Source organism: Paramisgurnus dabryanus, chromosome 17, assembly GCF_030506205.2.
Source record: "Paramisgurnus dabryanus chromosome 17, PD_genome_1.1, whole genome shotgun sequence".
Classification (NCBI taxonomy): domain Eukaryota; kingdom Metazoa; phylum Chordata; class Actinopteri; order Cypriniformes; family Cobitidae; genus Paramisgurnus; species Paramisgurnus dabryanus.
Genome location: NC_133353.1, coordinates 16,129,894 through 16,201,982, shown reverse-complemented (window position 1 = coordinate 16,201,982; position 72,089 = coordinate 16,129,894). Strand labels below are relative to the sequence as shown.

General features: G+C 39.2%; 1 protein-coding gene and 1 long non-coding RNA gene across 3 annotated transcripts; one reads left to right on the top strand and one right to left on the bottom strand.

Annotated features, from left to right (window-relative positions):
* Window positions 1–26,798: 26,798 nt before the first annotated feature.
* Window positions 26,799–29,375, bottom strand: LOC135737347 (uncharacterized). Of its 2 annotated transcripts, XR_010528435.2 has the most exons (5): window positions 28,932–29,375; window positions 28,647–28,731; window positions 27,970–28,245; window positions 27,485–27,542; window positions 26,799–27,363 (listed from the first exon to the last, which is right to left on the bottom strand). It is a non-coding gene; the product is annotated as an uncharacterized lncRNA (long non-coding RNA). The 2 variants fall into 2 exon arrangements; XR_010528434.2 differs by lacking the exons at window positions 26,799–27,363; window positions 27,485–27,542 and having other exon boundaries at window positions 27,847–28,245.
* Window positions 29,376–31,584: 2,209 nt separating this feature from the next.
* kcnk17 (potassium channel, subfamily K, member 17) lies at window positions 31,585–54,129 on the top strand. Its single transcript, XM_065245203.2, has 5 exons — window positions 31,585–31,885; window positions 32,759–32,873; window positions 32,980–33,146; window positions 33,336–33,504; window positions 53,723–54,129. Exons 1-5 carry the CDS (start codon window positions 31,652–31,654, stop codon window positions 53,947–53,949), a joined length of 912 nt encoding a protein of 303 aa, XP_065101275.2. The 5' UTR covers window positions 31,585–31,651; the 3' UTR covers window positions 53,950–54,129.
* Window positions 54,130–72,089: the final 17,960 nt, after the last annotated feature.

The window sequence follows — 72,089 nt, the reverse complement described above, 5'->3', positions numbered from 1 at the left end:
TGATAATATTTAACAAAACAAAAACAATGACTTTAAATTATATTTCAACACTAGGCATTATAAAATGTTAAAATGTAGTTTATTGCTGCATAAATCTAGAAGTTATGTGTTTGCCCTCGAGCTTTGAATAGGCACAGTGAAGACTTATGGCAAAATACAATAACAATCACTGTCAGAATTATAAACATAGACAAATGATCTGGTAAAAGTCTGGTAAATTATGGTACACAATCAAATAACCAAAAACAATAGAGCTAGAGCCCACTATAATGCTACCTATAGAGTAATAACATGGCAAAACACGCAACCTCTTTTCATTTCTATTCTTTAATTCACTTTTAATTCAGATTCACAGCACAAACCTGGCATGCACTGGGTTGAATTAATGAATGAATATAGGTTCCCATACAAAGGTTGGTAAAAACTTTTAACATTGATGTTTAAAAGTCTACACTAATTTTACGTTGTAGTTTTGGTTGCCGTTTGTAATAAAACTGTAGATAGCATAGCAATAGCCTAGCAATCTATTATGTATCTGGACTGTAACCATAGCAACGTTAGCTTACCTTGTCATTGCTGGTGTGATATGGATTTTACTGGCAAGCTTTTTAAAAGTCTCTTTACTTCTGGGGTTCAAGCAGCATGGGAGACCGATAGAAAGAAACTTTCTGTTGCTTTTACTTAGTGCTCTCATTCGCAGAATTATGCGTGTGCGGCGCTACCGGACCTGATTGCGACCACTTTAGTCAATGTTATACAGCCACGGACTTCCCAGAAGCGGCTCTTATAAGAAACGCGTCTATATTTGACTTCACCGATTCCAAATCGCAGTTCCAATACAAAATTAAAGTAAAAATGAACATGCTGCATGCAGCACCCTGAAACAGACATACAAACGTTATTTTACCCGCAGCTTTTTCCTGTGTGGATGCTGGTCGTGCGCATTGGTCAAAATAAAAAATAACACGGTCTATTTTTGAAATGCATTGTTGTGACGCGCACGTTACTAATGCATCGCTTCTTCTGTACGGAAAACGAGCAATTTTAATTTCTTAATCCAAGACTGCAGCCTCCGGAGGTCGCATTTTACGCTGCCTACGTCATCAACACTGTCTTATTTCAAAATATCAACAATTATAAAGTTTATTCTTATTATAAGTTAATCGTAAATTGTTGTAATATGCGTATGGCTTGCGAATGTAATGCTCAGTTAACTTAAATAAACCAGGCTTGATGACGTATGCAGCCTGCATATGCGACCTCCACAGGTTGCAACCCCTCTGTGTATTGTAGCAACGAGCGAGCACAAGACTGTGCTGTTATGAAACCAATCGGAAAATAGATCTCGTGTATTGTTTATATTTCGTGTGTGTATGTCTTTATTTGATAGAATTATTATTTGATTGCAAATAATTCTAGCCGGCTCAGCCAAACTTTATCAGCTGGCGGCTCTATTTGGCTTAGGAAATTATTGGCTGATGGCGGCTGAACTTCTAAATGGCGCAAATGGCGGCGCCTGGCGGCGGCTTCGGGGTCTAAGTATGACAGTTAACAGCAGAAGAGCGCTCAAGCTTCAATATTTGATTGACAAGACAGCTGACTCAGTGGTTGCCTAGCAATATAAAAAGCTGCATTGCATTGCTCTTTTTTAAAAAAAACAGTGCGCCGCGCCTTGCGTTTCCAAACGTTGAAAACACGTTTGATGTGATTAGCCCCTAAGTTGGCTTTAACAATTTACCTCCTGGGTGGTTGCCTGTATTAGGCCTATTTGTAGTCTTAAGGGGATCGCACACCGGCCGCGCCGCTCAGCGCTGCGCCTTTCTAAATCCACTGAACACATTGTTTTCTATGAGTATACGCAAACCGGCGCCGCCAAGTGGCGCCTGTCCACGCCGCCCAGCTGTGACTCAGGAAGTTGCTCAAATCCCTGTCGCGCCACACAGCGCCACTCACATAGTTTAACATTAATTAACATCATATTTGTCCCAAATCATTAACGATTAACATTGGCTGCTAACATATATTTTTGCATTTTGAAGTACACGCTATCTGACGAAGCTCGCGCTATTTAATGTGCACTTCCGGTTTACAATACCTCCGAGTTGTCCTAGACGCGACTCGACGCGGCACGACGCTGAGCTGCGTGGCCGGTGTGCGATCCTCTTTAGGCCTATGTTATTGTGATCTGCTCTTGTGTACTCCCTCTTATTTAATTGTGTAATACATTAATTTTCATTTTTTCCTCTGCTTTGCATACATAAAGTTCAATAAAAATATGTTTGAAGAAAAAATGCTATTCTGTTTGGTTTTATGAGCTAATTTTTATTATTTGGTTAACATGTTTATGTGTGTCAGAAGAGGGGGAAATAGGAGATTAACGATCAAAATAGGAGATTATACTTTAATATAGCCATACCATTAGCATATCCAACATGTATTTCCATGGGCGCGGGAAATGGGGGTGCTGCAGGTGCTGCAGCACCCCCTGGTGGCAAAGATTTAAAACTGCAATGACCATAAAATTATAGCTTATAAATATCTCTGATTGTTGTTTGTTACTGTTCCAAGACATTTTGCATGTCATGTTTGGGCTGTGTGATGAAGAGAGAATTATTCATTTAGTAATTTTAAAATTATTTAATTTATTTCAGTTTGTATTAGCCAATCAGACGTGATTGCGATTCAACTGATAAGCTGCGTAAACGTATAAGCATAACACACAAGCACGCACACTCACAGCCACATAGAACGAATTTCTAGGCTATCTGTAGCCTATCTATCAGCTTCGCAATGTCTCAGAAGATAATTTTTGATTTTTTTCAATCACACAGCCAAAAAGTCCCGAGGACTACCGTTATTTCTCCAAATGACTCCTTATCATGCATATCAGAAAAAGGTAATCTTTTCAAAAACTATTTAAAAATATAGCCAAATTGTTTCGCGGTGTTTAACGCACATGTAAATGTAACAGAACATTTAAAGTAAAAAAGATTGAATTAAATTATTAAAACGACATGAAAGGAACTAAATTGTAAAGCCTCGATGTACAATAAGGAACATGCGCATTTAAGAGTGTTGGGTATTACAAAATGAATATAAATTATTCCCATGCATCGATTTTAATGTTAAACATCTATAAATCCAAATTAATACATATGGAATATATTCCAACAATTTAGGATATGATGTTTTTATTTTAAAGTCGAAAAATATCTTATTTTTACACCACTGTGAAGGAGGCACGGCAAACCGAAACAAACATACATTTACGTTTAAAAAATAGAATTAAATGAAACCCGTGAATTGAAAGGCCCACTAATTGCCTTACCTCGAGTGATGTCAATAAAGTTTCCATGTTAAAATTTATAAATATTAAAAACTTAAGCAAAGGAAAACAAAGGCAGAGTACTGGCACGAGTGAGAATGTATAACTGGTTCCTTTGCTCCGACTTTCCTCCAAACTTGCTTAAAGTTAATTCTCCTGTTTTTCTCTTTTGCTTTACATCTTCAAACTCCATGTTGCACTTAAGCTACACCATACAGAACAGCAGACCCATGCATGATGGGTGCCAGAGGAGACTCCGCACATGACTCGCGTTGCATTTTGTAACTTTTACAAATCATTTTGTAATTTGTGTAACGTTTTGGACACATTTGTTACTTTGGCCTAAATATAGTCTATATATATAATATTTCTGATTATATGGCATAGTTTTCTCCCCACCCAATGAGGCTAATAAAGTAATGATAAAAAAAACTTGCTTAATCAACGGTCCGGCCCGGCCAGAGGATAGTAGCAGAAAATAACGACCCTGGCAGAGAATCTAAACTCTACTATGTAGATAGGCTATATAATTTGTATGCACCGTCAGCTCAGCTGTACATTATGGATGGGAGGTGCGAGTGAGTTTTTAAAAGAAAACATAGGTAGAGTGGTCTGCAGAATAAAAAGTCTCCAGCTTTCCTTAACTAGGCATCTGATGTCTAAGACCTTATTCATCTGTAATGTTTTTGGTGTTAATGTTGGCTAGAAGTTCTCTCTATCTCTCATCTCTTCATTGAATGTGTGAATGTAAGGTATTTACCGTTGCAAGAAATTCACCTGCTCTGCTGTGGAACTTCAGCTCGCTGCACTCAGAGGGCGGAGTTAAGAGGTTTGACTGACAGTTTGAGCGTATCAAAAAAGATTTTGTCACAAGTTTTTTTAATACCTTTTATTTGATAAATATATTTGTAAAACAGACATACAGACATAAAATGTCACAAATAGCATTGATTTATAAAATAAAATAAATAAATAAAATAAAACGCCTGCAAAAAAAGGGCACTTCGGAGTGTTATGACAAAAAGGGCATGTGTTCTGCACAGGTTGAGCCCTATCTGTGCACGTGCCTGGCTGTGGACAGTGCAGCTGTACTTTGGGTGACCTAAGTTTGCAAATCAGAGTAAGTAATATAAAGTAAATAACGTTAAATAAAGTTGATTAAACAAAAAGACTGCAAAAAAGTAAATACAGTGCAAGTTTTACTTTTTATCGTAACAATACATTTAATTGTTATTTAGAATATAATAATTATAAATAATAATTGTTTTTAAGGTGCCCTCTATTAGGACTTAATCTAAACTATCCTATTGCAGTTTCACAACTTTAAATTGCCCACAATTAATTATTTCGCCGCCATTGACGAGATATCTGAATATGACGGATACCATATGGGTTCAACAAAAATATCATGTGAACGTTTAGGAATTGCCACTATTTTTTATAAACAGTTCCCCATTTTAAGGGGATCAAATGTATTTGGATAAATGAATATAATCATAAATAATTTTTTAACATTTTGTTGAGAATACATTGCATACAATCACTGTCTGATGTGCAGACATCACCGAAGACTGGGTTTCCTCCTTTTTGATGGTTTGACAAGCCTTGATTGCAGCTGTCGTCAGCTGTTATCCATTCCTGTATGTTTCTACCTTTAGTAAAAAGTAAAATGCATGTTCATTCAGGTAGGGATCGGGAGTCTTATTTATGAACATGGCCACTTTCCATGCAAAGGTTGTGATCTATAAAAAACTAACCTGACAGGAGAATTTGCACACCTGTAAATAAACTTTAAAACCGTTTATACGCATGGAGTAAAGGGGAATACAGATGGTAACACAGATGGTGAGTTGGTGAACTGAAGTCAGGTTATAGAAAGTAAATGTGAGAATAACGATTCCTGCATGAAATACAGGATAGCACCAAAACTCTACAATTAGATACCTGCAGAACACAGTGTAAACAACTAGTTATATACATAGTTGTCAGGATCCTGCCATAAGTATTGTTTTATGTCTGTATCTAGTTCATTGTGGCAGGGTTCTGACAACCTCATGTTCTTTGTGAAGGCTCATGACCTTGCATGTCGGGTCATGTGCCTTCGGTGTCTCGTCTCTCGTCCCCCCCCCTCGTTTTCCCTGTTAATTATTCATCATTAGTTTATTCCCCTAACCTGTTTACAATTGTTTTCTTGTTTAGTTTCTCTTATTTAATACCCTTGTGTTCATAGTCCTGTGCAGGTTAGTTTTGTGCTGTTTTGTCCATTCTGTAACTACCGAGTCTAGTCTAGTTTATATGTCAAAGTTTATTGTCAAGTTTAGTGTCCAGTCTTTTATTGTGAAGTGCATGTTTCATGTGTTTGCCTCCTTTAGAATTTTGTTTTCTTGTTTATTTTCATAAAGTCTTTTGTTAACCCCTTCGTCGTCTGCTCTTGGGTTCATCTGTTATCCTTGACAATAGTATTGGGCATATTTTATCAAATGTCAAAAACTGGAAATACATCTATTAGGCTTTCTCACAATCATTAGCCTATCAGTCCTGACTGTAGCGACGTTCATATCAAAACCGGCATGAAGAAACATGTGTTCGCCTATTAGCCTACATTTTCATCTTCAAATTTTATCTTGGGAGGAGGATATAAAAAAATCATGCTGTGATTTGGCAAGGTGTTAACAATCAGTCTGATTGCTGTAAACATATAAATGCTGCAGTGACCCTGTTCATAATGAGCATGATGGCACTGCTGTAGATGCATACCAACTTACAAAAGAGGCTCATTAATAAAAGATCAGCATTTATTGCTTTGCATTGACTATTTATAGTTAAAAATAGGCGTGATATGTGATTAATAAAGAAAACATTGGCTGCATCCAAAACCGCATACTTTCATACTATATAGTAGGCAAAAAGCAGTAGGCGAACAAATAGTATGTCCGAAACCTCAGTATACATAAAAGGTTAGGCGAGAATTACCGGGAGGATGGACTATTTCTCGCGAGATTCAGAGGGACGTGTACTTAAAGCGTCATGAAACACTAACCAACTTTTTTTTAGATGTTAAATGAGTTAGTTGTGTTACACATCATAGAAGACAATGTTAGCATCTGCACTGTAAAACCTAAAGTCAACTCAACTCAAACCATTTAAGTAAACCGGTTGCATTAGTTTTAAAACACATACATGTGAGTACTGTGAACTTAAACAAATTGAGTCATATGCAGTTATGCATTTATATTTAAGTTCACACTACTTAAATATAAGTGCATAATTGCACATGACTCAAGTTCACAGTACTTAAATTTATGTGTTTTAAAACTTAAATGGTCTAATGCAACCGGTTTACTTAAATGGTTTGAGTTAAGTTAACTGTTAGGTTTTACAGTGTGTTAATTTTAACATTAGGAGAAAACGACTTAATTTCTAGCTTGTTTGTCATATTTTTTCTTCCTGGTTTAAACTCCATATCGTGTCAACGTCATGGGCTGTGACGTGGCAAATCACTATAGTACATCGATGAGCGCTGGTGTCTGCTTATTATTTTTAAAATAGCGTGTTCTTATCCAATGCGAAGACGTTTCGCTTTTATGTGTGGGCGCGAGTGCATGTGCTTCATGCAGCCAGGTCAGCCGGTCTGGGGCTCAGTACAAAATTACACTTGGATACGGTTCTGTATAACGTTAGTAAAGTAACATGTGAGTGTGCCATGACGCACACTCTGTTGAATTATTTTCCCCGCGGTGCTGTCTGGGTTAAACTCATCATCAGGTATGAATTTGCACAGGAAAGCTACAGGAAGGCAGGGTGACTTTGACCTTGTTCTGGGGTACCATGTCCTGGGGACTTTTCCTTATCTTCAACACGCTATTATTTAAACTATAACAGTTTCACTTGACCTTTGTTGAAATGGCCGCGTACACACTGCAAACAAGACTCACTCCCGAAAATGTGAAGACTGACACAGAGATAACCATAGCAACGTTCTGCCATCTCACGTGATAATCAATTACAGCTTGAGCAAAATAATTTAACAGCATTATGATAAACCACCTTCTTGGCATTGTGTATTGTACGCATTTGTTAGGCTGCTGCTCCACAGAGCGGTCTTGCAGTGTTGCCAGGTGCTCGTCTTTTTTGTACTTACGTACATACCATTTTGGTGCTTAACCGTTTATGGCTTTTGTCTCATGAAGTGATTAAGTTTTTGGTGTTATTAAAGTGTGAAGATTCCGGTCCCAATATATTGAACTTTGATGTAAAGCATTTGGATTTATTTCGGTTTATTGTTGGATTTTTCTTGTTTGTTGTTTATTTCGTGCAAGATCTGGCAACAGGCAGCAAACGCTTGTGCCTCTGTGATTTTCTGCAATGCCCTTCTAGGCATTTAATTTTTTGGTAACACTTCATTTTACGACCCGCAAAGTACCGCGTAATTAAACCGAATTTACAGCGTACCTATTTGTAACAACAGAGTACCTCTACAGTACGTACTTGTAGTTATAAGGGAATAATATTTTAAGTTTGGGGTAATAAGGGGGTAAGAATATATTGAAAATTATTCTCTAAGTATTTCATAACTACAGGGTACCTATTGTAATATTACGTGGTATGTATGACTTACGTCTATGTGTAATATGTTTTTTTTTTTTTCATATTTGCTACTTACCTGATGAAGTGTTTTGTATAGCCTACAATTGATGTCAACAACCCACGTCGGCAAATAAAATATAACACACAATAAAAATAATAGCAACTTGTACCTCTTTGATCTGTATATGTATACATGAGTTACGAGGTAACTCTTATATTTGTGGGCTGTAAATTAAAGTGGGGCTTATTCCCCGATTGTTATGTGTATGTACCAGGTAACTCTCATATTTGCGTGCTGTAAACTAAAGTGGTGCTTTGTTCACCTCGTTATAAATGTTATAGGGTAATAAATACCATAAACATACAGAATTTTGTTATTTTTATTTTAAAACAACTTATTTCAAAACATCTTTAAAACACTATAATTAAGCCAACACTTAATGTTTATTATCATATAACTTTTATTTAAAATAAAAAGTCAAGACAAATTTTTCATTGTTTTTGCGGCTTGGCTTCCTCTGTTGGTGTTCTTGTCCACTCGGATGATGAGTTGATGTTGTCTCACAAATGCTGTTCTGCATTACATATAAAAACATAAATGAAAGCCTTCAGTAAATGTTTCTTCACTGTGCCTTGACAGAAACAGAGTTTTTTGAGCCAGTTACGTTAATAACTTTAGGCTAACTTATGTGCTAGCTAACCTGCTACCGTTAGCTGGCAACTTTCTTGAAAAAACATTGTTTGAAATGCGTGAGTCATGTATTAACAAAACCAGTCACGTTATCCAACATGCAGATCCTGCTGACATCACTCCCAGCCGTACTCCACAGTGTAGAATGTTTTTAAAACCTCTTAAAGAAATTTCACCTCAGGATTGCGCAGTAGCCTACGCATGTAGTCGTCTTTTGCTTTAGCGGGAGCTGATATCTGCTGTTGTTTCATTCTGGTTTGCCATTGCATAAATTATATTTGGCTAAAATACTTGTGTTTACAGTAAATAAATTGCAAAGCACCACTTCAAATATGTCCGCAACTGTAGGAGTTTCCTGGTAAATAGGGAATAAGTTGCTATTTTTATTGTACTTACCTTAAAAAAAGATAACCACATTAAATCAGCTGGACTTTTGTTATTAAAAGCAAGTAATATAGGCTACTAAAATAAAAGTGATGTGCTGTTATATTTATTTGGCGATGTGGCTCGTAGACATTGACTGTATACAACATTCAGTAGTCAATATGAAAAATTCACAATAAAAAAAAAAAAAAAAAACATAATTTCCCCATAGACTTGACTAAGTCATACATACCACGTAATATTACAATAGGTACCCTGTTGTTGTAAAATACTTAGAGTATAAATAATTTATAATTCTTCATATTCTTACCCCCTTATTACCCCAAACTTTAAATATTATTCCCTTATACCACCAAGTACGTACTGTAGAGGTACCCTGTTGTTACAAATAGGTACGCTGTAAATTTGGTTTAATTACGCGGTACTTTGCGGGTCGTAAAATAAAGTGTTACCAATTTTTTTAGAAGAAAGACCTGGCTGTCATGTCCATGATGCACTTTTAAAAACTTTATTAATTTGTTGTTTAGTTTGGTTATGTACACACTATGCAGAGTTTCTGTAATTGCGGTGTATACCTGCATTTTGCGGGAGTTAATTTGGTTGTAGAATGCAGTTGTCAGGCCGTAAATTACTGAACGGTGTGTGTGTACAGAACAGGATTAAGTATTAAAAGGTGATGTGACAAACAAATTTATATGCAGTGTGTACGGGTACTAATATTCTTAAATTAAATCTTAATATTTATGCCCCGCCCACTCCTCGCCGTTCTTCTCACAGCGTCCACGGCCATTTAAGTTGCATTTTTCAAAATGATAGTAAGGTAGAGTGGAGCTGAAACAGCGGGGTTTCATGACGCTTACGTTTCATGATGATTAAGTAGCATCCAAAGCCCCCTACTTACCTACTATATAGTAGGAGAAACAGTATGTGAACACAGTAGTATGTCCGAAACCTCAGTATTCAGAAAATGAGTAGGCGAGAACTCCCCGGATGCCCTACTGAGTCTGCTATTCCAGCTTTCCCATGATGCTATGGGTGATAGTGTAAGGTGATGCGAAACCCTGACAAAAGGTATTTCTAAAACCAGCAGCAAATGGCTGAATCCACAGGAAACCACTTTTAAATTTCTGTTGAATTATCATCTGAAACCTCTCAAAGAGTTCACATCTACCCCCCAAGAACACTATGGTGTGGGACACCCTACCACACTTTCTCATCCCCCTCTCCTCATGTTCTCAAAGCAAACTGTATATGGAATGCTACATTCTGCATACACAAAGTATCTGAAACTGGTCTTGTTTGGTGTTATATGAAGTGTTTTTAATGCAAGTGGTACATTTGGGTTTATTAATATGACAACAGGATTATATGTTAATCTGTGACAATAAATAAGTAAACTTAACCTGATGTTGGGAGACACCTCCTACCTTAGACATGTTGACCAATCACCCACTGTATGTATATTAGGTAACACCCCTGGGCTTACAAGAACCAATCAGTATATCATATCACAATGCTTTGTTCTCTGGATATTTAAGGAAAATGTCAAAAGATTCAGGCGGGACTTTCAATATCAAGAAATGCACCCCCATGATAATTTATCTTTGATATAGCATCATGTCTTTCATTTTACTTTGAGGAATCTGTAAACAGATCTTCATTCTTACCAGGTATGCAATGGTTTTTCTTTTTATTCTTTCATATTTTAATTGGATTGTAAATTGGCTTCTGAAGTTTTACCTACCTGGTTAATAAATTGTTACGTTTTGCATTCATTCTAATTTGCTCTGTATTATTGACTCTTCTAAGTTACTATAAGGAATGATTAATCATCTGTTTAGGCAGGGAAGATTAGCATCACATGCTAATATTGGTGAACCTCTATTATAACAGGGAAGCCTCTGTTACTACAGGGAAGAATGAGTTATCCTCTGTTTAGGCAGGGAAGATTAGCACTGCAGGCTAATATTTGTTATCCTCTGTTATAGTAAGGAAGAATTGGTTATCCTCTGTTCAGGCAGGGAAGATTAGCATCACATGCTAATATGTGTTATCCTCTGCTATAGTAGGGAAGACTTGGTTATCCTCTGTTCAGGCAGGGAAGATTAGTACATGCTAATATTTGTTACCTCTGTTATAACAGGGAAGAATTTGTGTACGTGACTGTAGGGGCTACACATTAGTAATCCAATGAATGAGTTAAATGTAAACATGAGTAAATAGAATGATCAAACGTTTATCCAAATCCCATAATTACATCAATTTGTTTCAGAATTACGTACAACACTGTTTATATCTTTTTGGAGTCAGATATGAAGTTGTGTAACATTAAAACGTCATTGGTAAGCGCCGGAAAAAGACCGAACGCGCGACGATCCTTCTGCCATGATGTTTGGTTACTGTCGTTGGGCCAAATGGATGGATGTATATTTTATTTTTCCCCTTACAATAGTTTGTTAGAAAAATACATTTAAATAAAGTTTTGTTTGTGTATTCACTTCTATATGTTTTTATTTATTGTGATGGTTTTATTTATTCATTTTTTATTCATGTTTCCTGTTGTTTTAAATAAATAAAATAGCATCATTGCTTCACTAAAAATATATATATTCACATGGCCTGCATTTGTGTCACAGGTCGGAGCGGACCCGAGATAACTAAAGGGTCACGCCCCTTCCTAGCTTTCCACCTCGAGGAGGTTCCCAAGACCACCCCAATGACCAGACAGGCGAGTATACTACAATTAAAATGCAACTTTATTAAATATTTAAAAAGATAAGGGGAAAGGAAAGTTAAAACAAGCTTCTTCTTCTTGTCTCCAGGACTAATTCAACTGTGGAGCGGAGGCTAGGACTCCTTTCCAAGGACAAGGCAGTAAAAGGGGGGGAGGTCTCCCACGATCCACAGAGGTGAATCCTGCCAGAAGGCGGGGACAACTTGTTTCCCCTCGGTATCGTGCTGAAACAGAGGTAAGTTAGCGACACAACGGTAAAGATTTTCCAGGACTGGGGCTTGTCGTCGTTCCTCTTCAGAGTAATGCTGAAAGCAAAGGTAAGTTACACACCACAAGGTAAGTTATTCACAGAACTGGGACTTTCCGTTCCTCTTCGAGCGATGCTGTAAGCACAAGTCGGTTACACACCACAAGGGTAAGTTACTCACACGACTGGGGCTTTTCGTTCCCTTCAGGGCGATTACTGGAGCAGAGGTAATGTATACACCACAGAGGTAAGTGATTCACACTACGGAGACTTTTTGTTCTTCCTCAGAGTAATGCTGTAAGCAAAGGTAGGTTACACACCACAAAGGTAAGTTACTCACAAGGCTTAGCTCACCCAACGCTCCTCCGGGCAGTGAACTTTCACAGTGACGGTTTTGTACAGTATACCTTCACCCGATCGGCCTCTAGGCGACGAGGGTACTTCTCCGTCTACCTGGGCTACTTGGGCGTCGTGGGCACTTTTGGGTCAGGCTGCGCGGAGCCGAACGCTTCCCTGGCTCCCCCTCCTTTTCGGTTACAGGGGTCCTGAGCTGGGGCGATCCCTCGACGAGGCTCCGCACACAGATGGTTCTCCTATGCAGATTTGTTCACCACAATGACCCTCGGTCCATACGGTGCAGATCAATCGCTACTCACTCTGATACACGGCTGATCTTCACCACTGCCTGCTCTCTGGATCGGCGCGGGCTCTCGCTAGCACACAGGAGGTCCTAATTGAGTTGCCTTCTCTCTTGTGGTTCAGGCCCCAACGTGCTGTTACCTCTTCACGATTTGTACTGGGCCAGGGGCGGCTTCAGTCACTACAAGCACAGCATTACACAGCAAGCTTTAGTGTACACACACACAATGAAAGTCACAACTCACCCACAGCACTCTGCACACACTTTACGTGAATTAAGGACTTGGCCAGCTCGACTCAGACCCCTCGTGAGGCTGGTTGGGCGTTGTTCTTGTCACAGAGAGAAATAATGGCATGTAGATATAGTCGACGGACCCCTATATGCTCCTAGTTACCTTCTCAGCTCACCCACAGTTCTCTCATCAGTGGGGCCAGACTCTGGTGGTTAGGCTCACAGCATAGGTTAAGCGAATCTACCCGCTAGCAATTTCTCAAGGTATTAAATTCAGTTACTCACATATAACGAGGATGCTTTGCCAGCTGGTCTCCTCACTCGTGCTCCACGGTTGATCCACAGTTCGCCCACGTTTCCTTCTGCAGTGGGGCCGGAACTCTTCAACACACTCACAACACACGCCCGGTAACTCTTCTTCGGAATATTTCATATCAACACATTAACTGCTACTCACGCTTCGTTGTCAACACACTGCCGGCCTTCTCTTCCTATCACAGCTCTTCCGTCATCCTCGATTTTCAGAGGCGCCAGCTCTGGTGAATAATCCTCAGAACATTTGCATATGTCAACGCATCCATACACCAATGTATATACAACCTTATCTTCAGCCCAGTCAAAAGTAAATCGCCAAATATCCTCTTCACCCAGTCACCTCCAACCTCTTTCCTTCTATTGAGAACGCGAACAGGCTTCCGTTGTCTTCCCCAAGGGATCAGTGTGGACCAAACACACACAGGTCTGCACAGCAGCAACAAAGCACACAAAAGCACACCGTTTCAGTTTTCAAAGGTCCTTTTGTACTCTGCTTTCCCTCTTCATTGGCCTATCAGCAATCGCTGCATTAATCGCTCACACCTGCGCGTAATATGGCCTGATTTGCTCTCGGGGAAACCCCGGAAATTCCGGTGTTCGGAGTCAGTCGTCCGGGCGGAACCCATCTTCCATACTTTTGGTTCCGCCCTCGCAAATCGTCACCTGGTGACATCTGTATAGTTTGTATTCAAGCATAGCTGTCATCTGACAATACATTTTAAAATAATATACTTGACAATACCCTAAAAATTATGCGTAATGAAGTATTGCTCAGCATTTTTCATTATTATTGTGCATAACATTTGGGGTGGGCAAGCAAAGTTAGTCTGGGGTATGATATCTTAGAAAGATCTAATTATTAATATAATTATTAATTATCTTTGAGCAGCTGCCCGACATTTCTTTTGTTCAGACATTTCAACCATTGCAAACACTGACAAAGACTGTACAACGCAGAATTGTCAAGTTACTGATGCAATCAGGTGTTAGTGCACATGTCCCTCCAAACGAACAAGTTTTCATGCCTGTAATTAGGTTTATTCGGGTTCATGCACTGCTGCAAGAACCAACAGGTAGATCACAACAAAGTACCACAAGAGCGATTCCAGAAATTATACGGAGAAGTCTGATTTCGAGTCACCCTCGCAGCATTATGATAACATCCTCCTGTTGGTTCTTGTGGTTCTGCATGAAGAAGCTCCCTTTCACATTATTTATTGGAGTGACGTTTCGGGTCTCTACGACCCTTCCTCAGACTAACCGGAAGTAAACACAGTTGCCTTTTATAATCAATGTGTCATGTAATTACACCACACACATATAACACAATTAATTAAATATGCACAATATTCATCATAATTGTCATAATTTGAATGTGGTCCTCCTCTTCTTTCATTCGTGTTTCAATATCACAGACACTGGAAATTAACATAATCTTGATTTCAGTCTTGGCAGTCTATCTATCTATCTATCGGACATAAATGTCAGTTTGCTTAGGCAACATAAGAGTATTTGTAATTTGATAAAACATTACAGTACTATCATATTCAGAGAGGTTTAAATGATTAAATGACAATATAATTTATAGTATAAATTTAGGTAATTTGAACAAATCGTCTCTTTACATAAAATCCTAATCTTTTAAAGGTTATTCAGATTATATCATCGAACAAGTTAACGCACCCTTGATTCCTCTGAAGTGTCCTCCTGGGTTTGAGTTCACAGCATGATGTTAACAAACTCGTCACGCTTCCCCGTTTCAGTCTATGTAACCCCGGGAGTGAACAAACAATGCAGTCCTGATTAAAAACTTTGGAGCACCCTCTTGTGTTGTCTGTTATCTAATGAGAAAGTCAGTGAATTATTTTGATAATAAAATTGATATTATCAATTTCTTGATTAATAGGATCTTTCCGTTAATAGGATGTACAGCCTAACACACAACATCGCATTCGCAACTCTCATGTGATTCATTCTGGGTTTCTTCCCACCAGAGGCTCGGATGTGTGAAATCCGCGATTTGTACCTACCCTTTCCGTAAAAAATGTAAATTTGTTTTAAAACTTGTACATTTGTTCACCCATTATAAATTTGTAAAAACACTTGTAATTTTGTTCACTCATTGCAAATTTGTTTAAACACTTGTAAATTTGTTTAAAAAACTAACACAGTCTCACTCCATGGCGTCAATATTTGACGACACTTGACCATGCGTCAATATGTTGACGCGGAGGGTATACCTTTCGCGTCATTTTTTGACGAACTGGGGACTTCAATACTATTACGTCCGTTGCATTCTCTTTCCTATTTTCTTACCATTTTCGCGTTGGTTTAGGGTTAGATTACGCAAAATTAAACAGTGTACGCGAAATTAAACAGTTGTCACCTGGCGTTGGGGTTAGAGTTAGGTACGCGAAATTAAACAGTTGTCACCTGGCGTTGGGGTTAGAGTTAGGTTTGGGTAGGGATGTCATTATGTAAATCTAACCCTAAACCGACGCGAAAATGGTAAGAAAATAGGAAAGAGAATGCAACGGACTTAATAGTATTGAAGTCCCCAGTTCGTCAAAACATGGTCAAGTGTCGTCAAATATTGAGACATGGGTGAGACTGGGTTGAAAAAACATGTACATTTATTCACTCATTGTAAATTTGTCAAAAAAACTTCTAAATTTGTTAAATAAGTAATTTACCATTGTCATTTTTTTGCACTTCCAGGCCAAAGTAGAAACAGGCCATTGTTAAAGGTGACCAAGAATGGATTGAAATAATATGTTACATTGTTCTTTGATATCTAAATATAAGGTATGTGGCTTTTTTAAGTGAAAAAATGATCCAGAGATGGTTTTAGATGTCCATTTACAACCGTAGGATTTGCGTTCAGAATGAAATGGTCTGTTATTACCTTATTTGGAAGGGTCATGAATAATAATAATGAGCTGCCCTCTGATTGGCTGTTTTCCAAGGGGATCACGTCACAATCAGGAGTTAATCGCAAGATGTTTAAATGACAAACACGTTCTTATGGATGTATTTCATTATTCTATGCCGCGATGAAGATATTATGACAGTGCCTGTAAGGATTTTATACGCTGCTGTTGTGTTATTTGAGTTGTTTCTGAATGAAGGCAAACTGCTGTCAGCGAGTCGTGTTCACAGAGTTCAGGGAAAATTCCCAATATCAAGTTTGAATTAGCGCTTCAGGTGAGTGACAAAAACACACGCGCACTTAAGTTAAGTTAGTATTTAGTTGAATTTTATGAAAACACAGGCAGTAATGAATATTTACATCCGTGTAAATAGGTTGTCATGCAATCTATTCCATTAAGTTTGATGGTTAACAATAGCTGAAGTAAACTTTATTACAGACGCATCTTGCGTTCGATCTCGACAACACAGTAAATTATCGTTAATGTTGTTTGCTCACTAAGAAACTTTACATTTAAACCGAAGTCAACAGTAATAAAATCACTACTTACGGTTTGTTGTAGAGGTTGTAATGGCCATATTGCCTCCTTTTTCAGTATTGAATGCTGAGCGAAGCCTTCTTGATATACCAGGTTCAAAAAACTCTCCACGGTGAAATGGCCGGAGGAAACAAACAGCTTTAGATTGAATTGCTCCGGTATCCGGTTGTATTTATATCCATTTTCTGCCATTTACGTCCTTGCTTGTTTTTTCTCAATACCTGCAAAACTTCCGATGATTCTGCTGCTTACGTCTGGCTGGCCTAGAATATGGGCATGTATATAGAAATGTTGGGGGCGTCCATCTCGACGGTTACGTCACTGTCTGTGTTATGTTGAAATTGGCCTGTTTTTCGGTGGACTTTTGAAATCACGAGATTTACATAAGAATGAGGAAACATTACTGTTTGAGGCTCACGATATGTCATTACCATATACAGAGCTCTAATACTTCAGCTATGACGAGATTAATGCAGTTTTACATTCTTGGTCACCTTTAAGTTTCAAACAACAATCCATAAGAGAGATAGCAGGAACATTGGATAATGCACTGGAGAACTCAGCAACAACAAAAATGACCTGGCATCTTTGGAAGACAACAGTGGTGGATGATGGCAGGATTCGCTCTGAAATAAATCACTTCACAACATCCAGTCATGTGAAGAACACTCAAGGAGGTAGTTATTGTTAAAGTCTACAATAAAGAGAAGACTCTATGAGAGCAAATACAGAGGGTTCACAAAAATGTGAAAACCATTCATAAACCCCAAGAATAGAACATCTAAAAAACCAAACCAGTTCTGAACCATTTCCCAACCTGTACCAAAATGGCAAGGAAGAAAAAAGTATGGTAAAGGCTTGGAACAGCTAACAGTCCAAAGCATACATCATCATCTTTAGAACATGCTGGTGGTAATATGATGGCATGAACATGCATGGCTTTCAGTGATTCTGCATTACTGGTGTTTATTGATGATGTGGTCGAAGACCAAATCATTTTAAAGTGTATAGGGATATACTGTCTGCCCAGATTCAATGAAATGCAGCAAAGTTGACTATGATGTTTCACAGTACAAATGGACAATGACCCAAAACACCCTACAAATCCAAATTAGGAGGTTTTGAGGGTAAAAAGTATAATATTCTGAGGTCTTATTTATAGAATTGTGCATAGGGCCCTTACTAAAAGTGTATGTGCCCCAATAGCCAAAAATGACATATCCCACAAAATATTTAGACTTGTAAAACTGTGCGTATGCACATCTGTAATCTATGGCTGCGTCCCGAACCACATATTCACTGAGTAAGTACTTAATTTCAATGAGTACCTATTTAACAAGCAGTACGTACATTTGCGTTAGTATGGACATCAACCGCCATGTTGAGATTTATTTATTTATCCATAAACTTGTTCTGCACCATAAAGCATGCCTGATACATCTATACATAATAACAATTAGACAAATAACAGAACAAACACAAAACAAATATACAAAAAAGTTCCCCTCGCCCCAACAACCCCTCACTCATGTACAAAACATCAGGACAAGAGAACCCCACTACATAACTAGGACAAAGTGCAATTGTGCATACCATGATAGTCCCACAAGGGAGAAAGTACATAGTGCTAGTGTAAAGTGCTGTCCTCCAGATACTCCTCCTTATTCATCAATACAATGCTAGTTGGTATAAAAGACTTACTAGCTCGATTTGTTTGAAAATAAGATTGCCTAAATCTCCTTCTTGATGGCAACATCTCATATGCCTGATGTAGGGGATGTGACTCATCTTTATGTATTGCTTGACCTTTCTTCAACACCCTTCTTGCACAGGTACTAGCCATGCTTTCTAATTCTGTTCCTGCAACCTTACTGGCCAAATTAACTATCTTCCTCAGTCTGTTTTTGTTAATTACAGACAAGGAGAAATACCAGGCTACACAACAAAAAAGTAGCGTGCTCTCCACAAATGAATGGTAGAAAAGCAGCATAATTTCTCTATCCACTCTAAATTGTCTCAACCTCCTCATGAAATGCAGCCTTTGCATCCCCTTTTTATAGATGGTGTCAATATTACTGTTCCATTTCAGCTTATTGTCTACTATTGTGCCTAAGTACTTATGCTCAGTTACTATCGCAATTTCCTCTCCATTTAGTCTCAAACACTGGTGGGACTGGCTCCCAGTTCTGTAGTCTATTATTATTTCCTTTGTTTTGTTTATATTTAGAAGAAGACAGCTGGACCTACACCAATCTACGAATCGGTCCACCCAGGCCCTATAGTTGGTCTCATCATTATTCTGTATTAGCCCCACTATTGCTGTGTCATCTGCAAATTTTATAGTAAGATGCTCAGATGTATCACTTCTACATTCATTAGTGTAAAGAGTAAATAATACTGGTGAGATGACACTGCCTTGTGGCGATCCTGTATTGGTGTTAATTGGAGAGGACACAGCTTCATTCACCTTAACACACTGTGTTCTCACCGTCAGAAAGGACTCAACCCACCTAATTATGTTAGGATTCACCCCTAACTGCCCCAACCTCTCCATCATAATGTGGGGTCTGATTGTATTAAAGGCGGATGAAAAGTCTATAAAGAGAACCCGTGCATATCGTTTAGGGTTATCCAGATGACAATAGATATTATGGAGCATATACAGGAGGGCATCATCTGTGCTCCGCTTAGTTCTATAGGCAAACTGTAAGGGGTCAATATTACATTGCACATCATGCAGAATATGTCTCAGAATTATTTTTTCTAGGCTCTTCATCACAATTGATGTGAGGGCAATTGGACGATAATCATTCAAATCAGCTGGTCTTGCTACCTTAGGAATTGGCACTATGAGCGATGACTTCCAAGCTTTCGGAATATAGTGTGTATATAAAGACTTCTGAAAAAGTTGGCAGAAAATTGTACTAAGTTGTTCACTACACTTCTGCAGAACCCTTCCACTTATTTGATCAGGGCCCGATGCTTTTTTGAAATCAATTTTATTAAAAACTCTACGCACCTCATCTGCTGTAATAATTGGCGGAGTACCACACTGTAGCTGGTGTCTAATAGCATCACGCTCCAGAAGAAAGTCTGATGTTTCAAACCGTGCATAAAAACCATTTAGTTTGTTTGCAAATGCTTGATCATGTCCCTTTGTATCTATGTGCCTTTTCTTCTCTTCCTTCCCTATCATCGTATACATCCCTTGCCATGCATGTTTAAGGTTATTCCCCCTCATTTCCGCCTCTATATGCCGTTTAAATTTCTGTTTACAGTCATTTGTTATTTGTATAATCTCCTTCTGAATTTCTTTCATTTTAAGCCTGTCTCCCTGTTCAAAAGCTTTCCTTTTCCTGTGCAGTGCAACTTTTAATTCTTTATTTACCCAAGGTTTATCATTTGGAAAAACCCTAAAAGTTTTTTCAGGAATTATACAGTCCACACAGAACCGAATATAGTCAGTAACCACTGAAGTCAGCTCTTCCAAATTTTTACTCGTATTCACAAAAATGTCCCACACAGTGCATTCGAAACAGCCTCTTAGGCATTCAACAGACTCATCGGTCCACTGTTTGATTGTCTTTATCTCGGGTTTGCTGGTCTTAAGCTTTTGTTTGTACTGCGGGACAAGCTGAATTGCATTATGATCCAAATCTCCAAGGGGTGGTTTAGCATAGCCCTTATAAGCGTCTTTAATATTCCCAAAACATAGATCAAGTGTCTTTTCCCTTCTTGTCGGGCATTTGACGTATCGATAGTAATTGGGCAAAACGCCTTTGATTGAACATCCATTAAAATCTCCGAGAACAAACTTTGGCGCGTCAGGTGCCATGTTTTCTAATTTGGTCATTGTGTCATATATTATATTTGCCGCGACCTTAGTATTAGCGCGGGGATGAATGTACACCACAGTGACAAACACCTGCCCAAATTCTCTAGGTAGATAATAAGGTCTGACCGACAGTGACAATAGCTCAATATCCTCCGAGCAGTGGGAGTCTCTTACAATGTAATTTCCACACCATCCTTCATTGATATACACACACACTCCCCCACCCATTCTTTTGCCGGTTACCTGTGCATCACGGTCCAGTCTAATCGGGTCGCTAAACCCGGTAATCCTGAGTGTTGAGTTATCAATCGTATCTTTAAGCCATGTTTCCGTAAAGCACAACATACAACTTTCCCAATACTCTGAGAGGTACCTCACAGCGTTCCGTAGCTCCGTAAGTTGCTTCACTAAGGAGCGGGTGTTAGCCAGAATGACCGTAGGTAGAGGTGGCTTTCTCCCCCGTGCGCGAACCCTATGCCGTACACCTCCGCGCCGGCCTCTTTTCCTCGCTGCGGTGGATGTCCGTAGACACTCCTCAGGCAGATCGACTGGGAAGTTTCCGCTGTGAAGATCCCTAAGTTGCCAGAGTTGATCCCGGGTATAACGTATAATCCCATGTGTTGTTGCGGCGGCCGACGCATATCCCTGGCTTCGTAAAAGGGATGTTGACAGCAACAGATGAATCACCAGGACAATAAACAAAAGCTGCGTAACAAAACGCATCGTTGACGTTATGTTGACGTTATCATGGGACCTATGACGTAGTAGCCTTGTTTAAGTTCATGCAGAACCACAAGAACCGACAGGAGGATGATCGCGATGCCGCGAGGGTGACTCGAAATCAGACTTCTCCGTATGATTTCTGGAATCGCTCTCACGGTACGTTGTTGTCATACACCTGTTGGTTCTTGCAGCAGTGCATGAACTTGAATAAACCTAATTACAGGCATGAAAACGTATGCGTGCACTAACACCTGATTGCATCAGTAACTTGACAAATTTTGCTTTGTACGGTCTTTGTCAGTGTTTGCAATGGTTGAAATGTCTGAACAAAAGAAAGGTCGGGCAGCTGCTCAAAGATAATTAATAATTATCTTTTATTAAAATAAGTAATAATTAAGATCTTTCTAAGATATCATACCCCAGACTAACTTTGCTAGCCCACCCTTAATGTAATGCACAATAATTAAGAAAAATGCTGAGCAATACTTCATTACGCATTATTTTTAGGGTATTGTCAGTGTATTATTTTAAAATGTATTTTCAGATGACAGTTATCCTTGAATACAAACTAGACAAATGCAGGCCATGTGAATATATACATTTTTAGTGAAGCGATGATTTTATTTTATTTAGTTAAAATAACAGGTAACATGAATAAAAAAATGAATAAATAAAACCATCAAAATAAATAAAAATGTATAGAAGTGAATACACATAACAACACTTTATTTAAATGTTTTTTTCGAACAAACTATCACATATTTACTGCCATCTCGACATCTGTGGCAATTCTGTAGCTTTATTTTGAAGAATTAGCTGAGCACCTGGGAAATCCTGGGTCTGTGCATCGTTTATCGAAATCACCCGATTAGCTGGTCTCCGGTCGATATGACGATTGCTTTGCTGGCATAGATAAGTCTCCATCGATGCTTGCTTCAGAATCTGGGTAGACTCAGTAGGGCATCCGGGCATTTCTCGCCTACTCATTTTCTGAATACTGAGGTTTCGGACATACTACTGTGTTCACATACTGTTTCTCCTACTATATAGTAGGTAAGTAGGCGGCTTTGGATGCTACTTAATCATCATGAAACCCCGCTGTTTCAGCTCAAGTCTACCTTACTATCATTTTGAAAAATGCAACTTAAATGGGCGTGGATGCTGTGAGAAGAATGGCGAGGAGTGGCGATATCACTATATTAATATTTTTAACTTATTAAGATTTAATTTAAGAATAGCAGTACCTGTACACACTGCATATAAATTTGGTTGTCACGTCACCTTTTAATACTTAATCCTGTTCTATACACACACAGTTCAGTAATTTACGGCCCTGACAACCGCATTCTACAACCAAATTAACTCCCACAAAATGCAGGAATACACCGCATTTACATAAACTCTGCATAGTGTGTACATAACCGAACTGAACAAATAGTTAATAAAGTATTTAATAGTGCATCGTGGACATGACAGCCAGGTCTTTCTACTGAAAAAAATAAATGCCTAGAAGGGGAAAAAGTCTTATGTTTGCGCGGTGCAGAAAATGACAGAGGGACAAGCGTTTGCTGCCTGTTGCCAGATTTTGCACGAAATAAACAACGAACAAGAAAATCCAATAATAAACTGAAATAAATCCAAATGCTTTACATCAAAGTTCAAAATATTGGGACCAGATCTTCACACTTTAATAACACCAAAAACGTAATCACTTCATGAGACAAAAGCCATAAACGGTCAAGCACCAAAACGGTATGTACGTAAGTACAAAAAAGACGAGCACCTGGCAACACTGCAAGACCGCTCTGTGGAGCAGCAGCCTAACAAATGCGTACAATACACAATGCCAAGACGGTGGTTTATCATAATGCTGTTCAATTATTTTGCTCAAGCTGTGATTGATAAGCACGCGACAGAATGTTGCTATGTCTCTGTGTCAATCTTCACATTTTCGGGAGTGAGTCTTGTTTGCAGTGTGTACGCAGCCATTTCAACAAAGGTCATCTCTCAAAATCTCTCAAACACAGCCTTATTGTATAGATGAGAAGTAAACAAAAAAATTATATATTATTTGTATTATTGAAAATGTATATTTTTCTTACATTTATGCTTTCAAGGGCCAGAAATGTAAACAGAAAATGAGGAGCGTTTGAGGGTTAAGATACCTGGTAAGCCTGTAACGCTCTGCAACCACTATAGGTCACAGAGTGTACAAAAATAATAACGGGGAATATACTCGCCTCTAAAACAGTAAAATAAGATAACAGAATATAATGACACAGACACCAGTAACATTTAACTTGCCCAAGTGTATTATACAAAAGAAAAACATATAACACATGACACAAGACACTCATCTCATTACATGTTCATTTAAACTATAGTTTAATAAAATAATGTATGTTACCAGCAATACATCAATTACAACCTTACTATAGTGATTGTATTTACTAGCTGCTGACCTCATATTATTTTTGCTTCAAAAGTGCATAACTCACCTGTAAAAATCATCAAACAATTCTATAAATGTTTCTTAGAAAAAGCTTTTTATTTTATTAACTTTTTTATTGCACTTTAATTGTAAAGATGTTCCTACAATTAAAAACAACTAGTCTGAGATTTATATTCCCTAGTCGTTTTTGAACTACTGTATACTAGAATCCTCCACCTCTCCCAGTTGTAAAAAAAAGTTACTTTTACTATGAGTTAAGTTAAAATGACTTACTTTTTACTTTTACTTGAGTAGATTTTTAGACCAGTAACTTTACTTTTACTTAAGTAAAATATTATTAAAGTAACTTTACTTTTACTTGAGTACAATATTTTACTACTCTTTCCACCTCTGCACATGACGCAACAAACTCATATTTTGAAAACACGAGCAACACATGACACTCCGAACACATATTTTGAATTTGCACCCCAGAAGAACAGTCTCCAGCCGCCACTGGCCAGGGCAGTATTTAATATAACTCTGACTGTGTTTGGCTAAAGAAAGAAAGACAAATATCTTGGATGACATGGGGTTAAGTAAATAAGTTAAAAGTTTACCTAAAATTTACAATTTTATCATTTACTCACCTTCATGTTGTTCTAAACTTGCCAGAGTTTCTGTAATCTGATGAATACAAAGCAAGATATTTTTATAAATTATGGCAATCATACAGTTGATGGTACACATTGACTTCCATAATAGGAAAAAGAAATCCTATGGAAGTAAATGAGCAGCTGTGTACTTAACATCATTTATCAAAATATCTTGTAACAATAAAGAAACTCATGCCGGTTAAGAACATATAAACAGGGCCTGTGTGATCACTAAAGCTTAATGAAAGACAAATCTTACCTTGAAATAAAATTTGACACAGACTACTAAAAATCTAATGAATGAAAAAGATAAAAAATAATATATAACGCACAAATGTTAAGAACAACAATGCAGTATAGTGCTCAGTATAACAGGGCTCCAGACTAACTTTTTTCACTAGGAGCACAGTGGCCCCCAACTGAAAATTTTAGGGGCGCAACCAAAAAAATTAGGGGCACACACCGTAAATCAACATGCTAACCAAATAATCACATTTCTACAAATTTCCACTGTATTACTAATAAATACTTTGATGATAGATGCAGAAAGTACAATGTCACTGTTTCAAATTCAATGTCACATCACAAAAAAGGGTCAAATTTACAGCTCGCACATGTGCAACTGGATGTAAAATTCAGTGGCACACTTTCAAATTTGGTGGCAAAATGCCAGCATTTGGTGGCAGTCTGGAGCCCTGTATAACGTGTTTCAAATAATTAAATTAAATTAAATTTACATTATGTGTATACTATATATCAGTACAGTGGCATGCAAAAGTTTGGGCACCCCTGGTAAAAAAAATATTTCTGTTAATGTGAACACTTAAGCGAGTGGAAGATGAAATGATCTCCAAAATGCATTTTGTTAAACATGAAACACTCTTTTGCAATATTTTAACCAATTTTAGTGTATTGTTTTATTTTCTGGGATTTTAGAATGAAAAGGAAAAGCAGCACCCTGCAAAATAATGGGAACCCCAGGAAATCTGAGCTCTACGATAACTTTGACCAAGGTATCAGACCGCAATTAGCCTGTTAGGTTCATGGCTTGTTCACAGTCATCATTAAGAAAGGCCATGCTCTTAGGAGTTACAATAAGCCTATCTTCTGGTAACCACCCGTAAACCAAGGGCCAGACTGAGTGGAAGATTCAAGAAATAGGTCACTACCTCCGTACCTACTGCCACCAGTACCAGGACAGCTGGAGCTGCTATCTTCCTTGGGCTGAATATGCCCAAAACTCCCTTCCTCTATCCTCTTCCAATGTATGCTGGGTTACCAACCTCCTGTCTTCCTTTGGTCAGATGAGCCCTCGACGGTTCCAACTGTCGAAGATTGGTTCCATCAGAGCGAGGGGGTCTGGGACTGGGCTTACGTACATCTCCCACAGGCAGTGCGGAGGCATAAAGACCAAGCCAACCGACGACGCTCTAACCCACCTGAATACCAGCTTGGCCAAAAGGTCTGGCTCTCCACCCGGGATATCCACCTCCACCAGCCCTGTTGTAAGCTAAGTCCCCATTACATTGGTCTTTTCAATGTGCAAAGGCAGCTGAATGAGGTCACTTACAGGCTCAATTTACCTCCCGAATACAGGATTTCACCCTCATTTCATGTTTCATTGCTTAAGCCCTTCACTAACCCTGTCACTTCTCCCTCCACAGATCCTGACAACACAGCTGTGCCTCCTCCTCCTGTTCATGTGGAAGAGGAGCCCATCTACCGAGTCTGCAACAGCTTGAACTCTACTTCCTGGTTCTGAGCGTGACAGCTACTAGCCAGGACTATCTTATCTACAATGCGTACAATGTCATTTATATCATCCAAATTTGGAAAAAGTGACTTTGAGATGGAACTCTGATATAACTGATGAGGAGGTATGTAGGTATGCCTCTGAACTATAAAAGAGAAATTTAAAAACTCTATGTCAGCACATCCCAGGTGAAAAAGAAATATATTTAAATAGTATTTTTTGGGACATACTTAATATATTTAAAAGCTACTATACTAAATGCATATTAAATGTATTATATTGAACACACTTCAAATATATTAAATGCATTTCAAGATATATTTAAAGTCAATTTTAATCTATTTGCATTATATTTAATATATTGAAATTGTGTTAAATTGGAACAACTTCAAATATATTTAGTGCAATTTAAGTGTACTTCTTTAAAATTCATGTGAAATGCACTTCTCATACACTTAAAAATACAGTTAGAATACATTTAAAGCTTAATTTAACTGTGCTTTAAGAACACTTTAATAGTACTTCAGCATATTAGAAATATACTAGCATTACATTAATAGAAATGTATTAGCATTACACTACTATTTTATTATAAAGCTGTTTTTAATATTTAAAATGTTATATTAAAATCATTAAATATTAAGACACATACACATATTTTGAATACAGAACAATTTAATATACTTCATATTGTGTTGTGTACATTACAAAAATATCTAAAGTAAATTAATCAAGCACAGAGACATACACAATCTAAGACCAAAGAGAAACATATAAAACAAATATCAGAGAAATGCAATTACAGAGCTACTTCTATCAAATTGTACAACATTAACATTAAATGTATTAATGAAAAGTACACTATGAATATGCAATCACTAAATATTCATAAGCAATGATTATATAATAATCATAATGTAATTCTCTGCATAAAAAGTTACTGAAAAAAAAAATGTTTTAAGTGCAATTTAAAGACTGAGTGCACAATGTTTGAAAAACGCTTTGGAAAAGGAAATTGGGCCGACTACCAAAACACACTTGTAGCCAACCAGCAGTAAGGGGCGTGTCTACTAACTGACATCCTTGCCGGGGTTGCGTATGTGTGTGGTGGCTCTATCAAAAGAAGGTCCCGATTCTATTGGGGTAGAGGCATGTTTGTTTAGGTAATTTCAAATGTTAACATTGGCTTTCAAAAATAGTGCACTCCGCCTTTAACCAACTTAAGATAAACCTATAAAAAGCTGAACTAAAACACAAAACAGTTTAGATGTCACATGTTTAAGTGGAGGGTCACTTCTTGCAATTCAGACACCGTAGTAATTGAAGACTGCTTTATCACACAGTCTGTGAAAAGGAAACAAAATATACCAATTAACCAATAATGAATGAACATTTGGCTATCCATGTTTAAAATAAATTGGCATAGATATGCATGTATGGAAGTTTTGTTAACTTCTCAGTTTACCTTTTAAAGCTTTGACTGTGTCCTCATCAAGCGTGTCAGTTGTATCTGTCAGAGCACTCTACAAGTGGGAATGAAGATAGGATTAGAACAGGCTCATGAAATAAAGCAACCTGTGTGTATTACAGGATATGTTTTACATTGATAATTGTGTTTTATTTGAACCTAGATCATTTTCCATTGTTTGTCTATTGTGGTCTTGCAAACTTAAGCTTCACCTCTGTTTAAGGACATTTAAGGAAATCAGAAATGATGCCAAACAGGGCTCCAGACTGCTATCAAATGGTGGCCACCAAAATTTGAGAGTGTGCCACTGAATTTTACATCCGGTCGCACATGTGCGACCAGCAAATTTGACCTTTATTTTGTGATATGACACTGAATTTGAAAAAGTACATTGTACTTTCTGAATCTATAATTAAAGTATTTATTAGTAATACAGTATAAATTAGTAGACATGTGAATATTTGGTTAGCATGTTGTTTTACCGTGTGTGCCCCTTAATTTTCTGGTTGCGCCCCTAAAATTTTCAGTTGGGGGCCACTGTGCTCCTAGTAAAAAAAGTTAGTCTGGTGCCCTGCCAAATGGTATATGCAAGGATGACTAGGCCAAGTCCCTTACAGCTTTACAATAAAAACAAACGGTTTTTACAAGAATAATTCAAAAGGACAGAAATTAGCCACCTGGAATGGATGTGTTGCAAACGTTTTTCTTCCGAATCACTCCACAATTGTCCCAATTCAAAAATGTCAATAGCAGTTGATCTGAAAAACAACAGGCAGGTAAATGATGATTAATGATTTGTTTTCGTTTTAAGAATTATTTACCCCGAGTACAATATATTTAAGACAATATAATATAATCAAACCCAGCCTCGGCAGTTTTACAATCTCTAATAAAAGTATCCCTTCTCACAATGTCATTTTTGTGTCCATATGTAATTAGAAATACATTTAAAAATAAACAAAAAGACAATAAGGTTGTCAAGATTGAACTGATATAATCATTAGTCATTGAACAATACTAGAGTTATAATAACCATATGGTCATATCATGGTATTTTCAGGTAAGACAGCTCAAACATTTATTTTAAACTAACGTTAGCGTTGCAATAGAAACATTAGAAAAACTTAAACGTGAAAACAAATAGCAACAACAAACTTACCACCAAGAATAAGTCTTTCTATGCGCTGTATCTTCATTTGTTCCTGTCTACTTGGGATCTGGTTGGTCATATTTATGTCGCTGTGCTAAAAAAAAAGAAAGGTTTTAATGATTTCTGAAATGCTTAAGAGAAATGCCTAACGTTAGTCAGAAAATAAAGATGTTCAAATTACCACACGCAACACAGACATAACGTTACATAAAGAAGCTGGGTTAAATGTAATTTAATGTTTACTTATTTAATAGTTAACTTAATAAAGAAATGCGAAAATCTGTCATCACTTACCCTCGTGTTGTCTCGTTCATCTCCAAACAAAAAGCGAAATACTTTTTCCCTCGACGTCAGATCCACTAAAACTGCTCATATTTTAAATCGAGTTGTTTTATCTTAGTCCTCTGGTGAAATACGATCGCCGATTAATTAAATAAATACGTTTAATGCAGAGTCGCCATCTAATTTAACAGTTTATACGTTTAACGCAAGCAACCACATGCACCTCGTGAACTGAACTCACTGAACAACTACAGCTTTCAAATAGCACCGTGACGTGTTACTATGACAACAACCAATCAGGTTTAGTCACGTGTGTCACGTGTGTTGTTTGAACATAAACACTAGCAAACGTAAGATTTTAAGCAAATCTTTGAAAAAATAGTTTATTATGCAATCGGAATGATATAATGTTGAAATGTTTGAGGAAAGTTCAATGTTAGCTTATTACAATTAATGAATCATGTTTTGAAAAAAGTATGTTTTATCCAAATATACTAAAACTTCACTAGAAGTACATTTATGTTAAGCATATTTCTTAAAAATGTAATTATGCATATATTTATTACCAGCATACTTTTAGTACACTTAATATAAATACATTAAAAATATTCTTAAGTTTAGCATATTTCTTAAAAATGTAATAAAGCATATATTTATTACCAATGTACTTCTAGTACACTTAATACAAATACATTAAAAATATTCTTAAGTTTAGCATATTTCTTTAAAATGTAATTAAGTATATATTTATTACCAATGTACTTCTAGTACACTTAATATAAATACATTAAAAATATTCTTAAGTTTAGCATATTTCTTAAAAATGTAATTAAGTATATATTTATTACCAGTGTACTTCTAGTATACTTTTAAAAAATATGTTTAAATGCAATTTAACGTATTTTTAATACACTTCAAATAAGTATGTTGTAAATACAAATGTATTATAAACATACTATTTGTATTTTAAGTATATTTTTAATACATTAAATACTACGTCTTGGATATGATGAGTATGTGGACATCACGCCATCAAAACCAAGCTACTCGAGAACACAGAGCTTGCCCCATGACAGATATTATTGTCTGAGAAAGGATTTTATCAGTCGCAATACTAATATTTCTGTTATGGATAACACTAATGATGCCATCTCCTTCCATATACTACTGGACTACCTAAGAAGGTTTACGTCAGAAGACATGATCACAGCTCTGACCGATAACGCCAATTAGTACGGTTTCCAAAAAAAAGGTGTTTTCATAAACAACAAAGTGGGACTACTATCATTGAACATGTCTGTTAACACAGCTAAACATCGTGAATACCTTCTTTTTTTTTAGTTTATCTGGTTTTGTAAATACAATCTGAGCATATTTTTATAATAAATGTTACACCCTTTTTTTGCAGTACACCCTGCAAATAAACTCTTAGATGTTCTTTACATTTGTTCAGACAGTGGGTGAAATCACAGCAATTCTGCTACCCCAAAGGCCCAATATTGTAATATTACAACATTTCTATAAAAACTTACTAAAATGTAAAAACCCACTTATTTCTGCATCAGATGACTCTTACAACAACATATAAAAGGTGAAAACATTTTTTTTTACCTTTTTTTCTATATTTGGGTCTTACAGAGTTAACTTTTAGCATCGGAAAAATAAAGCGTTAAAGGAGATGCGTCTTTCCCTACAATTGACCTTTGAGTTCCAGATAACACCCCATATAACTGTGAGATTTGGGGTTACTTCAGCCACGCAGAAGGGGCTATTCATCAGCTGCCACTATTCATCAGGTGCCACTAGTGTGTGAGTGAGGAAAAAGAGCTGCTGTAAGTCAACCACTAAGTACTGGTATTGCTGTGTATTTTCTGCACAGGAATCTAGGGTTTCCAGTAGTGTATGGACAGTGGATGGATAAAAAGGTTCTGGATGCAATAAAACAAAATAGTTTGCATATCCTACATTAATCCTGTAAGTAAATGTTTTTTTTTTACCACAAACCATATTCAAATACACATACAAATGACTAGAACTCAAACTATATCTATTTCTCTATTTAGTATTACCTACATAACTGACTTAGATGGTGTGGTTCAGAGATTTGAAAATAGCAAATACTGAGGTTTGTAAATCCAACATCTCATAAGTGTGTGTGTGTGTGTGTGTGTGTGTGTGTGTGTGTGTGTGTGTGTGTGTGTGTGTGTGTTTGTGTGTGTTTGTGTGCGGGCGTGCGCGTACGTACGTACGTGCATGTGTGTTCTTGGGTTTGCAATTAGGGTTTAAGTAAATGTATTACTATGATGAATTTGTGGTGAGGCATATTGGAGACGTAGATGTCTTTTTTTTAGTTCTGAATGTGTGCCTAGTCAATTTGAACTTTAAATGTAAAAAAGTGGAATGATAATTGATCATAAAAATCAAGATTGAGAACTAAAAGAAAATGAATTTATTTGGGTGAAGAAACTCTGTGGCCATATAGAAAATGTTTTTATTAAATAGCAAACCACATGCTCAGATAAAAATAGAAAGAGTACTGATTGTACTGTCACTTCTCATTGTCTTCTGCTCCCCTTCAATGAGCATTTGCATACCCGGTCATAAGGTCCGATACTGGCGTACATTACACAATGGGTTGATTTGCCTGCCACATACACAGGGTAAATCCACACCCAGTAGCACCATCTTGCAGCTTGAGGAACAGGCAGGCGAGCCAGGCAACCAAAGGCACCATGTTGCCTATATGTTCGGAGAAATTATGCCAGTTTCTCAGTAAAGCTCGGTTTCCTTCTATTTTGTTTCTTGGAATTATTTATTTATCATATGTCCTTCTTGGAGGGCTAGTTTTTTGGAAACTGGAAGGTTGGTATGTGTTGAAACAGATTGAGACTCTGAAGGATGAAAGAACACAACTGCTTGTGAAATATCCTTGTGTGGGTCAGAGTGGCCTCCGAGAGCTAGCACAGGTATGACTGGGTTTTGCTATAACTATACGACTGCGCTTGTTTTTACTTAAACAACAATGACTTAAAATGCAATTCTGTACATGGTGACTGAAATGTTCATGAAAAAGACGTTCTTAAGTACTTTACTGGTCACATGGGTACCTTTTTGGTAATTAAACATGTTGAAGCAGAGCTAATGTAAAATTCCAGTTATCACTTATTGAAGCAATTGATAGTATCAGTGCTTGTCTAAACTGGTCTTGTGGTGAACTTACCAAACCCCAGAAATGGATAATGAAAACACAATAAAGTGTACAATTGTTTGGACAATAACTGTCTTAGCAATAGTTTAAAACACAAAGAAAAGATCCTATACTATATGTGAATGTGATATTGTGTTATGAAGTTGTAGACAAAAATCAAATGATTCAGTGCAAAACCTATTGTGAAATACTCTTTGAAATAAAATTTCATTTGAATTTATATTTGCATAAAAAAGGCGGAGCTCCCACCTTTTACAATTTATTATATAAGACTGTTTGTTTTTGAATTTACTTTTTATCTGTTAACATTAATTGATGCACAATGAACTAACATACAAACAAAAAACTATTTTGTATAAACTGACATTAACTTAGATTGATAAATGCTTCTTAGCTTGTTATATTAACTAATGTTAACAAATAGAATCTCTTTTTAAATTGTTACCATATTATTATTACATTTATTTAATTTCATTTTTACAATATCTGGACAGAATCATGCTTGGAGTCATGCATTATATGTGCATAAACACACTCTTGGTATTAATTATTTATAGATATTTAACTAGTATTAACTTGCCATCTCATGTATCACAACTAAGAACACTTTGCTTGCCACCACTGTCTCTAGATGATTAAGTCTGCTTCCATTGTTGGGTTGAGTCCAGATAGCAACAACATCACGGACGGTTTTTGGAAATATACCAGCTCATCTGTGTTTGCAGCTACTGTGGTAACAACTATTGGTGAGACATAAACAGCTAAATATTTTAAGTTTAAGTTGATCTTTTTCATTGTGTGGCATCCACTTAACTTGGAAAAAGATTACACAAAGTCTTCCTCTTTCTGCAGGCTATGGGAATATAATTCCACTCACAGCCGCTGGTCAAATATTTTGTGTGTTTTTTGCTCTTTTTGGCATTCCCCTCAACGTAGTGATCTTAAACAGAGTTGGAAAGTACATGTTGGCCATTGAGAAAACATTTTGCAACTTTCTTGCGAAAAAATTTGAAAGAGCGGTAAGAATTGAACTCATTCTTTACCAGTCAGTATGAAAGATAATGGTCAGTTGTAAAGTGGAATAAAGAACATGGAATGCATACATATTTATTTGTTTTAACCCCTGAAATTAGAAATGAAAATGCTTGTCATTTTTGTGCACGCATACAGTACGTACTGTGTGGCCATGACATTGTTCTTTCCCACAGAAATGTGTGCAGATATTCTTCCACAGTATATCCTTCGTGTTGTCAGCATTCATGTACTTTGTGATGCCTATGATACTCTTTAAAGAGTATGAGGGATGGTCATATTCTGAAGCTATTTACTACTGCTTTATAACACTCAGCACCATTGGATTTGGGGATTATGTTGCAGGTAAGAGACAGTTATTATACCACTGATGACCACATAACATTCATACTTGCAACATCCTATATTATGTTCAATAGCTTGTAATGTATCTTCAAATTTTCCACAAAAAATGACCAAAAAAAAACCCAATATAAAAGTATTCAGTAGTATACTATTACTCAGGGCCGGAGTGGGGCCACTTTTCAGCCCGGGAGTTTCAGGCCCAAGACCGGCCCACTTTTTCCATAGTGTTATTCCAAATTAGCACTTTTTTCAAATTGGATAAATAAAGCAACAGTTCAGCTCTTACTATAGTTTTTATTAATATCATGGTTCAACAAATAAGGTAAAAGTTAAATAATATTTCACTTAAGATAAGAAGTTAACAAAAATATTCCTCTACACTCCAAAAAAGGCTGGGTTACTTTTTACCCATAATGGGTAAATATTGGACAGAACACATGCTGGGTTAAAAATTACCCCATGCTGGGTTAAAAATAAACCAATGTTGGGTTGTTGTTATGCAACCATTGATTATAATAACCCAACAGTTGGGTTAAAACAACCCAGCACTGGGTCAATTTTAACCCAGCAGTGTGTTCTGTCCAATATATAAAATATATAAATAACCCAGTCCTTTTTAGAGTGTATTCCACAAGGAAAGGTTGATAAATTATTAGCATTGCTAATTCTATGAGGCCGATGATTAATGCAAATAGAAATATAAAAGTCCTAATTAAAAAAGAAAACAATTTGACAAAAATATTGAATACAATATTGGGTAAATAGCATAACAAGTGATTTATAAGCTTTTTCAGGCTGGTCATTTTTGACTGGGAAAACAAAAGGTCTTATAGGGTTCTGAACACAACCTGAGGGTTAAATAACTTTAATTGGTAACACTTTATTTTACGACCCGCAAAGTACCGTGTAATTAAACCGAATTACAGCGTACCTATTTGTAACAACAGGGTACCTCTACAGTACGTACTTGTAGGTATAAGGGAATAATATTTTAAGTTTGGGGTAATAAGGGGGTAAGAATATGAAGAATTATAAATTATTTATACTCTATTTTATAACAACAGGGTACCTATTGTAATATTACGTGGTATGTATGACTTAGTCAAGTCTAGGGGGAAATTATGTTTTATTTATTTTTTATTGTGAATTTTTCATATTGACTACTGAATGTTGTATACAGTCAATGTCTACGAGCCACATCGGCAAATAAATATAACAGCACATCACTTTTATTTTAGTAGCCTATATTACTTGCTTTTAATAACAAAAGTCCAGCTGATTTAATGTGGTTATCTTTTTTTTAGGGTAAGTACAATAAAAATAGCAACTTATTCCCTATTTACCAGGAAACTCCTACATTTGCGGACATATTTGAAGTGGTGCTTTGCAATTTATTTACTGTAAACACAAGTATTTTAGCCAAATATAATTTATGCAATGGCAAACCAGAATGAAACAACAGCAGATATCAGCTCCCGCTAAAGCAAAAGACGACTACATGCGTAGGCTACTGCGCAGGTGTAGAACGCGCGGCCGTCTGCAGGATGTTTGCTGGAACGCGATCCTGAGGTGAAATTTCTTTAAGAGGTTTTAAAAACATTCTACACTGTGGAGTACGGCTGCGAGTGATGTTAGCAGGATCCGCATGCTAGATAAGGTGACTGGTTTTGTTAATACATGACTCACGCATTTCAAACAATGTTTTTTCAAGAAAGTTGCCAGCTAACGGTAGCAGGTTAGCTAGCACATAAGTTAGCCTAAATTTATTAACGTAACTGGCTCAGAAAACTCTGTTTCTGTCAAGGCACAGTGAAGAAACATTTACTGAAGGCTTTCATTTATGTTTTTTTATATGTAATGCAGAACAGCATTTGTGAGACCACATCAACTTATCATCCGAGTGGACAAGAACACCAACAGAGGAAGCCAAGCAGCAAAAACAATAAAAAATTGTCATGACTTTTTATTTTAAATAAAAGTTATGTGATAATAAACATTAAGTGTTGGCTTAATTATAGTGTTTTAAAGATGTTTTGAAATAAGTTGTTTTAAAATAAAAATAACAATATTCTGTATGTTTATGGTATTTACCCTATAACATTTATAACAAGAGGTGAACAAAGCACCACTTTAGTTTACAGCCCGCAAATATGAGAGTTACCTGGTACATACACAGAACAATCGGGGAAAAAGCCCCACTTTAGTTTACAGCCCGCAAATATAAGAGTTACCTGGTACATACACAGAACAATCGGGGAATAAGCCCCACTTTAGTTTACAGCCCGCAAATATAAGAGTTACTTGGTAACTCATGTATACATATACAGATCAAAGAGGTACAAGTTGCTATTATTTTTATTGTGTGTTATATTTTATTTGCCGACGTGGCTTGTAGACATCAACTGTAGGCTATACAAAACACTTCATCAGGTAAGTAGCAAATATTAAAAAAAAAACATATTACACATAGACCATATTACCCATAGACGTAAGTCATACATACCACGTAATATTACAATAGGTACCCTGTAGTTATGAAATACTTAGAGAATAATTTTCCATATATTCTTACCCCCTTATTACCCCAAACTTAAAATATTGTTCCCTTATAACTACAAGTAGGTACTGTAGAGGTACTCTGTTGTTACAAATAGGTACGCTGTAAATTCGGTTTAATTACGCGGCACTTTGCGGGTCGTAAAATAAAGTGTTACCCTTTAATTCATATTGTTTACTCATGGCCTCCTCATTTTCAGCGGGGGACTGCTCAGAAGCTGCTTGCATAATATTTGCAAAGTCTATGAATCGCCATGTATACACAAAAGGGTAATATTTTAACAAAAAAACTTTTTGGCTTGTATATAGTTTGACAACGGTATTAGCCGAATAATTACGTTGCTAATGCTTATCATTACTATGCTTATTTCTCTTTAAGTTACCTGTTGTCACTTTTGTTTGTCCTCTTGAAAATAAATCTGTAAGTTTGGCACATTTGGCAGCATCCTCCTCCAATGGATTTTTTCTTCAACCTGTTTTTTACGCCCTCCTCCTCTCAGACGCGTATTGTTACAGTAGGGCCGGCCCAGCCTACCGGAGAAAAGTTTCCTTGGACGTGCTGCTATGGATCGAACCAACTCTATGGGAGGGGAGGGGAAAATCCCTCACATGGTACAACCCATGCAGAGGCTGCGCGCTGCAGTGTCAATGTGAAACGTGTGAAGTGTCATTTAAGAGAAGATAGACTCACTAACGTGACAAATGTAAAAAAAAAAACTCGACCGGCCCACAAGTGAAGCGGCCCACCGGGAATTCTCCTGGTTCTCCCAATTACCCACCCCGGGCCTGCTATTACTTTAAGTAGGCCTAAATATGATAAGCTATATGTCTTTTGAAGTTGTAGTGCAGTTTTGTATAAAAATCAGTGTCATCTTTCACTGAAAATCTTTCTATGACTTAAATTCCAAACTGTTTGTGACACAAAGTATTGTACAGTTCATACGACTAGATATATAGCACACAAGTGATCTTATGAACTACTTTTTGGTACTTTAAAGGCACCTATTATGCAATTTCCACTTTTACAAGGTGTTTGGACATAAATGTGTGTTTAAACACATGTTGGTGCGCACCGTTGTGTGGGCTTGGAGCGCACCAACTTACAATGTATCATTTTTCAGTTAGTGCGGTCCGTGTTCACATATGTTGTTTTTACCTTACTCGAAAAGCCGCACCGTACACCATGTGACAACGGTCAGCGATGTCATTGGTCTCTGACAGCTCTTACCATCTCATGACCACCTTCATGTTTCCATGACAACCAGCCTGACGAGCGAAGCTAGCAAGATATGGAGATAAACGATGCACGTCTTTGCAAAGTTTCTTTGCTTTAAAGCGAAATTGCGCAAGTGTTCTATTAAGCCCTTCTTACAGAGCCATCATTATTTTTCTGCGTGGAGGACAGCTATGCATTTATAAAATCATCAGCTCAAATGTCCAGGAGACAGTGAATCTCTGCAACAGGCCAAGATTGCCCTGTTTGTTGTTAACCCACAATATAACACCCGGCTCACGTCATGACGGAAGCCCAATGGCTCAAACATGTTGAGAACTTTCTGTATTTGGTTCGGCCCAAGGTCGAGCAGTGTTCACACCACAGATGGGTCGCACCAAAGTTTAGCAACAGCAGCTCCAAGACCACCTGTTAGATCAGTCTCGGAGCGACCGTTTAGTGCACCCCAGAGTGTGGCTGTTTTGTTCACACTGACCCAAATAAACCGTACTCAGACGGGCAATTTATTTGGGCCGACCTAAACAGTGTATGTGTGAAAGTATGTGACGTCACATTACTGTATTCACCTTCAGTGAGTTGTACTCTGCCCGCCATATCGCAATAGTGAGATACTACTGTCTCAGACTGTATGCACTTACTTTCTCTTTTGCTAAGGTTGTGAGGAACAGTAGCTAATTTGCATTTAAAGGTGGAGACATGAAACAGCGCTTTTTTGCTCCCACTAAAATAGGGACATTTTGGACAAGCTATAATAAATTATCTGTGGGTTATTTTCAATTGAAACTTCACAGACACATTCTAGGCACACATGAGACTTTTTACATCCTGTAAAAATAGGAATAATAGATGCCCTTAAGTGGTGTTCTTGTAGAGCTTAACAGGCCATGTGTGAGGATTGCAGGACAGATGAACCCAAACGCAACGATGTCAGGGAATAACAGAAAACACTTTATTTAGAACACGAACAAAACAAAGACCCACGAGGGGGTACTCGACATGAAACATGAAACACTTAATTTGATTAGATTGACAGACTTGACTGGAACATATAACACGACCACGAGAACACAGCACAATGATCCTGCCCAGAACAAAAGATACACTGACATTAAATAGAAAACCAAACAAGAAAACGAGCGGGAACAGGTGATGGGAATAAACTAATGATTACCAATAAGCAGGAGAACGAGGGGGCAGGGACAAAAGACAAGACACCGGAGGGACATGCCAAACACAGAAACTAGGCATGAACCTCCACACAAGGCCAGGGACTGCCAGAACTCTGCCACCATGACAAACTACAAATTTAACAAGACTTCAAGGCAGAGTCCTGACAGTAGCCCTCCCTCAAAGGACGCCACCTGGCGTCCAAAAAGGGAACACACAAGACAAGAACACCTGACAGATAAAATACAAGACTAGACTGAGAACACATCAGAATAAAACATAACAAAAGGTGCCAAAAACAGGATGAAATACAAAACTAAAATCAAACACACATAAGTCCACAAAAACTCAAGATAAAACAGTCCAGGGAGGAGCGCGACAAGGACGCGGCTGGGTCGGCGGCGCGGACTGCGCGGGCTCTGTCGGCGGCGCGGGCTGCGGCTCTGGCTGCGCGGACTGCGCGGGCTCCGGCTCTGGCTGCGCGGACTGCGCGGGCTCCGGCCCTGGCTGCGCGGACTGCGCGGGCTCCGGCTCTGGCTGCGCGGACTGCGCGGGCTCCGGCTCTGGCTGCGCGGACTGCGCGGGCTCCGGCTCTGGCTGCGCGGGCTCCGGCTCTGGCTGCGCGGACTGCGCGGGCTCCGGCTCTGGCTGCGCGGGCTCCGGCTCTGGCTGCGCGGACTGCGCGGGCTCCGGCTCTGGCTGCGCGGGCTCCGGCTCTGGCTGCGCGGACTGCGCGGGCTCCGGCTCTGGCTGCGCGGGCTCCGGCTCTGGCTGCGCGGACTGCGCGGGCTCCGGCTCTGGCTGCGCGGACTGCGCGGGCTCCGGCTCTGGCTGCGCGGACTGCGCGGGCTTCGGCTCTGGCTGCCCGGACTTGGGCTCGACCATCCCGTGAGCCAGCTCAAACCCAACGGCAGCCAATCCAAGGAACGGACGGATCCAGGTAACAGCCCTCCTGAGAACCGGATCGGGCATGGCGGTGGCTCTCCAAAGCTCAGCAAATAGTGCTGAGCGTTCCTGGTCCGTCAGCCAGGATGGAGTTGGACGCACTGACATGGGCAGTAGGACCGTGACATGAGGTGATGCGACAGACCCCGACACCGTCGCTGGGTTCAATTCTGGCAGGATCATTCTGTGAGGATTGCAGGACAGATGAACCCAAACGCAACGATGTCAGGGAATAACAGAAAACACTTTATTTAGAACACTAACAAAACAAAGACCCACGAGGGGGTACTCGACATGAAACATGAAACACTTAATTTGATTAGATTGACAGACTTGACTGGAACATATAACACAACCACGAGAACACAGCACAATGATCCTGCCCAGAACAAAAGATACACTGACATTAAATAGAAAACCAAACAAGATAACGAGCGGGAACAGGTGATGGGAATAAACTAATGATTACCAATAAGCAGGAGAACGAGGGGGCAGGGACAAAAGACAAGACACCGGAGGGACATGCCAAACACAGAAACTAGGCATGAACCTCCACACAAGGCCAGGGACTGCCAGAACTCTGCCACCATGACAAACTACAAATTTAACAAGACTTCAAGGCAGAGTCCTGACACCATGTTCATTACTCATTTTCATAAAAAAATGTCAACATTAAACTAAACATCCTCTTTTTTTGTTTAACTCTTTCCCCGCCAGCGTTTTTAAAAAAAGTTGCCAGCCAGCGCCAGCATTTTTCATGGTTTTCACAAAAGTTTAATGCCTTCCAAAAAATGTTCTTCTTGAAATATACAAACTAACAACATATCAGATGATAGAACAGACTCTCGGGCGGCACAGTGGCTCAGTGGGTAGCACTGTTGCCTCACAGCAAGAAGGTTCCCGATTCGAGTCCTGGCTAGAGCAGGTGGCCTTTCTGTGTGGTGTTTTTGCATGTTCTCCCTGTGTCAGCGTGGGTTTACTCCGGGTACTCCGTTTTCCTCCCACAGGCCAAAAACATGCAAGTTAAGCAAATTGGAGATACCAAATTTTCCCTCCCCCAACTTGGTCATAAATCAACTTTCTGAATAAACTTGTGTATAGATTACCTGGTTCTCGCCATGAATATAGCCGTAGATGCTGGAATGGCGTTAAGAAATAAAGGAAGAAGAAGAACAGACCCTCTGCTTTAAAAAAAAAAAAAACTGTTTCATCCTACCTTCATTAGATCTCTTGTAATCACCTCTCAAACATGGGTAGGTTTCTTCAAAAACACCCAGTTTTGAGCAAAAAGCTGAGATAATTCCATTTTTGCGAAGGACTTTTGATAGAGATCAGATGCAGAGCGATCTTTAAAACATACACGGAGTTCTTTCTCTTTCACGTGAGGCGCTACTTCCGGGTTCTATAAGTTGCGGAAGTGCGCCACCTTGGGAGTACTTCGACTCGCCTGAAAAATCCGCTCCCCTTCTCCCTCTCATAATGGAGTAATGAGAGGGAGAATGTTGCTGCGCGGAGTGGAAGTACTCCCAAAAGTGCTATTCCACCATACAATATAGTTACCCTTTTAAATCCGCTTAGAAAAGTGTTACGTTTTATTTTGTGTCACCATACTTGCTAGTATAACTACTCGTCTTAAATAGGAAAAACGTTGATGTGTTTGGTCTCTTCTAACTTTATCTCTGTTTGGTACCATTGAATGAATGGGGCTAAGCTAAATGCTATCAAAGTGTCGCCGCTCGCCACAGCAATGAAGTGCATGCACTAAGATGATAGAGGTATGTATCAACTCTTCTTAGTTAAGGTAAAACATAGTTTAATATGGAAAAAGGATAGACTATTCCTTTAAGAAGAGTTCTGCACTATTTGGGGCGGTTTCCCGGACAGGGATTAGACTAGTCCTAGACTAAAATAAATTTAAAATCTGTCCAAACAGAAAACAACTTGCACTGACATATCTTAAAATACATCAGTGCCCTTTGTTTTGCCTCACATGCTGTGACACTAGCGTTCGACTGCTGGTGGCGATGTAGCGTCTTGATTGATAGAGGTGTCATCCAATCAGCAGTAACCATTCCAGTTGCGCAATGTACCTACTTTTCCGGTTTTTAAGATTTGTTTCTGTGTTTTCTGAATTGCCGTTGTTTTTTCTGAATTGCCGTTGTGTTTTCTGAATTGCCGTTTTGTTTTCGGAATTGTTAATTAGGGCCCGAGCACACCGGGGTGTGAGGACCCTATTGTTCTTCAAGGAGTTATTATTATTATTATTTTTCTTCTCCGACTTCAGCGGGACTTTAGAGGGCCTAAACATACTCAAAAACTCATGAAATTTTGCACAAATGTCAAGAGTGATGAAAATTTACATGTGGTGTAGGCTTTAGAATTAGGCGTGGGAAAATGGCTCTATAGCGCCACCTACAAATATTCAACGAAGCAGCCCTCGGACTGTGTTTGACGTACAATTACGAAATTCGGTACGCTTCTGTAGCATGACAAGACCTACAAAAAAGTCTCTTGGAGCGAAGCCGTAAACCAAACAGGAAGTCAGCTATTCGGAGTAATTTTTGTGATTTGGGCGCAGTTTTTGTCATTTCCAGGCGTCATACTTTAACTAACTCCTCCTACAGTTTTCGTCGGATCATCTTCATATTTGGTGAGTGTCATCTTAAGGCCTTTGTGATGCTAAATTGCGAAGGATTTGACTCTACGTAAAAATTTGTGTCGGTTCTGGCCCGACAAAGTTTGATGTTTTCCAATGAAACAGGAAGTTGCTGGAACTCATGCATACAGTGTCCGATCTGTCCCAAATTTCACATGATTGCTAAGAGTCCTGACCTGAACACATCTACATAACAATTTTCATTTATAGCCATAGCGCCACCAGCTGGCAACCTGAAGGAACATGTTTTAGCGCCACTTTCAAATATTGAATGAAGCAGCCCTTGGACTGTGTTTAACTTACATGTACGAATTTCGGTATGCTAATGTACTATTACAAGCCCTACAAAAAAGTCTCTTGGAGCAACGCCCTAAACCAAACAGGAAGTCAGCTATTTTGAATTATTTCTCAGATTTTGGCTCAGTTTTTCTCATTTCCAGCAGTCATACTTTAACTAACTCCTCCTACAGTTTTCGTCGGATCATCATCATATTTGGCGAGTGTCATCTTAAGGCCTTTGTGATGCTAAATTGCGAAGGATTTGATTCTATATTAAAATTTGTATCTGTTTCAGCCAGCCAAAGTTTGATGTTTCGCTATGAAACAGGTTGCTGGAACTCAGGCATACAGTGTCCGATCTGTCCCAAACTTCACATGATTGCTAAGAGTCATGACCTGAACACATCTACATGTCAATAGTCACTTATGGTTATAGCGCCACCAGCTGGCAACAGGAAGTGACATGTTTACAATGATTATCCAATGTCTGATCTGTCCCAAACTTCACATGATTAATAAGAGTCCTGGACTGAACACATCTACATGTCAATAGTCACTTATGGTTATAGCGCCACCAGCTGGCAACAGGAAGTGACATGTTTACAATGATTATCCAATGTCTGATCTGTCCCAAACTTCACATGATTAATAAGAGTCCTGGAGTGAACACATCTACATGTCATTAGTCACTTATGGTTATAGCTCCACCAGCTGGCAACAGGAAGTGACATGTTTACAATGATTATCCAATGTCTGATCTGTCCCAAACTTCACATGATTAATAAGAGTCCTGGAGTGAACACATCTACATGTCATTAGTCACTTATGGTTATAGCGCCACCAGCTGGCAACAGGAAGTGACATGTTTACAATGATTATCCAATGTCTGATCTGTCCCAAACTTCACATGATTAATAAGAGTCCTGGAGTGAACACATCTACATGTCAATAGTCACTTATGGTTATAGCGCCACCAGCTGGCAACAGGAAGTGACATGTTTACACTGATTATGCAATGTCCGATCTTTCCCTAACTTCACATGATTAATAAGAGTCCTGGACTGAACACATCTACATGTCAATAGTCACTTATGGTTATAGCGCCACCAGCTGACAACAGGAAGTGACATGTTTACACTGATTATGCAATGTCTGATCTGTCCCAAACTTCACATGATTAATAAGAGTCCTGGACTGAACACATCTACATGTCAATAGTCACTTATGGTTATAGCGCCACCAGCTGACAACAGGAAGTGACATGTTTACACTGATTATGCAATGTCCGATCTTTCCCTAACTTCACATGATTAATAAGAGTCCTGGAGTGAACACATCTACATGTCAATAGTCACCAGTGTTGGGCAAGTTACTAAAAAATTAGTAATTAGTTACAGTTACTAATTACTTCTTTTAAAAGTAACTGAATTACTCTACCGGATACTGTATATCAAAAGTAATTAGTTACTTAGAAAAGTAACTTTTAAGTTACTTTTATGTCTGCTTTTTAAATGTAAATATGAACAGTACTGAACAGTCAAACAGTAAAATGATATGGATGGGCTATTTTACACATAAGACTCTAATATATCACATACTGTAGGAGCCTATTTTGCTTTAGATTCAACCTTTGAATATTTTTGTTAGAAATTATCTTAATATTTAAACTTAGTTTATTTATGTATATCATTTAGACCATTTAGACAAATATTCTGCATGTTTACAAAAATATAAAATGTGTTAAAATTGTGTAGTGTCTCTTTAAAAATTTGGAGACAATTGTGTCAACATGTCAAATTTTCTAAAATAAATTATAATTTTTCTGATTTCATATTTATTTTAATAAGTTAGAAACGTCTCCGCTGTGTCCTGCTGACAGGCACGATGCGTGTGCAGCAGATAAGGCAAATTATGGGTCCTCCGAAGGTTAGACCGTCTCATTTCAGTTCTCTTCGCGAACTTCTGAGCGCCTTGAATGGGCAAGTGCTCACCTTTTATTGCATGCTTAGTAGGGTGCAGCACTTGAATTGGAACACAGCTTGTGAAGCTTGCCACAGGGACTGCGCTCTTTGGTCATATATTGTTTGTTTTCTGTTGGATTTAAATGATACACAGGATTAAAGGAAGATATTTATTCAGAAAACGGAGTAGGCTACGTGGATTGTTTTGTCGGACGGACACAGAGCGAGTGGATTGTTTTGTCAGATGGACACAGAGCGAGTGGATTTTTTGTTCGGATACGGAGAGACTGAAACTAAAACTAAAAGCGAGCTCACACATACTATGGAGTTTTAACACGGGTGTACACCGCAGTGTGAATATTTTAGTGGAAACAACAATCGCGGATCGTTCTCTTCCATGAAGCCGATGTAAACATCTAAGAATATATGATCATTTCTTAGATTTATTACCTTTGTGGACTACAAATGCAAGTTGATGTCATACTGCGATTGCTTGGTGAAGATAATTTACAAACATGAGACCGGATGGATTATGACTTGCGCACAATTTTTAAACAAAGGTATGTTGTCCCGTTTAGATTTTTCATGTTCATTCTATATGCACTGTCAGCTATGATGAAGTGTAATAAATCATTGCGCTGCCAACTACAGTCCTGCGACGTCAGATATGTCTTGTCTATTTTTTTACAAAATAGAGTAACGCGCGTAACGAACTCATTTAAATTTCAGTAATTGTAATTGCGTTACTTGATTTAAAAAAATAGTGGAGTTACAGTAACGCGTTACTCCCATCACTGATAGTCACTTATGATGCCAATAGTCAGTTACGGTCATAGCGCCACCAGCTGGTAACAGGAAGTAACATGTTTACAATGATAATGCAATGTCAGATTTGTCCCAAACTTCACATGATTGATAAGAGTCCTGGACAGAACACATCTACGTGCCAATATTTACATGTAGTCACTCATACACACACACACTCGCTCACTCACTCTCTCTCTCTCTCTCATGCTATCTTACACGATGCTACCTCGCTGTCATTTGTAATTAGCAACAGGAAATGTGGCACATTATACTACACTTTTAAATGGTTCACCTATGTTTACATGCTTAAATGCCTATTTACTACTGTTCCCTTTAATTCTTCTCATGCCACGGCGTGGCGGTGTCAGGTGTGCGAGGGCCCTTCCATCACTGCTTGCAGTTTTAATTTGTCCATGGATTTTTCGAGCATGGTAAGGCACCCAAAGTGGCCAAACGTGTTATAAAAAGAAAAAAAATATATAGTTGCAAGCAGCGATGGCGGGCCCTCGCATGTTTTTTTATTGCTATACGATGCACGATGGGCAAGTGCATCATGTGGGTAAATATCAGTGGACTGTTTTATGTTGTGACATTTGGGGACTGTGGGTAAAAGAAACCCCACATTTTAGACAAACGGGGGCCATGGTGCACCACTTAAGTGACACACCTTTGTCTGACCTTTTTTTCCACCCTTAACAGCCAACAACTGTGATGTGTGTGCCAAATTTAAAGTTAATCTAAAAACGCCAAAAGCCTTAAATATGCCTGAAATTAAAGTAAAATTTGACGTGTTGCCATGGTAACAGCGTTCGAGATATCAAAAATCTCTTCACAATTAATTATCTCCAGTGCCTCAGCATCATGTTGGCCAGGACTGGTCTCAATCGCATAAATCCTCTAGGAGAAGTATTTAAAAGTTTACCGCATACGACAGTCAAAATAACCACTTTTATGACCAACACATTTCCTGGTGCCTGCTGTTGGCGCTATGCTCAAGACTCACAATAGGCACATCGATGCGATTGGAATCCTTGGCCGAACATACACACCGCGTGTCATCACAATAAGACATTTTTTGCCTTAGATATGACGCTCCCTGTTTCTCTGATTTAGGCATAATTTGTCATGTCGCCATGGCAACAACGTTCGAGATATAAAAAATCCATTCACAATTTAGAAAGTGCTATGTCTCGCCACATTTGGTGTCAATTGCATGAATCCCCTAGGAGAAGTACTTAAAAGTTCAGGGCATCCAAATGTCCAAAAATCAGAATAAAATCCAAAATGGCCGATTGCCAAATGTACTTACCACGTTTCAGGATTGCAGAAAAACAATAGGGCTTCGCACCTACTGTGCACCTCGGTGCTTGGGCCCTAATAATTCTGAGGAAAACAGTAGGGCTTTGCACCTTTCAGTGCAGGCCATTCTGGTCTGCTCCTCGGTGCTCGGGCCCTAATAATAATCAATTCTAAAGAAAACAATAGGACTTCGCCACTTTCGGTGCAGGCCATTCTAGGTCCAAATAATAAATTTTAAGGAAAACAATAGGGCTTCGCACCTATGGTACAGGACATTCTGAAAGATAAAATGGAATTTGTATGTATTTAGAATGATGGATATAGAATGCATTGCATGTTGCTTGCTTATTTTTCTCAAAAGCATTATTAAGTCTATTAAGTCTACGTAGACATTGTCAAGATTAAGTCTTCATGTCATATTAACTAGAAACTATGCTTCTAACCATAGGTGGAGAGCTGTAGTTCCAGCCACACAAGTTTGGGATGCAGTTTGCGAATGTTCGTTTGAACTATGGTTTCGGGAAAAAACAAAACGTTGAACTATGTTAGTAACGACAGAACTTGCGATGTTAGTTGGCTAACAATGCTTTTGGGAAACGCACCCCTGAATGTTTTCAAATGCTTTGAAAATGTATGAATATTTAATAATACATTTCATTTTCATCATAAAATGTACATTATATTTACATACATTTCTTTAGATTTATTTAATTGATTAGCTTTTAATTTTAAAATCTTGTGGATAAGCATTCCTTAAAAGGAAAGTAAGTAGGATTTTTCCCCATCTAGTGGTGAAATTGTATTTTGCATTTAAGCGAAAGTACTCTCTAGGGCCTCGCTTTTCCAAATGCGTGTTGCAACTACTGTAGCCGTTATGTACTCACAGATCTCCTTGTCCTTTTCAGCTGGTTCCCGTGTTCTAAACGAAAACGCGTTGTGGAAACGCGTTGCGGTAGGCTAGTGCTTTTTGTCCTTTGTCCTGTCTGCTATTATAGTTTTTCAATATGGCGGAATGACATGGAAGCCTCCTTGGACTTACCCGCCAATGTAAATAAAGAGAAGTTCTAAGCTTACAAAGAAAAGTAATTGGCAGAGGTCATTTGACACCAATGAGGACATATTTATGAATAAAGACTATGAATAAAGACTTGACTAAGGATTTACATATCCGAATCAGAATTGTCGAATCTTTCCATAGTCAACCGATAGTCGAATCATCTATGTTTGTGTGCATGGGTTGGGAGGGGGCCAGACCAGGTACAAATTGGTAACTTTTATTATCTTTCACAAGTAGCACACATAAACAACTTTCTGATAAAGTGACCAAAACTGTCTTTCAAGTGATGAACAAAGACAAAACTGAAGATGTATTTATATATATTTTTTTGAGGTAAAATGTAAGGCAACATTTGTTTAATTATTTATCATTACATTTTAAAGCCACGATCTACAGAACATCACAAAAAAACACATTTTGAAAACTAAACCTAAAAAAATAACAAAGGTGTTCCTGCCTCGGAAACCACAGCTACAATTTAGTGTTTTTATTTAATTTGGAGATTTAGCGTGTCAAAGCAGTCATGACCAAAAAAAAAAAAACAGACAAATGAGAAATGACAAATAATTTGTGATTATTACTGTAAATGATAAAAACTAAGCTTTATATACAATTCATTAAACATTAATTTATAACAAAAAAACACTGAAATTAATGATTTTATAGACACTACGCCTTATTATAGCCAGTGATGGGCAGTAAGTTAAATGAGAAGTAACGCGTTACTGTAATCCGATTACTTTTTTCAAGTAACGAGTAAAGTAAGGGATTACAATTGCAAAAACAGTAATCAGATTACTGTTACTTCCACATAAGGAGGCTACGTTACTGCTTTATTTTTTAACCTTGATTTTGTTTTGTAAAACTGTCTCGTGACGCGAGTCGAGTGACAATGACGTAGGAGCGCCGCGCCGTCAGTCAGTGTAGTGTTGAACGTGAAAAGACAACATGGAGCACCGAAGAGAACAAGACTATGCAGCGTTTAATGCTCGGAAGTACCAACATTACTTTGAGTTTAACCCAGTTAAAGGTGACAAAAAACATTAGCGTCCACTGTACACTCTGCGTAGGAATAAAACTTTTATCCACAGCAAAAAATTCCACCTCAAATCTAAGCAAACACCTAGCAAGCCGGCACAGGAATGTGAAACTTACTGAAAAAATCCCTGAACCCCCAGCTGACATGACCGTAACGGCTCCATCTCATTTATGTTCACGCAAAATCTGATGTAAAACAACAGACTATATATCTATATTTCATGGATTATACGCATTTGTGGACAAGCTGACGTGACCGCTGCGGCTCCATCTCATACACGTTCAAGCGAAATCTGATGTAAACAACAGACTATATATCTATATTTCATGGATTATACGCATTTGTGGACAAAAATGCTCATTTGATGAATTCTATTAGACCGATTTCATGGGTTATTCACACATCTGAAACAGACCGGATTCGACTCGCGATCGTTATATTAACACCAAGGTAAGAAGTCCCGTTTATATTCTGCATGTTGTCATCTGGACTTCTGTAACAAAATACTACATTTATGATGCTAGAGCATCTGTATCTCAAAACAGAGACCATACACTGATGCTAAACCCCTAGACCTTTTAAACGATGTATAGTAATGTTAATATGTAATATGTTAAATGTTTGTAGACAGTAGGCTATATAGATATTGTTAGCAGCGTTAAAAAAACAACACCATCACGCCCACGAATTAGTGCGCGTTGAGAGGTTAAAACAGATAATGTTTCATTTGAATCAATTTAAGATGATGGAATATGCAGAAATAAGAGAATTAGGCTGAAAGGTCTTGGCCCGGTTGCATTAAGCACCTTAAGATTTTCCCTTAAGTATGACACTTAAGGGGTAAATTCCCCTTACCTACAGTAAGAGAATAATTTAAGGGTGTTGCATACAGTGTAATCCCTTAAATGGTTCTCTTAGGTAAGGGTAATCGTTAAATGTTTCACTACAGCGACCCAGGTTTGTTGTTATAAAATACTATTGTTGCCATGGAGATGCAACAGAAAAAACTTAAGGTTTTTTGCAACACCCTTAAGATTAAATGAAACATAAAGGTGAACTTAAGGGAAAATTACACTTAAAGGGGACAGAGAATTAAGAAACCATTTTTACCTTGTCTTTGTTGAATAATGGTAGTTTACCCGCATTCACGAACATACAAAAAGTGCTAAACATGCTAAACATCTCAGTCTCATAGAAATTCCTCTTTTAGAAATGTCAGCCAGAAAACGGCCCAATCAGAAAAACTGATGCTTATGACATCACAGGCATCTCACTGCCCCTCCACTTTAAAATAATTGGCTACATTTTTTGAGTGGCAGCAAAGTCAGCCAATCAGTAATGAGATTGCAAGTTAAGCCAGTAGGGGGAGCCAAATAGGTGAAAAACCACTTGTTTAAAATCCCCCACTCTAATAGAGCTATCTGAGAGAGGTTTTTAGAAAGCTTCTAAGGCATTAAAGACCCAAACAAATTTTTTTCCTACATGTCACATCACAGAACAAGGATAAATATTCTGCTCAATCATTCTTTGTCACCTTTAAGGTGCTTTATGCAACCGGGCCCTGTTGCTTTATACTGTAGCATATTCAGGTTGTGCATCATGTTTTTTGAAAAGTAATTAGTAAAGTAACTAATTACTTTTGAAAATAAGTAATCAGTAAAGTAACGGGATTACTTTCTTAGGGAAGTAATCAGTAATCGGTAACTAATTACTATTTCCAAGTAACTTGACCAACACTGATTATAGCACAGAAATACCTGCTTGCTTGCTTTGATTTTGATCATCTCTGTATTCACTTTAGATACAGAAAGACCTGATGATATTATTTATTTCAGGAAACTCTTTGCTATCATTTGAAAGTGAATACCGACCATAATATTAAATCACAAGAAAGACAGTCGTGTCAGGCATAAATATAGGTTCGGTGCAGATATTTTTCCGTTTCATCACCGATATTTAAAGAAACCGCTTACCTGTTTTGTAGTTTAACTTTTGACAAGATAACCACTCTTTTTTAACTCTTTCCCCGCCATTGACGAGATATCTCGTCAATTAAGAGAAAACGCTTCCCCGCCAATGACGAGATTTTCCGTCTTTCCGCAATACCGCTATTATCCACCAGGTGGCGCCCTTCCGCAACTTTTTAAAACCGGAAGTATTGCCCTATGGCAAGCTGCTGCATGTCCGTGTCTGTTTTAAAGATCGCTCTGAATGGGATCTCTATGAAAAGTCCGTCATAAAAATAGAATTATCTCTGCTTTTTGCTCAAAATATGGTGTTTTTGCAAAAACCTACCCATATTCAAAAGCTGATTGCAAAAGAACCACTAAAGGTAGGATGAAACGGTTTTTTTTGTTTGAAAGCAGAGGGTCTGTTCTTTCATTTGGTATATTGTATGTTTATTTATTTAAAGAAGAACATTTTCTGGAAGGCATTAAACTTTGGTGAAAATTATGAAAAACGCTGGCGCTGGCTGGCAACTTTTTTTAAAAACGCTGGCGGTGAAAGAGTTAAATACATTTAAAAACATATACCCGTCCAAAAACATCAGTTTTTTTAATGTTTAATTTGATGAACTCCTAAATATGAGACGCAGAGCACCTAGCCCGTTCGGCTAAATTGCATGCGCAAGCATAGCCAGCACGCAATAGCGCAACATCGATACAACGAAAAGCAATCCAAAATGTACAGACTTAAATTAGATCAGAATTAACGTTTATAATAAATACAATTTTTTAATAAAATAAAGTCAGAAGTAACAAAGTGTAGAACAAATGTGCAAAATGCCTCAAGTGCACAGAAACAAAACACAAGCCAAATAGATAAATCAGATAACCCAGAGTGATTTATAAATAAAATAAAATAAAATAAATATTAAAATAATGAAATTATTTCCAGAATTGCCAGCTTTGTCTTTTAAATGTAGAAACAAATAGGCAATGGTTTATTAACATAGAAACCTTTTATGGACGTGTAGCCTGGTCACAGGGGTTGTTGGATTTATTAACGCATTTTAAAAATATTTATTGAAAGCTGCTACTTCACATTATTTGCAGCATTATCATAATATGCTGCATCAATATATTGGAAGAAAGCTGTTGTATGTGAAATCAGATAATGTGTGCACCCATATACGGCCAAAATTGAAGGATTCCTTAACACATCTGCAACAATTCGACTGTGAGATTGGTAGTAGAATCAGGCTTCTCCTATCGATGCATCGAATCTTCGACTATTCGGGGTCACCCCTAATAAAGACATTGATTTTGACTAGTAAAATACTTAAAAGTGTACACATTGTCTGTTTAAGAAATGTGCCCCAGTTTTCTAAATGTTAAACATTAACTTGTAAAATCATGTAATTGTAAATATTACCGTCATCTTTTAATGGCAATAATATTTCCCCACCATTAATGAGTTATCTCGTCAATTAAGAGAAAACATTTGCATGAAAAAACGTGTTCCTGATTTTTTTGTGGTTATCTGTAGTATCGCGATTATCCACAAGATGGTGCACTTTATAAAAAAACTGAAGCAAAAATTATTTATTAATTTTACACTCCTTGTATGTTTTGATAATCATTCTGAATCTGATCTCTAACAAAATTCCTTCACAAAAATGCAATTATTTCAGCTTTTTGCTATTTTCTTGAGAGAAAAATACCCATATTCAAGAGTTATAAGCAGAGAAAAAAATATAGATAGGATGAATTTTTTAATTTATTTATTTTGTTTGTTTGTTTATTGTTTGTTTGAAAGCAGATGGTCTGTTATTTTATTTAATATATTTGTATATTTATATACAGTCAGGTTCATAAATATTGGGACAGAGGCACATTTTGTGTTATTTTAGCTGTTTACCAAAATGTTTTCCAGTTACAGTCATATTATGACTATTGGCTTACAGTTTACACTCTCAGCTTTATTTTGAGGGTATTCACATCCAAATTGGTTGAAGGATTTAGGCTCTACATCCGTTTAATATGTAGCTCCCCCTTTTTAAAGGGGTCAAAATTAATAAAACAGTTGACTTAAAAGCTGTTTTATGGACATGTATTGTCTATTTGTTAAATAATTTCCTCATGAATGACAGATGTTAAAGGTGTGGAGTTGATTTTAAGTGTGGCAATTGCATTTGAAAGCTGTGGCTGTGAACCCAAATCATTCGGTTCAGGGACATCTCCATGCAAGTGACAGACCATATTTAGGTTTAAAAAACACAACAAATCCATCAGAGAGATCATGGAGAGGATAATGCGATCATTCACCACTGTTATCCTATATAGACATACAGGATTTTTATGTTGCTGAGCTCACCAGTGTGTTATTTTTTTAATCAGGATGTACCAAATTGTTGATCTGTTCACTATTAATGTTCCTGCTATCTCTCTGACAGATTTGTTGTGATTTTGAAACCTATGGTCTAGACCATAAAATAAAAAAATAAAGCTATGTGCACTGTAAGCCAATATTCATAATATGACTGTAACTGCAATACATTTTAGTAAACAGCTAAAATAACACAAAATGTGTCTCTGACCAAATATTTATGGACCAGACTGTAGGTATTTTGTGAAACTTGTGAAAATCACAAAAATGCTGGCGGGTAACTTTTTTTAAAAAAAAAAGAGTTGTCAAAAGAAGTAAAAATAGTGTGGTACTGGCTCTATAAAATGGTTGTGTTAATTGTTTTTATTTTATTGATTTTATTAGGGAATGAAAATTATTTGTCAAAAGTAATAATTTTGTAATTCATATTTTGTCACAATTCAAGTTTTGTCTTTCACTGTCAATTCTCTAACGTGGCACTGTTAGGGAATTTCTTTCATTTTTAATTCATCAAGGGTCAGTTTCCCGGACAGGGATTAGACTAGTCCTAGACTAAGATACATTTTAGAGCTGTCCAAACTGAAAACAACTTGCACTGACATTTCTTAAAATACATCAGTGCCCTTGGTTTTGCCTTAAAATGGCATTTTTTAAGGCATGTTTGTTAAAACTAGTTATATTTCCTAATTAAACTAAGGCCTAGTCCTGGTTTAAGATTATCCCTGTCTGGGAAACCACCCCAAAAATATATTATTCTGTCATGCCAATTTTAATTCAACATCATGTGGGGCATGGCCAGATTAATTTAAAGAAAGCCAGTTCATTATTTATTAATGTTTCTGAAACCTAATCACAGTAATGATCTTTGCATGTTTGTTTTTCCTGCCAGATTACAACTCAGCGATAAACTATCCAGAGTGGTACGGTGGTCTGATTGCAGCCTGGATATTCTTTGGCTTGGCCTGGCTTGCTCTTCTAATCAATCATGGCATTGATTTACTAGAGAGTTTTAATGCTCATTTTAGAACCAAGCATAGTAAAGAAGAGCATGAACAAACACAAGTGGAGGACATTACAGAACAGACTAAAAAACAAGCAGCGGTAGAAGCAACATGAGCATTGAGTTTCTGTATCTACTGTACAGACTCATATATACTTATCATAATACAATATATAATTCATTAATAAATTAATTTCTGTTTAATGTTTTACAAAAATTACCGTGTCAACTATTGAGCTTAATGTTTTAGTCAGCCAACAGCACATTTCTTGATCCAAAATGTATAAATAAAAGATAATTTGAACATTTCCTGTTTGTCTAACAATGTTTAAAAAAAAAAAATAAAATAAAAAAACTTTTGTTCCTCTTGCCATATTGGACTTCACAGACATTAAACTGTTGTCACACCACACACCAATAAATGTAACTTTCTGGGGTAAAAAATCAGTTTGTCCAACACATTTGCCTTTATAGAAACAATGGTCAGTGTAGGGATTTCACAGTAGCGAGAGATCGGGTTTTGTGCAACCTCAATTTTCCTTTTACACAGTTAGACAAACAAAATATTAGTTTTTATATATTATATATTATTGTGTATTATTAAACATTTTTTAACTTGTGTAAATCTACAATAAATTTCAAAATTTAAGTATGGTCAATATTTATCAATTGTAAAAAGGTTTAAAAAGGCAGACAACATACAGTAACATGCATACATGTATTCACAAGAAAAGACCAAAAAGAGTTTTTGGTATGGTTTCATCAAAGACATTTATTAAGTCTCTGCTAGGCAATTCACACGTTGACACATGTTGATATCAAGAGACCGTCACCTTAGGACATTAACCCCCAGGGGTCCCCAGGTGAAAAAAAAGTAGTATTTAATGTATTAAAAATATACTTAAAATTTAAGTAATATGTTTTTAATACATTTGTATTCCCAACGTGCTTATTTAAAGTGTATTAAAAATATGTTAAATAGCTTTTAAATGTATTTCAAAAAAGTGTACTAGAAGTACGTTGGTAATAAATATATGCTTAATTACACTTTTTAAAAGTATGCTAAACTCAAGCATACTTTTAATTTATTTCTAAAAAGTGCACTAGAGGTAAGCTGGTAATAAATATATGTTTAATTACACTTTTTAAAAGTATGCTAAACTCAAGTATACTTTTAATGTATTTCTAAAAAGTGCACTAGATGTAAGCTGGTAATAATTATATCTTTAATTACACTTTAAAAAAGTATGCTAAACTCAAGCATACATTTAACGTATTTCTAAAAAGAGCACTAGTTGTACACTGGGAAAAAATATATGTTTAATTACACTTTTTTTTAAGTATGTTAAGCATACCTTTACAGAAGTTTTAGTGTATTTAGAAAAAAACACATTTTTTTTAAACATGTACATTAATTTTAATAGGCTAACACTGCCATTTCAACATCATAACATTGAACGTCCATTATATATTGATTTTACAAAGTTAATCCACATAAATTTGTTAGTTTTTATATTCAAACAACACGTGACGGACGTGACTAAACCTCATTGGTTCTTGGGATTCAGTACGTCACATTGGCTTCCTGATTCTGTTGTTCGATACACAACGTGCATGATCGTTGGTAAATGTGGATTAAAAGTTAAAACTAAAACTGTTAAATTATATATAGTGATCATCAGAGGACTTGGTTGAAACAACGCAATTCACATGGATTACTTCGCCGATGTTTTTTATTGTTGTTGCGATTTACTTTTTGAAATGTGAGCAGTTTTTAAGTATCAAGTGGATCTGACATCGAGGGGGAAATTTACGTTTCTTGGATTAAAGTACATCGGTTTTTGTTTGAAGATGAATGAGAGAACATGAGATTAAGTTAAGTGATGACAGATTTTTGCTTTTTTATTTTTAGTGAACTATTAAATAAGTAGAACATTTAGTATTACAGTATGTCTTAATTTTAACCCAGCTTCTTCAAGCGTGTATGTTGTGTGTCTTTTGGAACATAAAGTTACATTTTTTTGTGAGTAAAGTTAGGCATTTCATTTCTCTTGTTGTATTTCAGAAATCATAACAGCCTGTCTTTTTTAGCACAGCGGCATTCAAATTGACCAATCAGAGCCGAGAATTTCTAATAAGTCGAAGTAGAGATGAACAGATAAAGATATAGCCCATAAAAATACTTATTCTTGGTGGTGAGTTTTTAGTTCTACAGTATTTGTATAACATTTTGATCACTTTTACGTTTTTCTAATGCTAATGTTTAAAGAGTAACTAAACCAACTTTTTTAGTTAATGATCTGTAAGAATGATGCTTTATTAGTGTAAATTTTTTGACATTTGGATATAAAGTGTTTCAATACTACAATATTGAGAGTGAGGAGTCACGTGCCGATTTGGGCGGGGTCTGCGCCGGTCCGCCATGATGGTAGGTGACGCTATCAGTTGCCAGGGGCAACTTCACAGAGACGCGACTTCCAGAGCTCTTTTAATTTATTATTTCGGCAGGACAGAGACGATCTACAAATATGATAAAGAAAATGAATAAAGCAATGCAAAAAATAAGGCGAAAGAAAAGAGACCTTACAGGAACAAGCTCACAAACAGCATTGTACTGGCAAAGGTAACTTACGTTTCTTCACTTGCTTTTAGTGTATTGTAATTAAGTTACATTGCATTTAGCAGACACTTCTTGACCAAAATGACAAAGTAATTAACTGCGACGGTTTCTAAACACTAGGTTGTAACGAGATGTTCAATATATACAAACGTTTCCAACACTTTACTTGAAAGAGTGTGTATAAGACTGACATAAAACCTTCATAATTATTTATGACATGACACATGTCATGATGAATACAAAGGAGGTTTTATGCATGTTTATGACAACTGTTATTAAGTGTCATTCGTTCGATTATGACATTTTTAATGCAAATATGCCATTGTTTGAGATGTCTTTGTTATGCATAATGGTGTCTCCATTTCGGTAACCCAAAAACTGTATTCCACTGTTCCAATGTTTTCCATATGTATCGTGTGAGGTGCTGGAGCAGTTTTTAACGCAGCAGTTACTGCCAGGCATGGTAAAACAGTGTAGAATTGCGAAAAACCTCATCTACTACCGAGCTAAAAACACACGTAAACAATTATGTTCTGCCGCCGGAATCCTGCCAACATGGCGTAAAGGGGGAGGAGCTCTGTACCATGACGACAACTCCTCACTCTCAATATGGTGTAAAAACGTCTGAGTGCTGCCCTCTTCAGGTTGAACGGTGGCAACTGCAGTTGAATTTTCCTTTTGGATGTTGGGTCCAAAAAATAACTCGTGACATAAGCAGGTTCAAGCTCACCACGCCCTTGTTACGATCTCACCAAACATTTGGTACAAGCTTAGTTCGTATATGAGTCCCTAAAACACTTCCCAACAGATGTAAATAGATGAACAATGACTGAATTATCCCCTTATCTTTTTTCTTCTTTTCTTTTTGTTTGTTTTAATTTTATTATAATTATTTGTTTTGTATTCATATACATATGTAATTCCTGTTTGTATTAAGAGCTGCTCCCTCAGCATGCAGCCATGTTTGTTTGTAAATCTTGATATTTTCACAAAAAAAAAAACAAGCTTAGTTCGTCCTCTCTATCTCCGTTGGGATCTGCCCACTTTTCTTGTATTTTTCAAATATTGCCAGTGGGTGGAGTCAGGCTCTGACCAGGGGTTTAGTTACGCTTTAATGCAATGCTAGTACTAGACTAAAAGGTATGTTTGAGCTGTCTTCTCTGAAAATAACATTTGTGGTTATGGATTTTACCATAGTCCTTTTTGCTTTGTTTTTTACATCCTCTAAAGTTTTAAGATACTAACTCAAAAATAACCAAGTAAAAATGTTTTGACAATCGGCGTGAATATACCACAATAAAACAGTAAAAACTCAGAACAGAACTCTGAATGTCACATTTTACACTATCAGCATTATATCATAATATGTAATTCTTTTCGTTTTGCTTTTTCCTCATATAGCAGTAACAGTGAGATCTCACTTGTGTCTCTTATTTTACCTGACACTTTTAGACAACATTACAAAGACAATTATATATTACTAACGTGATTAGCCTGCTGGACGAATTGTAAAAAACAGCACAATGTAAGCACTGCTAGTACAGGCTAGCTGAATATATCTTAATGATTACAGAGATAAGACAACACATAAAACTTGCAACCTTTCTCAGTTTGCACATCTGGACAATTCTTCACACATCATAGGTTGTAAATTTGGGTAAATCAAGCAAACGAGTAATTTTAGCGATTCTGCTGTCACTCTGCTTTAAATCTCCCGCATCGGAAACTTAAGAGCAGCCTTGAGTCAAACATGGAAGTTAAGTGTTCATAGAGTCCATTGGCATGACTTCTGATTTCCTTAAATCTCCTTAAACAGAGGTGAAATTTTCTTGTAAGCAAGAGCACAATAGACATTTCAATGGCAAATTCCCTTGGTTAAAATAAAACACAATTATCAAAGTAAAGCATATCCTGTAATACACACAGGTTGCATTATATCAGTGTCAGTGAGTTAAACCTCCTATAACCCTATGTTCAATGTAACTTGTAGAGTGCCATGTAGCGACGAATCAAACGGAGACTCATGTCAAGCTTGATGAGGACACAGTCAAAGCTTTAAAAGGTAAACTGAGGAGTTAACAAAATTCTAATGCCTATCTATGCTCATTAATTATTGGTTAATTTATATTCTGTTTCCTTTTCACACACCTTGTGATTAAGTCTTCAGTGTCTGAATGGCAAGAAGAAGTGACCCTCCACTTAAACGTGACATTTAAACTGCTCTGTGTTTTGGTTCAGCCATTTGCAGGTTTATCTCTGTCATGACTGCTGGGTGATCGATGGCTGTGTGATCTCTGTGTGTGTGTGTGTGTGTGTGTTGTTTACCTGTGGTGCCGGTTCCTCGTGTGTTCACTAACTCCGCCCCCTTGTTTCGGTAATTGTTCACCGGTGGTGTCTCGTTTACCTTTTCCTTTATATTGCACGTAGTCCTGTCTTTCGTTGCGCGCTCATTGTTTTATCACAGTCCTGCTGCCCTGCCTTGTCTTGTCAGTCGCTCTCTGTCTCTTCCTCTTGTTACCCCAGGTTTGGTTTCGGCGTTCGGGGACTCGTCTTCGCCCGGACCGCTCGCTTGTGGATTTCTGGAACTCATTGACTTTGTTTGTCTCTCGGAACAGCTGGTTCGCTTCGTTTCTAGGCAGTATACCAGCTGTCTCTGTTTCATCGGTTTGCATCATCGCCCGTGAGTGGAGTACATCTTTTACCATTGTGGATTACTTTGACTCTAATGACTGTTGTTTCTCGGTACCGCTGGTTCGCTTCGTTTTTAGGCGGTGACCAGTGGCTTCCGGGTCATCTACATCAGGATTTCACAGTGGATTACCCGTCTGAGAATTTGGATTTACCACCTTCCATCTCCGCCTGTCATCCACCTTCAGGGCGGCGAGTCTCATCCCTCTGTTGCGTGTGGTGACTGTGCTGGTGTTCTCGACGGGGTGCGTGGGTGGCTCTCTCTCTTCCTTCGGATCTGTACTGGACTATCGTGTAGCGCCGACTCACTCTCTCCTACTGTGGGAGTGCTTCATTCCCACAGTAGTGTTATCATCCGGAGTGAGTCAACGGGCGTGTGCCGTGTGTGGATCTACCAGTGACTTTGCTCTCCAGATCTCTCATTCTATTTTCTAAATAAATATTGTTAACTTGCACTTGACTCCGAAGTCTTTCTTGACAGATGAGCGTGCCACTAATGGAGTCAGCAAGTTTAGAGAGACTGGAGGTGCAGACCGCCCTTCACCAGCAGGGGGCGGCCATCGATCAACATTCATCATTATTGTCTGCTGCTGCCAGGGATTTCAGTGTCTTGTCTGAGCAATGTAAGGAGCTCAGTAATCGCTTGGACCAAGTGACTCCTCACTATGAAGCTCCAGCCTCATCCGGAGGAGCCGTTTCGATTGAACGGGAGCCACACACGGCAACACCTCCCACCTACAATGGCGACCCCAACACCTGCAGATCCTTTTTGCAACAGTGCTCTCTCGTCTTTGCGCTCCAATCCCGTCGATTTTCTTCATCCACTTCCAAGGTGGCCTTTGTTCTGACGTTACTCACGGGAAGAGCGAGGGACTGGGGTATGGCCGCCTGGGGGGCTAAAGCTCCTTTTACATTTTCATTCGAGGCTCTTGAGGAGGAGATGTTAAGATTGTTTGACCGGTCACTCAAGGGAGACATGGCAGCGGCTGAGTTGGTGAGATTACGGCAACGTAATGACTCCGTTACTGACTTTACTATAAGATTTAAGACTCTCGCTATTTGCTGCAACTGGAACGACGCGGCATTAAGAGCGCAATTTCTCGAGGGTCTCACACCGGGCATTCAAGACGAGATTGCACTGAGGGAGCCACCCACGTCACTGGAAGCTGCCATCGATCTGGCTCTGAGGGTTGAGTCTCGCCATCGGCAGAGAGATCTGCGTCGCTCATTTCGCCATCTGATGTCGGAACCAGGGGAGACCGCTTCAGAGACGCCCTCCGAGGAGCCTATGCAGCTGGGCAAGTTTCGTATCTCTGCTGGTGAGAGAAATCGTCGTCTGTCTAATGGCCTCTGCTTATATTGTGGCAAGCTCACACCCACCGATGAACTTGGGAGTCTCGGTGGGCGCATCGTCATTTAAGTCTCCCGTAAGCAGCACTACATTACCTGTTATTATTAACTCTTTCCCGTCACAGGCGTTGCTGGATTCCGGTGCGGAGGCGTGTCTTTTGGATGCTGGGTTGGCCAAGTCCTGGGGTATCCCATTCATCCCTCTCTCCTCTCCTTTGTCTGCCTGGACATTGAAGGGCCAGCATATGGCTGTGATCACGCACCGCACACCCCCTGTGAGTTTGTTTGTTTCTGGCAATCATCGTGAGGAAATTGAATTTTACATCTTAGAGGATTCACAATCACCAGTCATTTTAGGTCATGACTGGTTATCCAAACATAATCCTCACGTTGATTGGCAGAACAATGTTGTGTTATCTTGGAAGTCTTCGTGTTATGTTTCTTGTCTTGGTCCTGCTCCTTCTCTTGTTTCTTGTTCTGTCTCGCAGGTTCCGGCTGTCGATCTCTCAGGGGTCCCGGCGGAGTACTCGGATCTGTATCAGGTTTTCAGTAAGTCCTGGGCCACTTCTCTGCCTCCTCATCGGTTGTATGATTGCGAGATCAAACTACTTCCCAACACTTCTCCGCCTAAGGGTCGTATATTTTCCCTAGCTAAACCAGAAAGAGAGGCTATGGATAAATACATTAATGACGCTCTTAAAGCCGGTCTCATTCGCCGCTCCTCGTCTCCAGCTGGTGCTGGATTTTTCTTTGTAAAGAAGAAAGACGGGTCTCTTCGTCCGTGCATTGATTATCGAGGGCTGAATGACATTACTGTTAAGAATAAGTATCCCTTGCCATTAATGTCATCAGCATTCGAGTTATTACAGGGAGCGCGCGTATTTACCAAGCTAGATCTGCGCAACGCTTATCACTTGGTACGTATTAGAGAGGGCGATGAGTGGAAGACAGCCTTTAATACACCCTCAGGACACTGGGAATATTCCGTTCTGCCGTTCGGTCTTTGTAACGCTCCAGCTGTCTTCCAGACCATGGTCAATGAAGTGCTGGGTGACATGATTAACAGATTTGTCTTTGTGTATCTCGATGACATTCTCATCTTTTCTCCCTCCATGCAGATACACACTCAGCACGTTCGCATGGTTTTACAACGGCTTTTAGAGAATCAACTATTCGTTAAGGCGGAGAAGTGCGAGTTCCACAGGAAGTCGGTTTCGTTTCTGGGTTTTGTTATTGCCGAGGGAGAAATTCGTCCCGATCCCGCTAAGGTTAAGACGGTTGCCGATTGGCCAGTACCCGACACTCGGAAGGAGCTTCAGCGATTTCTGGGGTTCGCCAATTTTTATCGGCGTTTCATCAGAAATTTTGGTCAGATCGCTAAGCCTCTTACTGCTCTCACTTCACCTAACGTATGTTTCCGTTGGAATAGAGAGGCTCAGGAGGCCTTTGATGTGTTAAAGTCCCGGTTCATCTCTGCGCCTGTCCTCTCTATTCCCGATCCGGCTAAACAATTTATAGTGGAAGTGGATGCATCTGATGTCGGGGTAGGCGCCGTTTTATCACAGCGATCGTCTATTGATGGGAAAGTACATCCGTGTGCTTTTTTCTCTCACCGGTTAAACCCAGCAGAACGTAATTACGACATAGGGAATCGGGAGCTGTTGGCGGTTAGACTCGCTTTGGGTGAATGGCGTCACTGGTTGGAGGGAACCTCGGAGCCCTTTCTGGTCTGGACGGATCATAAAAATCTTGAATATATCCGTTCGGCCAGAAGACTAACATCTAGGCAGGCTCGTTGGGCACTCTTCTTTGATCGTTTCAACTTCACCCTCTCGTACCGGCCTGGCTCGAAAAATACCAAACCTGATGCTCTCTCCCGTCTGTTCGAGAAGTCCGATTCGGAGAGGGCGGAGACCATTCTCCCGGAGGGGAGGGTGGTCGGCGCCCTCGTATGGGGAATCGAACAGCGGGTGAGAGAGGCCGGCCGGGAGGGGGAAGTTCCGGAGGGGTGTCCAGCGGGTCGCCTATGGGTTCCTGAGCGGTTACGTTCCGATGTCATCCGGTGGGGTCACGAGTCCAAGTTTGTCGGCCATCCAGGTATTCGGAGAACGTTGGCTGCCGTCCGTCAGCGTTTTTGGTGGCCTTCTATGTCCACTGACGTCAGACAGTTTGTACTAGCCTGTTCGGTTTGTGCTCGTAATAAAGCATCTAATTTACCACCCACTGGTCTGCTTAAATCTTTGCCCGTGCCCTCCCGCCCCTGGTCTCATATAGCCCTTGATTTTGTCACTGGCTTACCGGCATCTAATGGTAACACTGTTGTTCTAACTGTGGTGGATCGTTTTTCGAAGGCGGTTCATTTCATTCCCCTGCCCAAGCTACCTTCTGCAAAAGAGATGGCTCAGGTTTTGATTAATCACGTCTTTCGGTTACATGGTATTCCGACTGACGTAGTGTCAGATAGGGGTCCTCAGTTCATCTCTCGTTTTTGGCAGGAGTTTTGTAGACAGATTGGCGCCACGGCCAGCTTGTCTTCTGGTTATCACCCGCAGACCAATGGGCAATGCGAACGGGCTAATCAGGATCTCGGTAGAACGCTCCGCTGTCTGTCGTCACAATATCCGAATTCCTGGTGCGATCAGCTCCCGTGGGTTTAGTATTCTCATAATTCTCTTCCCGTCACGTCTACCAATTTATCCCCGTTTGAACTTTCCATCGGTTATCAACCTCCACTGTTTCCATCACAGGAGCCCGAGGCAGCGGTTCCGTCTGCGTTAGCTTTCGTACGCAGGTGCAGACGCACCTGGAGGAGAGCTAAGACACTGTTATTATCTAATTCCAGACGAACCAAAGCTGCAGCTGATCGTCATCGGCGACCTCCACCCCGTTACGTTTGTGGTCAAAAGGTATGGCTTTCTACCAAGGATCTGTCTCTCCGTGAGCCTTCTCGTAAGCTGGCTCCGAGATTCATTGGTCCATACAGTATTTCTAAGGTCATTAATCCGGTGACGATAAAGCTTAAAGGTGCAATGTGTAATTTTTAAAAGGATCTCTTTACAGAAATGCAAAATAATATACACAACTATATTATCAGGGGTGTTTAAAGACCTTTCATAATGAACCGTGATGTGTTTATTAACTTAGAACGAGACCTTTTTATCTACATACACAGAGGGTCCCCTTACATGGAAGTCGCCATTTTGTGCCACCATTTTTCTAAAGAAGCCCTTAACGGTAAAATATTTTTACTAAGTTGTCTCCGACGATGACATGTTGGTCTGGCGGCGGCTACCGTAGCTTTTTATGTGTTTCAAAAGCGAGGGGTGAGCAGTGGACTAAGCCATTGGTTGCAATTCACAACATCACCACTAAATCCCGCTAAAATTTACACAATGCACCTTTAAGTTACCCCTTTCTCTTGGTCGGGTTCACCCTGTTTTTCATGTATCCAAGGTTAAACCTGTGATGTTTGCTCGCTATAACCCTCCTGTCTCTGCCCCTAATCCCCCCGCCCCTCGTCTAGTGGATGGTGCCCCTGTCTATACTGTTAAGAGGTTACTAGACTCCCGCCGCAGGGGCAGAGGATTTTAGTATTTAGTGGATTGGGAAGGATACGGTTCTGGTGAGAGGAGCTGGGTTCCGGGTCGGGATTTGCTGGATCCTGGGCTGATCGAGGACCTCCGTCGGCGACAGGGTGAGTCTCCCGGTCCGTCTGGTGCCGGTCGTGGAGGGGGGGCTACTGTCATGACTGCTGGGTGATCGATGGCTGTGTGATCTGTGTGTGTGTGTGTTGTTTACCTGTGGTGCCGGTTCCTCGTGTGTTCACTAACTCCGCCCCCTTGTTTCGGTAATTGTTCACCGGTGGTGTCTCGTTTACCTTTTCCTTTATATTGCACGTAGTCCTGTCTTTCGTTGCGCGCTCATTGTTTTATCACAGTCCTGCTGCCCTGCCTTGTCTTGTCAGTCGCTCTCTGTCTCTTCCTCTTGTTACCCCAGGTTTGGTTTCGGCGTTCGGGGACTCGTCTTCGCCCGGACCGCTCGCTTGTGGATTTCTGGAACTCATTGACTTTGTTTGTCTCTCGGAACAGCTGGTTCGCTTCGTTTCTAGACGGTATACCAGCTGTCTCTGTTTCATCGGTTTGCATCATCGCCCGTGAGTGGAGTACACCTTTTACCATTGTGGATTACTTTGACTCTAATGACTGTTGTTTCTCGGTACCGCTGGTTCGCTTCGTTTTTAGGCGGTGACCAGTGGCTTCCGGGTCATCTACATCAGGATTTCACAGTGGATTACCCGTCTGAGAATTTGGATTTACCACCTTCCATCCCCGCCTGTCATCCACCTTCAGGGCGGCGAGTCTCATCCCTCTGTTGCGTGTGGTGACTGTGCTGGTGTTCTCGACGGGGTGCGTGGGTGGCTCTCTCTCTTCCTTCGGATCTGTACTGGACTATTGTGTAGCGCCGACTCACTCCCTCCTACTGTGGGAGTGCTTCATTCCCACAGTAGTGTTATCATCTGGAGTGAGTCAACGGGCGTGTGCCGTGTGTGGATCTACCAGTCACTTTGCTCTCCAGATCTCTCATTCTATTTTCTAAATAAATATTGTTAACTTGCACTTGACTCCGAAGTCTTTCTTGACAATCTCGAGTTAGTTCAAATGCACTTCTGCATTTATCCATTAACTTTTTGTTTAGAGAATTACATCATTATGATTATATAATTATTCAATGGTTGCATATTCATAGTGTACTTTTCATATTGATGTATTAATGCTCCACAATTTGATAAAAGTAGCTCATTGCATTTCACTGATCTTTGTTTTATATTGTAAAATCATTTCAATAGCAGTAAATACATACTTAGTTGTTTCTTTAACATTTAATTTGTTGTTAATGATGGAAGAAACCGGTTCGTATGTATGAATACAGAATAGGTATCATTTTAGAATGAGTTAAAAAATGTTTTGGAGGCAAACATGCAGGTAAAATAGTACATATATAACATTCTAATAGTATACTTGACTGTAATTCAAATGTCACATACAGTACATTAGAAATTATTTATTTTATGTATACAAATGTGTGGGCAATATATGATTATTTCATTTTGTATGCTATATTATTTATGTAATATTATTATATCTGAAATTATTAAATTATATTTATAAATGTTTAAAAGGTGGGTTCAAATGTGCTTCCAGTTGTAACTGAATACAATTTTAAAATAGCAAAGTTGATTACACTTAGATTGTCTTAAGTTTGTCTTAACAAGTACTAAATACTACTTTTTAGTATATTAAGCACAATTTACTGCACGAAAATAAAGAGCTTTTGGTACCTTAAGGTTGTGAACTTAAAGTGTATTTTAGTGAACTTTTTCACCTGGGAATACATTTGGTATATTATTTTAACATACTTCTAGTATATTTTAAAGTAGATTCGTAAATGTTTAAAGGTGAGTTCAAGTTGTAATTAAAGATATTTTTTAAATACAGACCTAGTATGTTAAAATTACATTTTAGTTCAACTTCATGGTGTCTCAAAATAGCACAGCTGAGTACACTAAGATGGTCTTAAGCTCATCTTAAAAAGTACTTAATACTACTTTTTAGTATACTAAGTTCAAAATTAGTGTGCGAAAATAGAGCACTTTTAGTATAATGTGGAAAGTGTACTTAAGTAGTGTATTCTAGTGAACTTTTTTCACCTGGGAATACATTTGGAATATTATTTTAACATACCATTAGTATACTTTAAAGTATATTTAAAAATGCTTAAAGGTGGATTCAAGTGTACTTCAAGTTATAATGAAATATATATTTTTAAATACAGACATAGTATGTTAAAAATACATTTTAGTTCAACTTCATGGTGTCTCAAAATAGCACAGTTAAGTACACTAAGATGGTATCAAGTTCATCTTAAGAAGTACTAAATACTACTTTTTAGTATACTAAGTTCAAAATTAGTGTGCGAAAATAGAGCACTTTTAGTATAATGTGAAAAGTGTACTTCAATAGTGTATTTTAGTGAACTTTTTTCACCTGGGAATACATTTTGAATATTATTTTAACATACCATTAGTATACTTTAAAGTATATTTAAAAATGCTTAAAGGTGGGTTCAAGTGTACTTCAAGTTATAATTAAATATATTTTTTTTAAATACAGACCCAGTATGTTAAAAATACATTTTAGTTCAACTTCATGGTGTCTCAAAATAGCACAGTTGAGTACACTAAGATGGTATTAAGTTCATCTTAAGAAGTACTAAATACTACTTTTTAGTATACTAAGTTCAAAATTAGTGTGCGAAAATAGAGCACTTTTAGTATATTGTGGAAAAGTGTACTAAGTGTACTTAAATAAAGTGTATTTTAGTGCACTTTTTTTCACCTGGGTCCAAACACGCGGGGACGCGTCTTGACGTGTTTTCTCCTTATCATAGCAGAATCAACTTAAAATTCTCCATCATTAATAATCAAACACTCACGTGTTTGACATCATTTGAAACTCTGAAGGGTCCTCTTGAATTAGTGTACATTCACAATAACAACAGATCTTTGTGTTTTGTCAAATAAAGAAAATAAACAGGGTGCGCATTCAGACATTTCTGTCTCCGCCAGCTGTCTCTCAAATCACGTTACAAAAATCAGTTGAAACTCCGCGAATACTCGTCACACAAACATTATACACATATCCAAAGAAAGCCTGAAATGTCTACTTTTAAACAAAGTAATTATAATCAAAAACAAATATTTCCTGTTTATATAATCGGCATTGAAGTAAAGAGAGTACCGTTTTTCCTGGCTGAGCTCATTATCTCTAATGCGGTCACGCCCACAGGCTGTTGACATGGTAATGAAGAAGCGAGCAGTTCCAACAATAATAAACAAAGCGTAAAGTTTTATCAGATTTAAAGACTTTACCGCATGTTTGGATTATAAACTTTATACACACACGTGAGGAATATCTTCATTTATGTCTGGACATTGAGAAAGAGAAGCGTTTATCTTTAACGTTACCTAAGAAGAAGAACAATGGAAGACGCAATGGAGGAGGATATATTCCTGAAGAAACTGTAAGTCATTTGTCTTCATTTATATTTGCTATCATGTAATATGTTATGGCTTGTGCAGTTAAGCCTACATAAGCAACCTCAGCAGACTGCACACTTCGGATTGAAAAACGTTCACATTGTTTACAAACGAGTACGCATGATCACGTAATGGCGGATTTCATTGTTACATGCTGTACAGTGTTAGACACAGTTATTCACTTTCGTATCCTTCATGGCAACTTTGAGTAATGCTGCACTGGGGGATCTGCTGTAATATGATATTGTTTACATGCAACGCATTCCATACATTGTGCTTTACACGCGACACCGTTTTATTATGAGCTCCGCGTTGTTTACACGGAGACGCAAGCTCGCGCACATGGACGCCATATGCGATGTGTTTTTAAAGTTCATACTCGCTTACAGAAACGCGTTTAAAACAGAAGCTAGACGATAAGGGGATGGGCATCTGAAAACAGTCATCTGAAAACCTCTCGGTTACTATCGTAACCTTGGTTCCCTGAGAGAACGTGAACGAGACATTGCGTCAGTTAGCTGACGCTATGGGATTGATCCTTCAATCACGATTACCCTGAAGCCTTATTGCACATGCCAGTGCAGTTGAAACTCGCGCTGGCCAATGACGCTCAAGACGGCAAAAGGAGGCGTGGCCTTCTTACTATAATAGCAGCCGTCCTGAGTGAATATCTTCAGTAAAAACGACTGAACGAGCGTACAGCCTACGAAGCCGTGAGCACGGCAGCTAACGCAATGTCTCGTTCATGTTCTCTCAGGGAACAGAGGTTACGATAGTAACCGAGACGTTCCCTGTCGAGAACGTTCCCTCGACATTGCGTCAGTTAGCTGACGCTATGGGAGATTGTATAGAACCGCGCCGTGCATACGGCAAGATAGGCCAAGCATAACGAAGTAAACAGCATGCAACAATCTCAATGACCAGCCGATAGCGGCATATCCTACTAATCACCAGCCAAAAACTATAACAGGTCCAGTAGCGTACTAGCGTAACACCACATTAAGCGGGTAAGAAGTAAACGCTAAAGAATTAAACAACATACCTAGCGAGCGGACGGCGTCCGGCGCACAAGTTGTAGAAGTGTTTAGATCATTGGACTAGCGACAGTGAACACAGCACTCTTGCAGTCACATGTTGACATGCCCAACCGGCGGACGAGGTCCGGCGTTGAAGTTTGTAGAAAATAATCCACATGCAGTATTCATATGACTCAGCATCCAGCGAGCGGGTGATTTCCCTCTGTTGCGTGTGAAGCACAGTTTTTAGAGAAAGCTCCTTCAAACCTACCGTTAGAATAGGCTCAAACGGAAGAAGACTTAGTGCTTTCAGGACCAAGGCCAGGTCCCAAGACGGTACGGTGGGTGGGCGAGAAGGTCTGAGGCGCCGTGCACCCCGTAAAAACTTCGTTATGAGCTCGTGTTTGCCCACCGAGCGCCCCCCAATCTCAGCATGAAAAGCTGCGATGGCAGCAACATACACTTAAAGGGTGGAGGACATGCTTCCTGTATCCATTCTGTGCTGTAGAAAGGATAGAATAGCTGACACAGAGCAGTTCACCGGGTCAAACTCTTTTTCTTTGCACCACGCAGCGAATACCGACCACTTAAGGGCATATAACCATCTTGTTGCGGGGGCACGCGATTGCATCAGCGTATCGAGCACAGCGATACGCGGCGCGTCTGTCAGCGGTTCCCACACACCTTCCACGCGTGAAGTTTCCACTTCTTGGGGCTGGGGTGCCACATTGATCCTTTCGCCTGAGAGAGTAGGTCTCGTCTCAACGGGATCGCCCACGGGGGAGCCGTTGACAGTTCCAACAGCTCGGGAAACCACGGCTGGTTCGGCCAGTACGGGGCGATTAGTGTCACTGTTGCTTTTTCCTCTCTGATCTTGTGTAAAACTGACGGCAGCAGTTTTATTGGGGGAAACGCATATTTGCTGGCTCTCGGCCACGGCAACGACAGCGCTTCTCCGCCCAGAGGAGAGCTCGTCAACGAGAAGAACAGCGGGCAGTGTGTGTTTTCCTCGGATGCAAACAGATCCACTTCTACTTTCCCGAACTGACTCCAGTTCAGCTCGATAGATAGGGGGTTCTATCTCTTTCCCCTTGTGGAATGCCATTTCTCGACAGCATATCCGCTCCGCAGTTCATGCTTCCCGGTACATGCGTCGCTTTTATTGAAAGGAGATGATGATCCGCCCACAACAGTATCGTTTCTGCCTGTCTGAACAGCGGCCTGGAGCGCACTCCTCCCTGGCGATTTATGTATGAAACCACCGTAGTGTTGTCCGTCGCAAAGCTCTGCAGTGCTAAAAAGACGGCTTTGAGCTCTAGACGGTTTATATGCCATAACCGCTCCGTCTCCGACCAGGAGCCCGAAGCCGGGACGCCATCGCACAGGGCTCCCCAGCCCATTAACGACACGTCCGTCGTGACTACTTTCCGTCTCGTAACCAGCCCGAGTGGGGCACCCCCGCTGAACAGGTTGGGATCGAACCAGGGTCTCAGCGCTCGCATACATCCGTTCATAACTGTAATGCGCACTCGTCCCGATATCCACGCCCTGTTGATATCCACAGAGCAGACGTCAGATCCCGTTTGCGCTCCTCCTCAGACAACGGGCTTTTGTGCGGCTCGCTGAGACCGTGCATTAACCCTTCCGAGAATTGCTCCGTGATGGTACCCACGGCGTCACCGAACAAGCCAGATGGGGAAACGGGAGCGTTAAGCAGCGTCTTCCTGTCGGCTTCCTTGAGATCTCTGAGATTTAACCACAGCTGGCACTGCATCGCCACCATGAAGCCCATGCTGCGTCCGATGGCCTGCACCGACTTTTTGGTGGCTTTCAGCGCAAAATCCGTTGCCGCCCTCAGATCCCTGAAGGTATTCAGGTCCGTGCTGCCCTCTTCCAGCGCCTTTAGAGCCCGCGCCTGGAAAATCTGGAGGACCCCCATAGTGTGCAGTGAAGACAGAGCCTCTCCTGACGCGGCGTAGGCTTTATCAGCCAGGTGCGCCGTCACGCGGCACGCCTTAGAGGGTAGTGAAGCCTAACCACCCAAGGAGGAGGACGACGGGCAGAGATGGGCCGCCACGGCTTCCTGGATGGGGGGGATATGCAGGTATCCACGGGCTTCCGCCCCGTCCACTTTAGAAAATAGCTCAGACCCACCGGCGCGAGCGCGAGTGCGGACGCCCTGGGGGGTCGCCCACGCTTTGGTGACCTCATCGTGCAGGTCTGGGAGGAAAGGGGCACTTTTCCTCGGAGCGGCGGTGCGGCGGCTGGAGTCAAAGTACCAAGAATCGAGTTTGCTCCTTTGGGGTTCTTGCGGGGAACTCCACTCGATCTCTAAATCCTGCACGGCCTTAGAGAGAATGCGCACCAGCTCTTCTTGAAAGGAGAGGGGGTGGGTGTCAGCCTCCGACGCGGCAGGCGGAGATTGGTCCCAATCTCAGTCAGACGCCGTCAGCGGGGACCCCAAAGGAGACAGACTCGGCAGCTCCCGGTTCAGGACGCAGGCTCTCGGCGACGAACTGAACCGGAGAGCGACGGGGAGGGGAAGCGCGGCGCTCCAGCACGCGCTCGGTCTCCGTCTGTGGTTGAGCCCCCACCAGTGGCACCTTGGCGGCAGTGGGAGGCTGCAGCGAGGAGCTTTCGAGAGCGATGAGGAGCCGAGTCCTGAGCACAATCATTGGACCCAACCAACGCCGTCTCTGCGTGGAGAAGCCCCAGACATACTATACACAGTTTGTGCGAATCGGGCGGGTCGATAGGACCTCCGCACCGTGAGCACATTCGCGACATCTGGATCACTAAGAGGGACGTCCATCTTATCCGCGTACTCAACAGATATCTTCGTTGCAGGGTAAAACTTGCTCGTGAAGGAGAAAATACTGAAGATATTCACTCAGGATGGCTGCTATTATAGTAAGAAGGCCACTCCTCCTTTTGCCATCTTGAGCGTCATTGGCCAGCGCGAGTTTCAACTGCACTGGCGTTGTGCAATAAGGCTTCAGGGTAATCGTGCTTGAAGGATCAGTCCCATAGCGTCAGCTAACTGACGCAATGTCGAGAGAACGTTCTCGACAGGGAACAGCTTTTATATAACTAATCATTGCAGATGTTTATCTGAGATACTAATTTAGTTTATGTACATGATAGTTTATCTGAATCTAGTGCTATCATTTACCCATCAGTTATGTATGTAAGGGTATTTCTGTGGACCATTTATGCTAACAGCTGTTCATAACTCTCTTACAGGTCTGCATCCCTCTCATCAGTACAAAACTATGAAGTGGAAAAACATATTCACACTTTTTGGACATAAAGTTATATGGTAACATGAGCCACTTCTTAATAAACCTCAAACAAACATGCATACATTTGTCCCCACATTCTTTACTGTAGTTCCCTCCTGCCTCATTATGCAGCTCATTATGCGAGCCTTTGTTTGCTAGCTGTCAATCAATCCTTCTCACATACGGCCCCTCTAAACAAAAAGTG

Bases quoted from the DNA above. Each gene is read 5' to 3' on its own strand.
- kcnk17 (XM_065245203.2), top strand. From the start codon at position 31,652: ATGTTGCCTATATGTTCGGAGAAATTATGCCAGTTTCTCAGTAAAGCT. The intron at 33,147-33,335 runs GTAAGAATTGAA...TCTTTCCCACAG, and splicing joins CGAAAAAATTTGAAAGAGCG to AAATGTGTGCAGATATTCTT. The intron at 33,505-53,722 runs GTAAGAGACAGT...TTTTCCTGCCAG, and splicing joins ATTTGGGGATTATGTTGCAG to ATTACAACTCAGCGATAAAC.